The sequence below is a fragment of the Trachypithecus francoisi genome, unplaced genomic scaffold (assembly GCF_009764315.1).
Source record: "Trachypithecus francoisi isolate TF-2019V2 unplaced genomic scaffold, Tfra_2.0 Lachesis_group18, whole genome shotgun sequence".
NCBI lineage: Eukaryota > Metazoa > Chordata > Mammalia > Primates > Cercopithecidae > Trachypithecus > Trachypithecus francoisi.
This window is the reverse complement of record NW_022681463.1, coordinates 4,525,509-4,586,456: the sequence shown is the minus strand read 5'-3', so window position 1 is coordinate 4,586,456 and position 60,948 is coordinate 4,525,509. Positions and strand designations below refer to the sequence as shown.

The following is a 60,948-nucleotide window of genomic DNA, read 5'->3' as shown; positions in this document are numbered from 1 at the left end:
AAGCACTCTGTTTGCTTCCTGTATTAGTTCATTGTTGCATTGCTATAAAGAACAACATGAGACTGGGTAATTTGTGAAAAGAGGTTTAATTGGCCTATTGTTCTGCAGGCTGTGCAGGAAGCATGGCTGGGGAGGCCTCAGAAAACTTACAATCATGGTGAAAAGTCAAAGGGGAAGCAGGCATGTCCTACACGGCCGGAGAAGGAGAAAGAGAGTGAAGGGGGAGGTGCTACATACTTTTAAACAACCAGATCTCGTGAGAATTCACTATCACAAGAACAGCAAGGGGGGAAATCCACCCCCGTGATCCAGTCACCTCTTACCAGGCCCCTCCTCCAACAATGGAGATTACAATTTGACCTGCGATTTGGGCAGGGACACAGATCCTAACCATATCACTTTGATTAATGTTTATAGATTAACTTGGAGAACACCTATACATTTGGAAGATGAATCTTCTCATTCAGGATATGAGGTATTTCCATTTATTCATGCTATCTATGATAGCCTTCAGTTATATTTTACAGTTTTCTTCACATTTCTTTCTGGCGTATTCTGTTTTAGTTGCTACCACACATGGATCATTTTTTCCATGACTTTGTTCTATTGGTTCCTATTTACATGTAATAACAAGCTAATTTTTGTAGGTTGATCTCAGATCTGGCCCCCTTGCTGATACTTCTCATTTGTTCTAGAAGTTTGTCAGTTGACTCTTGTAGAGTTTCCAGGTAGAGGACTGTCAGTACAACACTGCCAGTGCCATACCCATGACCGATAGTGGCCATTCCTGCTTCCTTTCCTTTCCTCCTTTAATTCCCTCTTACTGAATGAGCTGGGACTTCAATGAAAAGTTAAGTACAGTTGGCAATAGCAGGCATCAGAGTCTTGTTCTGATTCACATGGAAATGCTTTGAATATGTCACCATTATTCTGATGTGCCAGGTATTTCCAATAAATATTGCTTTGTCAGGTACAGGCAAGTTTCTTTTATTATTTTTGGTATTTTTAGAGTATTGCCAGAAGTTAATGCTGAATTCTATCAAATACATTTTTGGGGTTGAGGCTGGGGATAGCTATGTGTGCGGATCTTCTCTATTTATTTATTTTAGAGACAGGGTCTCATTGTGTCACCTAGGCTGGAGTGCAGTGTTACAATCAAAACTCACGGCAGCCTTGAACTCCTGGACTTAAGCAATCCTCCTGCCTCAGCCTCCTGAGTAGTTGGGATTACAGATGTGGGACATCATACTGGCCTTTTTTTTTTTTTGAATTCAGTAAATTTTGATCCCATTCCAGCAGGTATAGCTTAAAAAAATAGTAATAGATGAATTTTGAAAAATCTTGACGTTATTGGGATGGACTCTTCATGGCTGTGATAGATTTTTTTTTAGTCACTACTGTATTTGAATTGATAATTTTTCGAGACGGAGTCTTGCTCTGTCACCCAGGCTGGAGTGCAGTGACACAGTCTTGACTCATTGCAACCTCCACCTCCCGGGTTCAAGTGATTCATCTCCTCAGTCTCTCGAGTAACTGGGATTGTAGTTGGCCACCACAATACCCGGCTAATTTTTGTATTTTTAGTAGAGACGAGGTTTCGCCATGTTGGCCAGGCTGATCTCGAACTCCTGACCTCAAGTGATCTGCCCCCTCTCGGCCTCCCAAAGTGCTGGTATGGCAGGCATGAGCCACCACACCCGGCCTGATTTGATATTTTATTAGTAAGTTTGTGTCTCTGAGATGGGGCTTTCTTTTGAGACGGAGTCTCGCTCTGTCGCCCAGGCTGGAGTGCAATGGCCGGATCTCAGCTCACTGCAAGCTCCGCCTCCTGGGTTTATGCCATTCTCCTGCCTCAGCCTCCCAAGTGGCTGGGACTACAGGCGCCTGCCACCTCGCCCGGCTAGTTTTTTGTATTTTTTAGTAGAGACGGGGTTTCACCGTGTTAGCCAGGATGGTCTCGATCTCTTGACCTCGTGATCCGCCCGTCTCGGCCTCCCCAAGTGCTGGGATTACAGGCTTGAGCCACCGCGCCCGGCCTGAGATGGGGCTTTTAAAAAAACTATTCTTGTAGTGTGTGTGTGTGTGTGTGTGTGTGTGTGTGTGTGTGTGTCAGTGTCAGGAGTATATTAACCTTATGGAATGAATGTAGGAGGTTTACCTTTTTTTTTTTTTTTAATGCCCTGGAAGCATTTATTTATCCTTCAAGGGCAAATTCCTCTTCAAGGAATTATTTGTCCCTTGAAGATTTGTTGGAAATAACAGGCAAACAATAACTTTAGCAGTAAGTCTTTGACTACCTTTTCAATTTCTTCTCTTCAGGGTCTCTATCTATCTCTTTTTTCTTTTTTTTTTTGAGACAAGAGTCTTGCTCTGTCGCCCAGGCTGGAGTACAGTGGCTCGATCTCGGCTCACTGCAACCTCCACCTCCCAGGTTCAAATGATTCTCCTGCCTCAGCCTCCCCTGTAGCTGGGATTACAGGTGTGTGCCACTGCACCTGGCTAATGTTTGTATTTTTAGTAGAGACACAGTTTCGCCAGGTTGACCAGGCTGGTCTTGAACTCCTGGCCTCAGATGATCCGCCTGCCTCAGCCTCCCAAAGTGCTGGGATTAAAGGCATGAGCCACTGTGCCTGGCCTCTATCTCTTCTTGACTCAGTGTTATCACTTTCTATTTTCTTTATTCCATATTATATTTTTCATGAAAATGTTCTATTTCATCTAGGTCTTAAAATGCATTGACATACTATTGAACATATCACTTACTTTTTCATCACCTTCATGACTCTGGTTGTATCACCTTTCTCATTTCTAATATTATCGATTGTATCTTCTCTCTTATTTCTTAAATTGGCTTGTCACATACTAGTCCATTTAATTGATCTTTACAGTAAACCAGTATTTGGTTTTATTGATTAAATCTATTCTTTTTCTTTTCCTTTTTTCTTTCTTTCTTTCTTTTTTTTTTGGAGACAGAGTCTTGCTCTGTCGCCGAGGCTGGAGTGTGATGGTGAGCTCTTGGCTCACTGCAGCCTCTGCCTCCCAGGCTCAAGCAATTCCCCTGCCTCAGCGTCCCAAGTAGCTGGGATTATAGGCACATGCCACCACCTCTGGCTAATTTTTGTATTTTTAGTAGAGATGGGATTTCACCATTTTGGCCAGGTTGGTCTCGAACTCCTGACCTGAGGTGATCCACCTGCCTTGGCCTCCAAAGTGCTGGGATTACAGGCGTGAGCCACTGTGCCCGGCTTGTTATTATTTTTCTTTTACTGATTTATTATATCATCAGTCTGATTTTTATCTTTCTTTCATTTTTTTCATAGCTTCTTGAGTTAAAAGCCTCTTGTATTTTCAGTCTTTCTGATTTTCCAATACATGAATTTAACACCAAAAAATTTCATCCAAATACTCCTTTGTTTGCATCCTGCATATTTATAATGTCATTTGTTTCCAATAGCCTACATTTTTAATTTTATATTTTCTGTGATTCAGAAGTTACTTAGAAGCACGTTTTAAATTTTTCGTAGGTATAATACTATCCTCTAGCTATCCTATTAATTTTATCGCTGATTTTATGATGCTGTGGCCATTCTCTGGTCCTCATGATTTCTGCTTTTTTTTTTTTTCTGAGATGGAGTCTCACTCTGTCGCCAGGCTGGAGTGCAGTGGCACGATCTCAGCTCAATGCAACCTCTGCCTCCTGGGTTCAAGTGATTCTCCTACCTCAGCCTCCAGAGTAGCTGGGACTACAGGCACGTGCCACCATATCCAGCTAATTTTTGTATTTTTAGTAGAGACGGGGTTTCACCATGTTGGCCAGGATGGTCTCGATCTCTTGACCTCGTGATCTGGCTCCCTTGGCCTCCCAAAGTGCTGGGATTACAGGCATAAGCCACCATACCTGGCTTGATTTCTGCTTTTTAGAAATCTTTTTGTTCCTCTGATATTCTTGCATGTGGTCAATCTCCTATTATTTAGACATTGTGTAGCCACATTTATTTAATCTGTCAATTTCTAAGAAAAGTGTATTCATGTAATTTACTATGGTTGTGGATTTGTTTCTTTTATTTCTACAAGTTTTCACTTTTGTGTGTGTCCTATATATATACACGTACATATATATTACTCTATGTGTACATATGTGCTATATGCATATACATATATATGTATATATACATATGCACATATACCCACATTTTATACATGTATGTATGTGTATGCGTCTGTGTATATATGGTATATGGTGTGTATATATGTGTATATATGTATATGCTATATGTATATGGTGGATGTAGTTTGGCTCTGTGTACCCACCCAAATCTTATCTCTAATTGTAATCCCCATGTGTTTGGGAAGGGGCCTGGTAGGAGGTGATTGAATAATGGGGCAGACTTCCCCTTGCTCTTCTCATGATAGTGAGTTCTCACAAGATCAGGTCGTTTGAAAATGTGAGGCATTTCCCCCATTGCTGTCTCTCCTGCTCCCTCATGTAAGACATACTTGGTTCCCCTTCACCTTCTGCCATGATTGTAAGTTTCCTGAGACCTCCTCAGTCATGCTGACCTGTGAGTCAACTAAACCTCTTTCTTCATATATTACCCAGCCTCAGGTAATTCTTTATAACCCTGTGAAAATGGACTAATACGGATTATGGTACCCAGAGTGGGGTACTGCTATAAAGATGCTTGAAAATGTGGAGGTTACTTTGGAACTGGGTAATGGGCAGTTTGAATAGTTTGGAGGGCTCAGAAGAAGACAGAAAGATGTGGGTAAGTTTGGAACTTCCTAGAGACTCGTTGAATGGTTTTGACCAAAACGCTGATAGTGATATGGATAATGAAGTCCAGGCTGAGGTAGTCTCAGATGGAGATGAGAAACTTATTGGGAACTGGAGTACAGCTCACTCTTGCTATGCTTTAGTAGAGACTGGTGGTATTGTGCCTCTGCCTTAGAGATCTGTGGAACTTTGAACTTGAGAGAGATGATTTAGGGTATCTGGCAGAAGAAATTCCTAAGCAGCAAAGCATTCAAGAAATAACCTGGCTGCTTCTAACAGTAGTCATATGTGTTCACAGAGAGATGGTCCGAAATTGGAACTTTTGTTTAAAAGGGAAGCAAAGCATAAAATGTTTGGAAAATTTGCAGCCTGTGCAATGTGGTAGAAAAGAAAAATCCATTTTCTGGGGAGAAATTCAAGCCAGCTGCAGAAATTTACGTAAGTAAAGAGAAGCCAAATGTTAATAGCCAAGACAATGGGGAAAATGTCTCCAAGGGATTTCAGAGAGCTTCATAGCAGCACCTCCCATCACAGGTCCAGAGCCCTAGAAGGAAAAAATGATTTCATGGGCTGAGACCAGGGTCCTACTGATCTGTGCAGCCTTGGGGCATAGCACCTTGTGTCCCAGCCTCTCCAGCTCCATCTGTGGCTAAAAGGGGCCAAGGTACAGCTTGGGCTGTGGCTTCAGAGGTTGCAAGTCCCAAGCCTTGGTGGTTTCTATGTGATGTTGGGCCTGCGGGTGAGAAGAAGGGAAGAATTGAGGCTTGGGAATCTCTGTTTAGATTTCAGAGGATGTATGGAAATGTCTGGATGTCCAGGCAGAAGTCTGCTGCAAGGACAGAGCCCTCATGGAGAACTTTGAGGGGAAATGTGGGGCTGGAATCCCCACAAAAAGTCCCCACTGGGGCACTCACTGTCTAGTGGAGCTGTAAGAAGAAGGACACTGTCCTCCAGACCCCAGAATGGTAGATCCACCAACAGTTTGCACCATGTGCCTGGAAAAGCCATAGGCATTCCACACCAGCCTGTGAAGGCAGTCAAGGGGGCTGTATCCTTCAGAGCCACAGGGGAGGAGCTGCCCAAGGTCTTTGGAGCCCACCTGTTGCATCAGCATGCCCTGAATGTGAGACATGGAGTCAAAGGAGATTATTTTGGAGCTTTGAGATTTAATGACTGTCCTGCTGGATTTCAGACTTGTATGGGGCCTGTAGCCCCTTTGTTTTGGCCAATTTCTCCCTTTTGGAATACGAGCATTGATGCAATGCCTGTACCCGCATTCTATCTTGGAAGTACTAACTTGCTTTTGATTTCACAGGCTCATAGACAGAAGGGACTTGCCTTGTCTCAGAGGAGACTTTGGACTTGGACTATTAAGTTAACAATGGAGGCCTGGCACAGTGGCTCAAACCTGTAATCCCAGCACTTTGGGAGGCCGAGACGGGCGGATCACGAGGTCAAGAGATCAAGACCATCCTGGCTAACACGGTGAAACCCCGTCTCTACTAAAAAAAATACAAAAAACTAGCTGGGCAAGGTGGCGGGCGCCTGTAGTCCCAGCTGCTCGGGAGGCTGAGGCAGGAGAATGGCGTAAACCCGGAATGCGGAGCTTGCAGTGAGCTGAGATCCGGCCACTGCGCTCCAGCCTGGGCAGCAACAGAGCGAGACTCCGTCTCAAAAAAAAAAAACAAAAAACAATGGAATGAATTAAGACTTTTTAGGGAACTGTTGGGGAGACATAATTGGTTTTGAAATGTGACAAGGACATGAGATTTGGGAGGGGCAAGGGGCAGAATGATATGGTTTGGCTCTGTGTCACCACCCAAATCTCATCTTGAATTTTAATCTCCATGTATCAGGAGAGGGGTCTGGTGGGAGGAGATTGGATCATGGGGGTAGATTTCCTCCTTGCTGTTCTCATGATAGTGACTGAGTTCTCACAAGATTTGGTTGTTTGAAAGTGTGTGGCACTTCACCCTTTGTTCTCTTTCTCTCTCTTGCTCTGCCATGGTAAGATGTGCCTGCCTCCTCTTTGTCTTCTGCCATGATTGTAAGTTTCCTGAGGCCTCCTAGCCATGCTTTCTATTAAGCCTGTGGAACTGTGAGTCAATTAAACCTCTTTTCTTCATAAACTACCCAATCTCAGGTAGTTCTCTATAGCAGTGTGAAAATGGACTAATACAATGGTGTATATATGTATATGGTGTACACACACACATATATTTATAAAATGTAATATGTGTGTGTGTGTGCAAGCAAGATGCTTAACTGCTCATTATTGTTTTATCTTTTTGGGAGATTGCAACTTTTTCTCCATAGGCAAATATCCATAAAAATTATTTAGACTTCATTCTAAATGGTCACTCTGTTCTGGGTTCTGTTGAAGTGAAATAAAATGTGTAGTGACAAATCTTATTTAATGTTTTACTTGGGATACAAGCATTGCAATTTAGGACATACACACAGATGGGTGGTCCTCTGCATATCTGAAGAATAAAAAGGAGATTGGAGGTTTTATAAAAAGGAGAAATGTTGTGTATTCCTTTTTGAGAAAGTTCATTGGCACTAGCAAAGTTTGGGGCAGCTGGCAAGCTCTGATTGGTGAGTGAAAATGGTCGTCATTAGCCTTACAGTTGTAGCAGGTTGTTTCAGTAGCTGTTAGATGAAACTGGTCTCAGGCTATAGCAGGCAGCTTTGGCAGGCAAGCTTGCAGAAAATTGCATTCTTGGAGCAATGTGATGTGCCCTGGTTGTCTTTTCCTCTGGCTTCTTGATTTGTTTTAGTTGGTTATGACAAGAATGACCCAATTCATATGATCAACTTTCACACTTCCCCCTTTTGATCAGAATCTTTCTCTGAATGCAGCACTGATCAAGCATTTTGAAGTTAGGCTTAATTTTCCTTCAGTGCCAGGATGGACCTGTCACAATTGTCTCTGTCCCATGTCAGGGGGAATATAGGGAGGTCTATGTGAGGGTCCCAGACCACATTTGAATAGCAAAGAGGCCAGAAGGAAAACTCTCAGGACAGGTTTGTTTGGAATCCAGCATCAAGTTCCATATGGTCAGTTTCATAGGCATCAGCAATCATCTTGAAGCACTGGGCTAATGTTATTCTATTAAGAGAGTTGGCTTTACAAGGATTAGACAGGCTATAAGAGCAAAGCTTAAAGACTATGCTACAAAAAATAATCAGCAACTGTATAATAAATCCAGTTTGTATAATGGTTCAAAGTCATGAATCTAATTTTGAAGGTAACCAACTGTAAAGATGAAAAAGTGCAGGCATATTTGGTGAGACTTGCTGTAGCTACTGAGTAGCATTTTATGACTGGGTTGAATCAATGCAGAGAATGCCAAATTACAAAAGAGACCACCAGTATAATTAGAACAAAAAGTTGTGTTAGGGATATTTTCAAAGTTTCCCACTATATGGATATATATATATATGTGTGTGTGTGTGTGTGTGTGTGTGTGTAAATATATATATTTTGGAGATAGAGTCTTAGTCTTGCTTAGTCACCCAGACTAGGGTGCAGTGGTGCAAGCTCGGCTCATTGCAACCTCTACCTCCTAGGTTCAAGCAATTCTTGTGCCTCAGCCTTCCAAGTAGCTGGGATTACAGGTGTGTGCCACCACACCCAGCTAACTGATGTGTTTTGGTAGAGATGGGGTTTCGCGATATTGGGCAGGCTGGTCTCTAACTCCTGGCCTCAAGTGATCTGTCTGCTTTGGCCTCCTAAAGTCCTGGGATTACAGGCATGAGCTGCCACACTAAGCATAATAATTTTTTAGGTCAGACTTTGTCAAGTTACCAGCAGAAGCTACTGATTGTGAAATTTTAATTATACCATTATCCTGTCAAATGAAAAAGATAGTATTAAGGTGGGTAAAAGTCTCATTATGATACAGAGTCTTGTTCTGAAGTTTTAGGAAGAGCTGTTTGCAGTGTGGAAAATGTCAACTTCTCACTCTGATTTGCAGTTTGAATGTCTCTTGGTATAGCATTGACAGTTTGGTGAACTTTCTTCATGGCTCATACATCAAGCATGAGACTTGTTCCTTAAAATTCACCTTGTTTTAGCTAATAGGGCTTTAGGAACAGAGCAGTTCCCATTTTACTATTTTTATAGAAGAAAGTTGGAATAGATGAACATAACAGAATTTCGAAAATGTTCAGAGGTACAATTTAATCACAGTTGTATTATAGCTCTCCTTTAGAGACATGACTTTCCCCCCCCCAACATTGATCTTATGGGAATCTCAGATTTAAAAACCTCTTGAAATTAGGAAGCCAAACAGAGGCAAACTTTAGATTTTACTTATAGTCTTAAGGTTCCTGGGCCTGCCAGGAAGTGAGTGATTGTTTTTATTTACTCACTGTAAGGCTGAGAACCATCGAAGTCAGATGGTATATGCATATTTTGTTTTTATTTATTTTTTTTAGAGACAGAGGCTCACTCTGTCACCTAGGATGGAGTACAGTGACACAGTCATAGCTCACTGAAGCCTTGAATTCCTGTGCTCAAGTGATCCTGCCACCTCAGAATCTGAAGTAGATAAGATTATAGGTGTGCGCCACCACGCCTAGCTAATTATTATTATTATTATTATTTAGAGACAGCATCTAGCTGTGTTGCTCAGGCTGGTCTTGAACTCCAGGCCTCAAGTTACCCTCCTACTTCAGTTTCCCAAAATGCTGGGATTACAGGTATAAGCCACCACAACTGACCTATATTTTCAAATATGACATTTCAGTTGAAGCCTTGGCAATATAACAAATATTTTTTATTGTATTCTGCTATAATGAGAGAGCAGATTTTTCTTGGAGTTAGGTAAATAATCATATTGCCATGAAAATACCCAGAAATAGTTTTTGAATTCTGGGAATCAAGTAAGAAGGAAACAAAAACAAAGGCTTTTATCTGTGTTTACAAAAGTACACATGTATTAGTCCATTCTTATGTTGCTAATAAAGACATACCTGAGACTGGGTAATTTATAAAGGAAAGGGTTTTATTGACTCATAGTTCCACATTGCTGGGGAGGCCTCAGGAAACTTACAATCATGGCAGACGGGGAAGCAAACATGCCCTTCTAGCAGGATGGAGAAATGCAGAGCCAAGGTTGGGGGAAAGCCCCTTATAAAAACCATCAGAGCTCATGAGAACTTACTCACTTTCACAAAAACAGCATGAGGGTAACAGCCCTCATGATTCAATTACCTCTCAGCAGATCCCTCCCACTACACATGGGAATTATGGGAACTACAAGATGAGATTTGGGTGGGGACATAGCCAAACCATATCATTCTGCTCCTTGCCCCGCCCAAATCTCATGTCCTCACATTTCAAAACACAATCGTGCCTTCCCAACAGTCCCCCTAAGTCTTAGCTCATTCCAGCATTACCCCAAAAGTCCAAGTCCAAAGTCTCATCTAAGACAAGGTATGTCCCTTCTACCTATGAGCTTGTAAAATCAAAAGCAATTTAGTTACTTCCTAGACACAATGAGGGTATAGGCATTAGGAAGATACATCTATTCCAAAGGGAGAAATTGGCCAAAACAAAGAGGCTACAGGCCCCATGCAAGTCCGAAATCTAATTGGGCAGTCATTAAACCTTAAAGTCCAAAATGATCTCCTTTGATTCCATGTCTCATATCCAGACCCCACTGATGCAAGAGGTAGGCTCCAATGGCCTTGGATGGCTCTGCCTTGGTGGCTTCACAGGGTACAGCTCCCCTCCTAGCTGCTTTCATGAGCTGATGTTGAGTGTCTGTGGCTTTTCCAGGTGCATGGTGCAAACTGTTGGTGGATCTACTATTCCAGGGTCTGGAGGACAGTGGCCCTCTTCTCACAGCTCCATTAGGCAGTGCCCCAGTGGGGACTCTGTGTGAGGGCTCCAGCCTCACATTTCCCATCTGCACTGCTCTAGCAGAGGTTCTCTATGAGAGCTCCACTGCTGCAGCAAACTTCTGCCTGGACATTAAGGTGTCTCCATACATCCTCTGACATCTAGGTGGAGGTTCCCAAACCTCAGTTCTTGACTTTTGTGTATCCACAGGCCCAACACCATATGTGAGCCACCCAGGCTTGGAGCTTACATCCTCTGAAGCAATGGCCCAAGCTGTACATTGTCCCCTTTTAGCCACGGCAGGAGCTGAAGCAGCTGGGACTCAGGGCACCAAGTCTCTAGGCTGCACAGAGCAGAAGGGCCCTGGGCCCGGCCCATGAAACCATTTTTCCCTCCTAGGCCTTGAGGCCTGTGATGAGAGGGACTGCTGTGAATGTCTCTGACATGCCATGGAAGCATCTTCCGCATTGTCTTGGTCTTGGTGATTAACATTCAGCTCCTCATTACTTATGCAAATTTCTGCAGCTGGGTTGAATTTCGCCCCAGAAAATTGGTTTTTGTTTTCCAGCACATCATCAGACTGCAAATTTTCCAAACTTTTATGCTCAGCTTCCTTTTGGGTGCTTTGCTGCTTAGGAATTTCTTCTGCCAGATACGCTAAATCATCTCTCTCAAGTTCAAAGTTCCACAGATCTCTATGGCAGGGGCAAAATGCTGCCAGTCTCTTTGCTCAAACATAGCATGAGTCACCTTTATTTCAGTTCCCAAAAAGTTCCTCATCTCCATTAGAGACCACCTTAGTCTGGACTTTATTGCCATATCACTATCAGCATTTTGGTCAAAGCCATCCATCAAGTCTCTAGAAAGTTCCAAACTTTGCCATATCTTCTTTTCTTCTTCTGAGCCATCCAAACTGTTCCAGCCTCTGCCTGTTACCCAGTTTCGAAGTCACTTCCATATTTTCGGGTATCTTTATAGCAGTGCCCCACTACCCAGCACCAATCTACTGTATTAGTCCATTCTCATGCTGCTAATAAAGACATGCCTGAGACGGGGTAATTTATAAAAGAAAGAGGTTTAATTGACTCACAGTTCAGCATGGCTGGGGAGGCCTCAGAAAACACAATCACGGCGAAGGGGAAACAAACACACCCTTCTTTATGTGGTGGCAAGAAGAAGCGCAGAGCGAAGTGGGGGAAAAGCCCCTTGTGAAACCATCAGATCTTGTGAGAACTCACCATCATGAGACCAGCATGGGGGTAACTGCCCCCATGATTCAATTACCTTCCACTGGGTCCCTCCCATGACATGTGGGGATTACGGAAACTAAAATTCAAGATGAAATTCGAGTGGGGACACAGCCAAATAGTATCAATACTTCACCAAATTGCTATAAATTATAGGTGGTGTAAGAGAGAAAATTTTTCTTAAATCCGTAAATGAAAACATTTAAGTAGAGAATAATGTTTCAGATAACACTCATAAAAGCATTATCTTCATCAGTTATTCAATCTCATGTAGTCAACTTTTGTTCTGCTTGATCTCCATCAGTAGTTTCGTGAGTTCTCCATCTCTTTGTTAAAGTTCTGGAAATCTTCATCTGAGGTGTGTCAGAAACCTATATTTAACGTACTTGCTGGAGTCTTTTCCATGAATCTGATTATAAATATTTTTTGAGAAGAATTGTATTATTTTATTTTTTTTGAGACAGAGTCTTACTCTGTCTCCCAGGCTAGAGTGCAGTGGCACGATATCAGTTCACTGCAACCTTTGCCTCCTGGGTTCAAGCGATTCTCCAGCCTCAGCCTCTCGAGTAGCTGGGATTGCAGGTGTGTGCCACCACACCTGGCTAACTTTTCTATTTTTAGTAGAGATGGGTTTTTGCCATGTTGGCCAGGTTGGTCTCGAACTCCTGACCTCAGGTGATCCACCCACCTTGGCCTCCCAAAGTGCTGGGATTACAGGTGTGAGCCACCTCGCCTGGCTGAGAAGAATTTTAAAGAATAACTGTGGATGACAAGAACTTAGAGTAGTCATGGTTAAAAATCTGATAAACATTTATAATCAACAAGGAAATTTAGTTATTTCTATTACATATAGTATTTTAAGATAACCAGAATTATGACTGATAGCATATTAGATTTCTATGACTATATAATTTTAGAAACATATAAACAGCATACCCGTAAATGTAACTAAAAGATCTAGTATCATTTATCATTTGACAATGTTTTTCACACAATATCCCAAATAAGCCTAATCATTTAATATCTCTACAACATAAGAAGTATATCTTTAGAAGCTTTCCACAGGTCTGACTGGAAAATCTCAGTTCATTCAAGGTGAAAAAAACCTTAATTTAGCATTTGATATTAGGGACATTTGTCAAAGATGTCAAAAGGTGCAAAACAGGTCATGTGTAGTGGCTCACGCCTGTAATCCCAGCATTTTGGGAGGCCAAGGCGGGCAGATCACTTGAGCCTAGAAGTTTGAGACCAGCTTGGGCAACATAATGAAACCCTGTCTCTACAAATAACTAAAAAATTAGCCTGGTGTGGTCGTGCATACCTGTGGTCCCAGCTACATAGGGAGGCCGAAGTGGGAGGATCACTTGATCCCAGGAATTTGAGGCTACATTGAGCCATGATTGTGCCACTGCACTCTGGCCTGGGTGACAAAGTGGGACCCTGTCTCAAAAAGGGAAAAAAAAAAAAAAAAGGCTCAAAACACTTGATCAAAACAGAATCAGAGGTCACTATAAAATAATAGTCATTCATTTAACCAGAGTGACAATTGAAAGACTTCAAAAGCAATATGGAAAGTTACATGAATGTAAAAATATTAACCCTTCCAAGCTTACTTTTCCTAAGTAATCAAAAACCTACTAAAGGCAACACAAGAAATTATCTTGGTAAAGCATAAAGTCTTTGTTTCTTAGGTCAGCTGCCAAAAAGACAAAGAACCTTGTACAGTGTAATGATTTCTCCTCATGGAAAGCTCATTTAGATAACCTGCAAGTCAAACTTGACTAAAAAAAAAAAAAAAAAAAAAGGTACTTGATTTTAATTAGACAGAGGAAAAATGTGTCCAAGATTATGAGTGTACACTACATCATGCAGGAATGTAAACAAGAAAACTAGCAGCTTAAGCAGAGGAATATAAGGCTTTTAGTAACAGCATGGGAAGTTTCTTGGTTGAATGGAACAATTCAGACGTATCAAGAAAAGCCAGGAGTACAGAATCAAGTTATGCTAAACAAAACATTGCTTTTCTGGGACTTCAGGATAAACATTTCAGTGTCAGGCCATAGCAACAGAGTTAGAACAGAGGGGGAAAAGTTACAGGAGTTGCCAAGAAAGTTGAAGGAAAGAGTTATAATCCTAGGACTTTTCAAGAGGAGAGTAAGTTGGAGGCAATGATGTGTGACTGCAAATTATGTGCAGCAAATACAGCAAAAGTTAGACTTCTGAGATACAAATTTGAAAAATTTCAAAAACAAAACTCTAGCTCATGAAAAAATTATGTTAAATGAAGAGGACAGCCTTTTAAATCTAAAACTAGGGAAATTAATCTCAAAAAGCAGATAGCTGTTAAAGAAACAGATTTTTAAAATTAAAAATAAAAATCTCTTGAAATTTAATTCAGAGCAGATCAATACTTTAAGAAAACTTTCATTTTAAATATAGAGGTATAGACTCTGGTCCTGTGTCACTGTACCACTGACACCAATGTTTAATTTTTAGAAAAATACCTAATTTATTTCCAATCCCAGACAACCTGATAATACATGTAACTTACTTCATTAGGCCCATCTTTTATAAATCCTCTGACTTGTTTAGACCATTTATCATTTTCTTAAAACTTCCAGTCTTGTTCCCATAATTTTATTTTTAAACAACAAATTATTTTGTCATAGGACAAAGATTTACCACATAAAATTCTCATGCAAAATTATTTTTTCCTAAATTCATATTTTAATTAACAGATCTAAATATATTTACTCTTTTTATAAAATTTAAGAAGCCAAAAATGACATTATGTTTCTTTAGCAATTTGTTTCAGTTTTAAAAAATCTTGTTTAGCTATAATCCAGATATTTCATGAGTATTATTTAATTTTATATAACATGATTTTAACATTTACATGAAAAGTTTATAAATACTTATTTTTATTTATAATTATCTAATTTCTTTATTATTTAACAGTTACACCTAGATTACCTGTTAATATCAGGTGTTTACCTAGATAAAAACCTTAAGATAAAAAATAAGGGTATCCTATTGACAACTGCAGCCATTTTAATCATATCAACAATATTAAATTAATCTTACTTATTAAATAATTATATAAACAAAGACCATTTGTTTTAGGCTGAGTTTATAGCTTTTTGTCCTTAAAACACCTAGTAGAGGCAAATGTAAAACTGTCTGATTAATAAACCCAAGCAAAAAATGTATGTTGACAATTTTGAAGACATTTCTAATTTTATTTTACTGACAATTTTAAAACCAATTAATCTATCAAATATTTACTTAAGTCACATGAATGAAAAAACAAAACCATTTGGGTTAATTACTATATGTTTTATATGAGTGCTCATTTCCTTAAACTAATCAGAATAAAATTTCTTGAGACATTTCTGACAACAGATTTTTATTAATTAATTAATTAATTAATTATAAAGATAAGGTCTCCCTCTCTTGCCCAGGCTTGAGTACAGTGGCATGATCACAGCTCACTGCAACCTGGAACTCCTGTGCTCAAGTAATCCTCCTGACTCATCCTCCCAAGTTGCTGGGACTACAGGCAAACACCACCATGCCCAGGTATTTAAAAATAATTTTTGTAGAGATCTTGCCCAGGCTGCTCTTGAACTCCTGGGCTCAAGCCATCTTCTCACTTTGGCCTCCCAAAGTGTTGGGATTACAGGCATGAGCTACTGCATCTGACCCATATTTTATTACATAGACACAACATGCAATATAATACATATATATACATAAACATATCTAAACACACATGAAGATTTTGTAGTTTTTATTTTAGAATTTTAATCATGAGATAGTAAAACATATAAGCTCATCAGTTTATAAAAGACAATTGGATCCAAATTATTTTTCTAACAAAATGAGATAAGGCTAAATGTTAAGATTTTTATTTTTATTTATTTATTTTTTATAGAAGGGAGGACTTGCTATGTTGCCCAGGCTGGTCTGAAACTCCTGGTCTCAATTGATTCTCAGTTTAAGATTTTTCAAAATAGGCAATCTTATAAAGGCTGTGACCAAATTTAGGTAAAGCAGTTTGAGTCAGTTACCAATATAGTGAATCGGAGAAAGAATAGTTAACTGAGAAAATGTGACTGAGTTGTGTAAGGAGGCCCACAAGATAAGATTAATTCTAACAAGGTTTGTACAGTGTTTTCTTGGAGTAAATTCCCTGTCCTTGAAGATAAGAATGTTGACAATCATGTTAGTGTAGGGAAGGTGTCTTTTCGATGGGAATTTCATCTTTTGCTTTTAAGAAACAGCATGAAGGTCAAAATGATTTTCTTTTATATCTGCAGATTTTTAAGTGTTTTTACTTAAATAGTCAATATGCCAGAATAGCTGAGGAATTCTGAAAAAAAAAAAAAGAAAAGCTTTTAGCTTAGAGAAGGTAAATTCTCTAAGAGGAGGAATTATAAGAAGGGAAAAAGCCAGCTCTGGAAAGAGCCTCAGCTAGCTTTGATAGTATTTTGTAGCAAGGGAATCTTTGAGTCCTGAATAATTTTTTTTAGCCTCAAGATATCAATGAAATATGCATATCCTATTTGTAGTGTATGATCATATAGCCATAGTCTTTTAGTTTAATTTTAAGAACAACAGACTGTTTGAATGATCCCTATAATGTTTGAACATGTTACCAGCTGGAACCTCAGAAAATATCTTGGCATGCCTTTGCACTTTGAGAGCTCATTTTATGGGTGCTCTAGTTTAATGCCAAATACACAAAGCCAATTAAATGCAAGCACTGAATATGCAGAGGCCAAATAAATGCAAGTGCAGATGGAAAATAAAGTATGTACTTCCCAGGAAGGACGATAGGCCTTCTCCAAATGAAGGAGAAAATCCCCTCATCCAAACTTTGGAGCTTAGGTCAAGGAGGAAAATAACTTTCCCCAACAGGAGATCTTTCAAACAGGAGTGGGACAAACCTTCTCAACCAAATCACGAAGAAAACAGAACTCAAACAAAATCGAGGGGGAGAAGAGGCCACTTGCAGATGCAGCAGGGTTCAAAAGGCTCCACTGTGGGTACCTCACGCCGCTGTTCCAAGAACCAGTAATTCTTCCTAAGGTGAGTCAGCTTTGGATTTTACTAATGACGCCATGTATGATAAAGTCAGATATAAACATGTAGAGAAAAATCTCTAAATTTAACATTTTATTTGGGATATGGGAATTGCAATTTGGGGCATACACACAGACCAGATGGTCTTTGGTATGTCCGAAGAATAAAGTTGAGGTTGGAGATTTTATGAAAAGGAGAAATGCTATGTATTACCTTTGATTATTGTCACTAGTTAAGCTTTGGGGAGCTGGCAAGTTCTGATTGGTGAGTGACAGAAGTGGGTAAAACTAGTCTTAGAGGGGCAGCATGTTGTTTCAGAAGCTATTAGGTAAAACTGGTTTCAGGTTACAGCAGAAGTTCAGCAGCCAGGCGTGAGAAGAGTTCAGTTCTTGGAACAATGTCATGTGTGCTTAAAGCTGCCCGGCCTGGGCTTCTTGACTCTGGGTTAGTTGGGCATGACAGGAATGACCCAATTCATAGGATCGACTTCCCCAGTTGCATCTGTTAATTCAGAATAGATGATTGCTGGGTGGTTCAATTTCTTGCATGTCTGAAATTGTTTATTCTCCTCCATTAAAAAAATTATTCCTTCTGGAATTCCTATTCCTATTTTCCTGTTTAATTCCTATTTTCTTTCTTTCAGGGCTTGCTATGTTACCCGGTTATTTACTGTTTCATATATATTTTATGTTTTTTTTTTTTTTTACTTCTTCCAGGTTGGTCTCGTAATTCTTTAGGCCTCTCCCAAGGCTTTGAGTGGATGTTGTTTTATATTTTATCCAACCTGGGAGTTGGAGACCTGATCTGCATTATCTAATCTACTGTTATCAGAAGCCAGTAATAATAATATAATAATAATAATAATAATAATTCTTTTTTGTTTAACTTATCTTTTATATTTTCTCTTACTTCTGCTCTATATATTCTGGAAGATTTCTCCAATTATATTTTCCATATCCCCTATTTGTTCCTTACCATTACCTACTGTAATATTGTAACTTAAAAATTTTTTTTTTTAATAATAAATAGAGACAGGCTCTCACTCTTTTGTCCAGGCTAGAGTGCAATGGTGTGATCATAGCTCGTTGCAGCCTTGAACTCCTGGGCTTAAGCAATCCTTCCACCTCAGCCTCCCAAGTAGCTGGCGTACGCCACCATGCTTGGCCAATTTTTTATTTTTAAATCTTTTGTAGAGACAGGGTTTCACTATGTTGCCCAGGCTGGTCTCAAACTCTTGGCCTCAGATGATCTTTCCACCTTGGCCTCCCAAAATGCTGATATTACAGGCATGAGCCGCTGCACCTGGCCAGCTTTTACTTTTATTTTATTTTATTTTTTAATGGAGTCTTGCTCTGTCACTCAGGCTGGAGTGCAGTGGCCAGTCTTGGCTCACTGCAACCTTTGCTCCCTGGGTTCAAGCGATTTTCCTGCCTCAGCCTCCCAAGTAGCTGGGACTACAGGCATGTGCCACCACGCCCACTAATGTTTCTATTTTTAGTAGACAGGGTTTCGCCATGTTGACCAGGCTGGTCTCAAACCCCTGACCTCAAGTGATCTGCCAGCCTCGGCCTCCCAAAGTGCTGGGATTATAGGCGTGAGCCACCATGCCCGGCAGCTTTTACATTTTTAATGTAAAACGTAAAATGGCTGCATCTGGCTAGCTTTTACATTTTTAATGATATAAATGTAATGAGAGATGTATTCGAGGAGTTTTGGGGAGAAATCTGGTGTCTTTCTAATCTTGCCTTGGCTATGTTCCTCTGTAGGTGTTTGAAGTTAACAGGCTTTATTTGTTCTCTGTTAAGATCCTGCACCCACACTATGAGTCTCCGCATACAGGTGCCTCACTTTTTTCTACGAATTAATTGAAACATACCAGAGGTAGAGGAAGTAATGTGTTAAAACAGCATACCTCTTCCACCTAACTCAGAAATACAAGTTTACAGATTTAATGTGGTCAAATTTATTTATAGTTTGTTCTCTTTTGTCTTACATGAGAAATGTTTTTTTCCACATTCAAAAAAAAAATCTTGATATTTAGATATTTTATTGTCTTTTCTTTCCTTCCTTCCTTCCTTCATTTCTTCCTTTCCTCTCTTTCTCTCTTTTCTTTCTTTCAGGGCTTGCTATGTTACCTGGTTATTGACTGTTTTATATATATTTTGAATCTCTTATCATAGTCCATGAAAAGCCCTGTCGAGATTTTACCTGCAATTGCATTCAGTGTATACATAAATTGGACAAACATTCTTAACATATAATATTTGTTAATTTACTTTGGTCTTCTATTAATTTTCTAGTTCCCCCCTCCCCCACCCCTGCAATAGACTAGTACATTATTTTGTTAGCTTTGTTCCTAGAGTCTTATGTTTTGCCTTTTCAAAATTAATACATGGAGTGGTGACTCATGCCTGTAATCCCAGCACTTTGGGAGGCCGAGATGGGTGGATCGCTTGAGCTCAGGAGTTCAAGACCAGCTTGTGCAACATGGCAAAAACCCATCTCCACAAAAAAATACAAAAATTAGCCAGGTATGGTGGCACACGCCTGTGGTCCCAGCTACTTGCAAGGCTGAGGTGAAAGGATGGAGCCATTGTCGTAGAGACATTACATTGCCAGAATTGTGTTGCTGAAGCAGGCTGGAAATGGAGGATGTATTCTGACCTTTCTGTTTCTCCATTCTCTGACCATCTACTAGTGACTCCCCTTGGCTGATTTCAACATGGATTTCAATATGGAAGCGGAGCTTAATGAAATCAGTGTGATGCCATCTGTAGAGTTAGCACCCCCAGGACACAGAGCATGGAAGGAAGGGCAGACAACAGATCTGAGCTTGAAGAACACAGAATAACCAGCAAGTGTGCAACTTTCTCATAAATCCACTGGATTAAATTGGTTATTTAAGCTGTTCAGTTATTTTATGTCATTACTATTTTTGGGGGGGGGGGCTTATCATTTACTATGAGATATAAAAATTCCTTGCTATGTTTGTGGATTTGTTTATTTCTATTTTGTTTTTAAATTATGCTTTTTACTTTGTTGTTGTTGTTGTTGTTTGAGATGGAGTCTCGCTCTGTCGCCCAGGCTGGAGTGCAGTGGTGTGATCTTGGCTCACTGCAACCTTCGCCTCCTGGGTTCAAGCAATTCTCCTGAGTAGCTGGAATGACAGGAGTGTGCCACCATGCCTGGCTAATTCTTTTGTGTTTTTAGTAGAGATGGAGTTTCACCGTGTTCGCCAGAATGGTCTCGATCTCCTGATCTCGTGATCCACCTGCTTCGGCCTCCCAAAGTGCTGGGATTACAGGCGTGAGCCACCGCGCCCGGCCTCAGTGGAAACTTTCATCATTAGGTGGCAACCCTATCCACCTCCGTACTTTTATTGCCTTGAAATCAATTTTCTCTGATATTAATAAAAGTAGCTGACTTTCTTTCAATTTCTGTTTTTCTATTATATGATTTACCATCCTACCCTTACTAATATTTCTCTATCTTCTTGTTTTAGTTTTTGAGACTTATTTATTTTTTGAGATAGGATCTTGCTTTGTCTCCCAGGCTGGAGTGCAGTGGCACAATCATGGCTCACTGTAGCCTTGACCTCTGGAACTCAGGTGAACCTCCTACCTCAGCTTCCTGAGTAGCTGAGACTGTAGGCATACACCACCATGCCTGGTTAATGTTTTAAATAATGGGTTTTTTTTGTAGAGACAGGCTCTCACTATGTGCCCAGGCTGGTCTTGACCTCCTGGGCTCCAGTGATCCTCCCATTTTGGCCTCCCAAAGTGCTGGGATTACAGGTATGAGCCACCACGCCCAGCCTTTTCTTGTTTTATGTATGTCTCTGCTTAACAGCATATAGCTACATGTTCGTTATTTTTTTAAAATCCAGTCTAGCATTGTCTTTTAACTTCAGAGTTTAGTCCATTTGCTTATGTGGTATTTATCCTGCTCTTTCTGTTCTTTTTTTTTTTTTTTTTTCTTTCTTACTATATCATTTAAATGTCCAGTCAGGAAAACAGAAAATACCATACATATTTCACATAAAGGGAAATTATTATAAAAGTATTAGAAGTACTGGAGCAGAAAAGGAGTATGAGGTTACCCCAAAATTAGTAACTGAAAATGATTATGGTTATTCCTAGAGCTAAAGAGGCCAAAGCGAAAATGAAGTTGAAACCATGCTGCCTGCTACACTTGACAGTTGCCACTCTTTTTTTTTTTTTTTTAGACAGAGTCTTGTTCTGTTGCCAAGGCTGGAGTACAGTGGCGCGATATCCTCACTCCAACCTCCTCCTCCTGTGTTCAAGCGATTCTCCCACCTCAGCCTCCAGAGTAACTGGGACTACAAGTATGCATCACCATACCTGGCTAATTTTTGCATTTTTAGGAGAGATGGGGTTCCACCGTGTTGGCCAGGCTGGTCTCAAACTCCTGACCTCTGGTGATCCACCCACCTTGGCCTCCCAAAGTGCTGGAATTACAGGTGTGAGCCACCCAGCTGACAGTTGCCACTCTTGTTGCCACCAAACACTAGGGGAAAATGAATTTTCCCTCCTACTCTTCAGTCCCCAAAAGTGCTTTCCTCTGGCAAAATTTAGCAGAAAGCCAGATAGCAAGGAGCCTGGCTTCCCACTTCTATACTCAGAGAGGAGTATAGAAGAAAAAATATTGCTAAACAAATATTATCCATCACTCCTGCTTTCTTTCAAAAAATTAAAAATATTTTATTATTCAATTTTTATTGTTTAGAAGTTCTACATACTCTTTGTTTTTCTGGAAGTTACTGTAGCCATTGACCTTGCAAGACCTGAAATTAATATCTTTACCCTCCCCAATAATATAAAGAGCAATTTATATGCATTGTTATCCAGTATTTTGATATTTTTTTCTCATAAATCAGACATTGTTTTTTAGAGTCAATTTTTTTGGCTTTCATTAAAACTTATTATAATAATATCTTTGTTTAGCATGCCTTCTTGCATCTCAGAAGTGCTTTTTTTGCCTTAAGTACTGACTTCAGGATTTTCTTTAATGAAAATCTATCAGTTTACCCTTTAAGATTCAGTCTAAAATACATATATATATATATATATATCCCTCATTTTTATAAGGCAGTTACTTGTGGCAAAGATTTCCAGAGTGACATATTTTATTTCTTTCAACACTTTGAGAGACTCTTCCACTGGCTTTTGACTTCCATTGCCACTGTACAGAAGTCAATAGTTCATTCAATTGCCCTTCCTTTATGCTGATCTATTTTTTTCTTTCTGCCAGCTTTTGAGAACTATTTACCTTTTGAATTCTGTAATTTTACTTTGATTGGTCTATTTTCTTTTTAAATTTTTCTAAGGATCCACTGAGCTTCATTGATCTGAAGATTGGAAGCTGTCAACAGCATTAGAAAATACTCATCCACCTGCCTTGGCCTCCCAAAGTGCTGAGACTACAGGCGTGAGCCACTGGGCCCGACCAATTTAAAATTTTCGATTATGTTTTTTATTTCTAAAGCTTACTTGGTTATTTTTAAGATTTCCTGCTTCTTTGATCATATTGTTGAGCTTCTAGTATTTAAAAATCCTATTAAAAATGTTATTCTATAATCCTTGCTAGTTCTAATTTCTGAAGTCTTTCAGGATTTTACTTTACTGTCTATCTGGTTCTCAGCTGTAGTACTTTGTTCCCTTGTATGCTTTGCAATTTTTAAAATGTATTTACTTATTTCTTTGTATTGTGAGAAGCTAATATCTTTGGAATTTCACCTGTAGGGATTATTATTGTCTCAGTTGAAAGTGAATTTCTTCACTGGGGATTTGCTTTTATTCTACCAACTGATTGAGGTCACTAACCATCTGGAAACCAAGTTAAAATCTCAGCTTGGGGTTTTTCAATAAGTAGTATAAATGCAGACTGTAAACACACATAAAAGTTGGCTGTGTCTTAAAATTTCCCACATCACACAGTATGTTGTGACGAGGTTGAGAAAGACAAAGCTTCCTTATTGTTCTTTTCTGCATGGCAAATTTATTCTCATTTTCCTTATATTGGAGTAAAGTTCTAGTCTTGTGAGCATGGGCTACCATAGACTTTCCAACTGATGCAGGATCTGGACCAGAACCTTGCAAGTGATGTTCCTCAGCCTTTGTGAGCCATGAGAAAGGGTGGGAAGCTCTGCCTGGGGTTCGACCTCTTCTCCATTCCCCTTGGCACCTTGGGCCCCGCATAGCCATCCAGGAAGGAGCCCAGGAGCTCTGGCTTTGGCCTAAGATGAAAGATACTTTTGGTACTAACAAGAATTTCTGTTTTCATTAAAGTTTCAGCCCTATGGATTTTTTTTTTAACCTCCTGCCGTTTTAGCAATGCATGAAAAAATATATTTTAGCATATTAAGCACTTCAGTCTGAGAGTTGTTCAGGATATGTAGCCTGCTATATTGCTGTATATAGAAGTCTTTTATCAACTCCCTCCTGCCCAATAAACGTTGAGTTCCTAGAGACAAGGGACTGTGCTTAATTCATCTTTATACCCTAGGACCTGACACACATTAGTGGATGCACAGGTATTATTTGAATAAATGCCAAAACCAATCATTTCAAGTTCAAGAAATTGGTTTGAATTATTTTATTTTATTTTATTTTTCCGAGACAGAGTTTCGCTTTTGCTGCCCGGGCTGGAATACAATGGCACATTCTTGGCTCACTGCAACATCTGCCTCCCAGGTTCAGGCGATTCTCCTGCCTCAGCCTCCCAAGTAGCTAGGATTACAGGCATGTGCCACCACTCCTGGCTAATTTTTGCATTTTTAGTAGAGACTGGGTTTCACCATGTTGGTCAGGCTGGTCTCGAACTCCTGACCTCAGGTGATCCACCCACCCTGGCCTCCCAAAGTGCCGAGATTACAGGTGTGAGCCACCACACCCAGCCATTGGTTTGAAATTCTAAACACAAAGCAATTTCCTTTCTGAAAACTCTCAAGGCTTTAACTCAGCACCATAATGTAGATTACAGAATTCCTTGGGAAGTTGGTTATCCTTATGAGCTATCTGTTTTAGTTAAATTAACTGGGAATATGCCCAATTTGTACTTTAATTTGAATCACATGAATTCACTCCAATAGGACAGTAGAAAAGTTTATGTTGTAGCTAAATTGCCTAATTACATGAATCAGATTGCAAAGGTTAGAAAAGTATTCGTGGCATAATTTTTTTTTTTACTTCTTCTACTTTCTAATGATATTTTACATTTCATCCTTGGTGTTGATATTTGCCATGATCATTGGATTATCCCATTGGTCCATTCCTTAACAATTCAGTGTTCATTTCTTCAATCAACTTTTATGGAGTGTGCATCACATGTACTGTGCTAAACACTGGGCCTACAAAGGTCATGCATATTCCCTGCCTTCAGTGTTCTTCCAGTCAGAGGCTCATGTTAATAATCACAATACCATTAAAAAAACAACAGTAGAAGTACATATTGGGCACAACAGTGGCACAAAGGAGAGAGTGGGCTACTGTATTTAGGAGCAGCTGGGAAGGTTTCCCTGGAGAAGAGAGTCCTTTGTTGAAGCTGGAGAAATGTGAAACCGAGGAGGCAGGAAGCAGTGTCTGGCCCGGTCTCCCCATTAGGGGTCCCAGGTTGCCTTCCTGTGATGGACAAGGCTGCTTAATGCTCATGCATGCCCAGATGTTCTTTTTTTAAATTTATTTGAGATGGGGGTCTCACTTTGTCACCGAGCCTGGAGTGCAGTGGTGTGATCTCGGCTCACCGCACCCTCTGCCTCCCAGGCTCAAGCAGTCTTCCTATCTCAGCCTCTCAAGTAGCTGGGACCACAGGTGTATGCTACCACACTCACCAAATTTTTGTATTTTTAGTAGAGATGGGGTTTCACCATGTTGCCCACACTGGTCTTGAACTCCTGAGCTCAAGTGATCGGCTCACCTCAGCCTCCCAAAGTGCTGGAATTACAGGCATGACTGTGCCCGGCCAGTGCTCCGATGTTCTTGACCACTCAAGAAGTCCTAATTTTTCTTGAAAATTTCTCAGGACTATGTTCATTGGCTCTTCTAAGGTGACAATTGCTTAACAGATGGCCTGCCTCCTGTCTTCGCTCTTCCTAGACAGTGTGCATTTTCACATACCTCCAGCTTTGGTGTCCTTTCTTCTCCTACTTCTTCTTCCTCCCTCCCTTTCTCTCTTAATATCATATGGAATTTTGATTTATTCTTTGCTATAGCTCTCTTCTTATGAGAGCTAAGTTGAAATGTAATATTTTAAATAAATGTAAATTCAAATTGCCCTGTCTCAATTTAGAAACGTAAGTGATAAAATTTAATACAAACCAAGAGAAAACACAATACGAATGTCCAGTCTACAGTGTCCCCAACTAGAAACATGTTTCTAGTCCCTCAAGAGCATTGCTTCCTGTTTTCACTTATCCACCCTCTCTTCAACTTGCATTTCTTATATTCTGAATTAAAACGCAGGTTGCATATATTTTTCCATTAATTCCTATAGTATTTTGGTAGACTCTCCAAAGTTATACATTTGTGTGCAGGAAGAAAATATTAGAACTAATATTTATAAAGTAGTTTTTTAATCTTATCCTTTTAGAATGGCTATTGTGCATGTTTTCTGATATATGTTAGTATATTTCATGGGCATAATTTATAAGCGAATATGCTAAGCTAGGGTGCGTGCCCAGACATTACTTGCTGTGGGGTGGACTGGTTTGTTGAATCCTGTTCTCAAGCCAAATGCTTCTGGTTTTAGAGACTATTCCACTAGGCAACTGCCCCCTTTTCGTAATCCTCTCAGCAGCTCTGCCTAACGTAAGATTTAAAGGGGTGAAAAATCTGAATCATAAACATAGCCTTATCTTGCTAATGTTTTGTTCAGTGATAAGAGTTTTACTGTCTTTCTGAATGTGTTTTCTAATGCCAAGAATTTCTGAGCTGCTTAGTAAGGATGGAGGTTCCTGGGAGGTGGTGGGGGAGATACTTTGAGAAAAGCATGAATTGGCTGTTCCTCCCTCAAATCACGTCATCTGAGCATTTATTGACGTGGACTCCTTGTGGCCTTGGAACTGAAGGGTCTTTCCTGACTAACAGACCTTAGGGGTGAAGCCTTTTTCTGCCCTGATAATTAGTTTGAGTTAATCAAGTGCCTCTTTGAAAACCTCACAAATGCCTACACCATCATTTCATGGGCTTAGAAGTTTTAAAATCCCACCTCTACTTTAAAAAAAGTTTGAACAATTTTAAAGCCTAGTTTGCTTTTCTTTGCCAGTTCAGTGGGAAATGAACTACATTTTACAAGTTTAATGTCAAGTTTAATTTTTTATATTACATGTACCTTATTCAGAATTCAGAATGAGTTTTGTGGCTCCTTATACATTCCAGCATGGGTGATGGAGGCTCACTTCATCCAAAGGGTCACAGGTCTCTTGTGTTTCTTGTGAAGTTCTCTTCATCACATTTTAAAATGGGCTGAACACTGAAACGTCTGCTGAAGCCCATTACACTGCTGTTCCGAGGAAAAGACGTCTTGGAATCTTGGCCCTTTGATAATTTATGATTTGGAATCTGCGTCAAATTAAGGAAAGTTAGCTAGGTTCAGGTGCCTTTCTAACACAAGTCATTCCTAAATAAGGTTTTTGATCTTTTAAATGTAACTTGAATATTTCCACATTTTTTATTTTACAGGTAAGAAAGTGTGGCCACCCCAGGACGTGGCAAACTGTATGGGCCCTGTGACTGCCTGATTCCTCTGCCTCATGCCCCTTCATCTTCTTGCCTGATCCACAACTCCTTGCTAACACCCACAGGTGCCAGTGCGCCTCCAGGAAGGAGCTCCTTGGCTTTCATCGCCTGTGAATCTCTCCCCTCTCATTTCACCATTGCTAGGTCCTTCCGTGAAGCCAGAGCAGTTTTCCAGCCAACCCATGAGTGTCTCTTTATGGCTCAGCCATGAGGCCCGACCTTTGGGTAGGAGGGGCTGGTCCTGATAGTGGGACGCAGGAGCCTGGAGATGCTGGCTACCAGTCGCTGTGACTAGTCAGGCTGTGAGTCTCCATCAGATCCACTCAGAATGGTTTTCTGAAGCAGTCACCCTTCTGTGAAGAATTACAGCGTGAAGTCTGAAACCAACTGATGGGATTGGGTCTCTGCCACTTCCCAGAGGGGCTTCTTGCCAAAGACTTCGTGTTTTAACCTGACAATGGGTTAAATAATGACTAAGAATATCCACCATGCTTAATCTAATGAGGTTATTATGAAAACTAAATGACAAAGGTGTGAACAAACATACTTTGTACGTTATAAAGTTTATAATCTCAAGTTGCTATTTATTGTACTTCAAGTTAGATGCCTTTTCCCAGCTAATTTTTTGTTAAATTCGAATACTTGGCCCAAAATTCAGCATCATGCAATATATTCATGTAACAAATGTGCACATGTACCCCTAAAATCTAAAAAAAATAGAATATCATAATATGATAATTAACTAATTTGACCTGACATTCATAGAAAACTATACTCAACAATGACAAATTCATACATACATATATATTTTTTAAGATAGGGTCTTTGACACCCAGGCTGGAGTGCAGTGGCACGATCACAGCTCACTGCAGCTTCAACCTCCTGGGCTCAAATGGTCCTCCCACCTCAGCCTCCCAAGTAGATAGGACCACAGCCACATGCTGTAATATCAGGCTAATATTTTCATTTTTTTGTAGAGACAGGGGTCTTGCTATGTTGCCCAGGCTGGTCTTGAACTACTGGTTCCAAGCAGTCCCCCCACCTTGGCCTCCCAAAATAGTGAGATTACAGGCATGAGTCATCATGCCTGGCTTTGGATTCCTTTCAAGTATGTGTGAAATGTTTATGAAAATTAGTTGTGTGCTGGATCACAATCAAGCACAAATAATTCTAAAACATTGAGATTAAAAAAAAAAATTCTAATGCTCAGTTGCTTGGGTGGCACCTAACCTCAGGCAGTTTCATGAAGCTGACAAGCCTCAGAGCTCTCATTTCCTCACTATCTCCTAGTTTTCCCAGGGAATTCCCTCAGCAGGGAATTCCAAGTTCCTGGGTCACTGTGTTGTTGTTCACCCAAATCTGCCCTCTCCAAGTAGCAAGGTCCACCCCACAGACCCTCTTCCTCCTCCCAACTAGCACCTCCCCACCCTGAGAAACTTGTCAGTCTCAGTATCTTTCCCTTCTAGTCTTATTTTCAGATTTTTCGCCGAAAGCATAGCTTGAATGCAATTGAGTTCTAGATCAGGAAAGACAGATGAGCGTGAGGGAAAGCGTGACCTTTCATTGGCCTTTCAGTGGCTCTACCTCAGCTTCCTTAGACCTTGGACTCTGAGAAGCCCCTCTGGATCACCAGGACCCATTGTTAGCCAAATCTTTTGCTAGAATCCTATTTTAACAAGCTTAGAGAAACTTCTAGGTTCCACCTTCTGCTCTGATGGAGAGGGGTGGGCTGTAAATGGATGTAATCAATGGAGAAGACGATTTGCCGTTGTGTTTCAGACCCTTAGGATGCACTTCCTGTTTGTCCCTACAATATCACTTCCAAAAGTTTTTCATAGGAAAATAATCAGAGATGTTTACATTGTCGTTTTATTTATAATTTATACTACTATTGATAATTTTTTAAAATAAAAATTAGCAACTAATAATAGGAAAATTATGTAAAAATTTATGCTTAGCAGGATAATGGGAATACTATATATATGCAAATATACATAATTTACAGGTTTTTTTTTTTTTTTTTTTTTTTTTTGAGAACGGAGTCTTGCTCTGTCGCCCAGGCTGGAGTGCAGTGGCCGGATCTCAGCTCACTGCAAGCTCCGCCTCCCGGGTTTACGCCATTCTCCTGCCTCAGCCTCCCGAGTAGCTGGGACTACAGGCGCCCACCACCTCGCCCGGCTAGTTTTTTTGGTTTTTTTTTTTTGTATTTTTAGTAGAGACAGGGTTTCACCGTGTTAGCCAGGATGGTCTCGATCTCCTGACCTCGTGATCCACCTGTCTCGGCCTCCCAAAGTGCTGGGATTACAGGCTTGAGCCACCGCGCCTGGCCATGTTTACAGGTTTTTTTAATGGCAAAAGTATATGTAAACATTTCAGTTCCAAGATGGAATTTTTGGTTTGTATATCTCTTTCTTTTCTCTGGAAAACCAATTTAAATGACCAAAGAAAAATTAAAATAAAATTGTAGCCTTCATATGTGAAAGTGACTGGACAATGAGAGAGTGCTGGCTGTGTGGGATGAACCATCAGGCAGACATTCAGGGAACCAGGCAAGTGAGCAGAGGCCACAGCCGCGCGAAGCATTAATCCAGCAGAGAATCTGTACAAGCTCAAATTAGTATTTTCAGGGACATAGGAAAATATTTGTTTTAATGCTGTTTGTTTGTTTATTTATTTATTTATTTTTGAAACAGAGTCTGACCCTGTCGTACAGGCTGGAGTGCAGTGGCGCAATCTTGGCTCACTGCAACCTCTGACTCCCAGGCTCAAGTGATCTTCCCACCTCAGCCTCCCGAGTAGCTGGGATTATAGGTGCAAGCCACCACGCCTGGCTAATTTTTATACTTTTGGAAGACACGAGGTTTTGCCATGTCGCACAGGCTGGTCTTAAACTTCTGGGCTCAAGTGATCCTCCCGCCTTGGCCTCCCAAAGTGCTGGAACCACAGGTGTGTGCCACCGTGCCCAGCCTTTTCATGCTAAATTTAACAAAAGCAAGTAGTTACAAAAAAAAAAAAAATTCACCATCACAGTCTCAAATGAAATATGAGCCAGCAATCCCACTTCTAGGAATTTATCATGTAGATGTACACATACATTATTTGCAATAACAAAATATTTAATGCAATATAAATGTCCATACATTGAAATAATATGCAGACACATGAAAAGAATACAGGAAATCTTTGTCTACTGACATGGAAAGATCTCAAAGATATATTGCAAAATGAAGTAAAGCAAGTGCAGAATATTGTGTGTTATTCCAAATCTATAAAAACCAATCTGTGGTGTGTGTATGTTTGTGTTTGTGTGTCATGGAAGCGTATGTGTGCAGAGAAAAAACTGGAAGTCTAGAGATGTTAGCACATAAATATTGTATACTCCCAGTTGTAACCCAATACTATGCTGTTTATTTACTGCTCAAATCACTCCCGTGTTGACCACGCAGTGCTCCTGGCGGCTGGCGCCAGTGCTCCTCTCACATTCTCCCACTCTGGTGTCCTGGGCGCGGGGAGCCTCCCTTTGTGGGCCTGCTTCCTTTTATTTGAGAGTGATGTTTAGAAACCAAGATCTGGGTGCCGGGTGTGCCTGTTGCTGTTGGTAGTCACTGTTTCCGGGCCCTCTTAGCAAGCAGAGCCAGGAAACATCGGTGTGTACGAGTCAGCATACACATACAAGACCCGTTCTACCAGCCAGTTTGGGTAACTTGTTTCTGGGCTACAAGACGTTTTTTGCCTCTGAAATAATGAAACGTATTTTGTCTCTGAAATAATGCAGAGATGGGTAGCCACACGTTTATCCAAAAGTCATTTTATTTCAAGCCGCTCTTCAGATTTTTGTTGGTGTAAAGTGTCAGATTGTTCTCAGAGAAAATGTCACATTAAGTACCATGCCACCATGCTGGCAAATCTAACTATCATTCGTTTTCATTTGCATTTGTGTGTTCATGTTTCAATTGTGGCTGCTTTTCTGAGTTTTTAAAAGGTGTATTAGCGGTTCTTTCAGCTTAAAAAATTTAAATACAATATTGACAAATTTTCTATAAAAAGTAAAAGTCTTCCTTGTCATTTCTACAGGTAAATTGCCTATAAAATAAATGTATGTTACTTTTATAATCAGAGGGAAACAATCAATATTATATTTTTAAGTTATTACCTTAACCTTTTGTAAGTCCATCAGTACAACGCAATTTGCAGAAAACCTCAGGGACAGTGAGATGAAATGATTTGAACAAAACCGGTTTTGTAAGCAAGATTTTTCTTGTAAGTAGAAGTAGGAGTGATCTTTCTGACCCTTGTTGCTCCTCCACGCTCACAGTTCCTTCTCATTTCTTAAAACGCCCTTGCAGGCTTCTCTGCAGGGGAAACTGCTCCTTAAGATAGGGTTTGAGAGTAGCAGGGATGGCCTCACGTACGTGAGACACCTTGGATCAAATTAGTACTTTTTCAATATTTCAAAATGGGTTAAGAATCAATTTAAAGTTACTCTTACGGGAAAAGATTACTAGAACTGTTAATGAAAAATTTGACTTTGACGGGATTGGAACTCAATGGCTTTGAATTTTGACGCAAAACCTTTTCCCTTAAGACCACAGAGTCTTAGGTTATCAGCAGTCCAAGCTCAGAGATAGGAATGTCGCCGTGGGAGACCCTCTGTGTTCCCTGGGTGCCATCAAACATGCTGAACATGACAGAAGAGAAATGGACACACAGCCCTGAAAACCAGAGGCGACTGTTCATGCAGAACGATACCCCAAGACCTGAAGGTCAGCTCAGCAGGAGGGGTTGTGAGTACCGGCCTTCACCTAGTAGCCCGGTCCCCTCTGATGCTTCCGCATTGATCACCTCTCCTCAGGAAACACGGAGCTCCTCAGGCCTCATAGAGCCCTGCTCATGCACTAGGACAGCAAGGGAGAGAGTCCCTCTGGGGCGGTCCAAGCTTGCTCCTGCCTTTGGCTGACAGTGGCCTTGTTGGAATGCACACGTGCCCACTAAGCCCTGGCACTCAGGGAACTTGATTGATCTCACTGAGAGGTGACAATGTGCTAGCAGCCCTCACTCTCGGCGCCTCCTCGGCCTCCGGCCTCGGCGTCCACTCTGGCCGAGGGCTTGAGGAGCCCTTCAGCCGGGCACGGCACTGTGGGAGCCCCTGTCTGGGCTGGCTGAGGCCGGAGCCTCCTCCCTCTGCTTACAGGGAGGTGTGGAGGGAGAGGCGCGGGCGGGAAGCGGGGCTGCGCTCGTGCGCCCGTGTGAGTTCTGGCGGGCGCGGGCGCGGCTCGGCGGGCCCCGCACAGGGAGCGGCCGGCAGGCACCGCCGGCCCAGGGCAGTGAGGGGCTTAGCACCCGGGCCAGCAGCTGCGGAGGTTGCGCCAGGTTCCCCAGCAGTGCCGGCCCGCGGCGCCGCACTCAAATTCTCGCCGGGTTTAGCTGCCTCCCGGCGGGGGTAGGACTTGGGACCTGCAGCCCGCCATGGCTAAGCTCCTCCTCCTGTAGTGGGCTCCCACGCGGCCTGACCCTCCCCGACGGGCGCCGCCCCCTGCTCCGTAGCGCCGGGTCTCATCGACAGCCCAAGGGCTGAGGAGTGCAGTCACAGCTCGGGACTGCCGGGCAGCTCCGCCTGCAGCCCTCGTGTAGGATCCACTGAGTGAAGCCAGCTGGGCTCCTGAACTGGATGGGGACTTGGAGAACTTTTATAGCTAGCTGGAGGATCGTATGTGCACCAATCAGCACTCTGTGTCTAGCTCAGGGTTTGTAAATACACCAATCAGTACTCTGTGTCTAGCTCAAGGTTTGTGAATACACTCAATTGGTATTCTATATCTACTAGCTAACTACCACTCTGTGACTCAAAAATTGTAAACTCACCAATCAGTACTCTGTCAAAACGGACCAATCAGCTCTCTGTAAAATGGACCAATCAGCAGGATATGGGTGGGGCCAGGTAAGGGAAAATAAAAGCAGACTGCGCGAGCCAGTAGTAAACAGGTCTGGTTCGCTTGCTGGCTGTGGAGCTTTGTTCTTTGCAATAAGTCTTATTGCTACTCACTCTTTGGGTCCAGACTCCCTTTATAAGCTGTAACCCTCACCGCAAAGGTCTGCAAGCTTCACTCCTGGGGCCAGCAAGACCACGAACCCACTGGGAAGAAAGAACAACTCTAGACGCGCTGTCTTTAAGAGCTGTAACACTCTCCATGAAGGTCTGCAGCTTCACTCTTGACAGTGAGACTACGAACCCACCAGAAGGAAGAAGCTCCAGACACATCTGAAAGTCTGAAGGAACAAACGCCGGACACACCATCTTTAAGAACTGTGACACTCACCCCGAGAGCCCGTGGCTTCATTCTTGAAGTCAATGAGACCAAGAACCCGCCAATTCCGGCCACATCACCACCAGCTAATTGGTCTCCCATAGCCTGGAGGGACGACAAAATGGTAAGTTTCGGTCTCTTTTTGTCATTGCTCCAATATCGATATTCTCCCACCCGTGCTAAATCGCATCTCCCCAGGGTACTTGTGGAGCTGGGAGGGCTGTCTCACCCATGCCCCAGACCCCCCTCCCCCCTATCCAGCCCCCTGCGCCTTGCTTCCTGACACTCCTGGGCCACGGTTTCTTGTAATGACCTGCTGCTGTCACCGCCGAGGCCTCAGAACGGGCAAAAGGAGGAGGAAGGTCCCTGCCCTTTTCTTCCTAGACTTATGATTCCACCCGGCCCACCACGGTGGAAGGCAGGCCCGATGGTAGACCCTTCGGAGGGCAGAGTCTGTGTGTGGACTTAGTCTATGAGCGGGACAGAGAATTGTGGAGGAGAAAGTGGTGGTTATCAGGCATCAAAGCGCCGCTGCCTTCTACACCCAATCCGGAGGATGTGGGGTCGGGGACCCTGCAGACTTCAAGAGAAGTGAATTATGTTGGACTTCAGGCTCCGTGAGTGTTAGGCTTGATGATCTGGGGTAGTTGAGAAGCCAGTGTGGAACGCTAAGGAGCAAGTCTGCCTGGAATACGCTGAGGGGGATGGGGAGTGCATCCAGCGACAGGAGATGAGAGGCGCAACTTCTGTGAATCTGAAGCCAGGGGGGTTTTACCTCTTCTTTTTTTTTTTTTTTTTGAGACAGTTTCACCCTCGTTGCCCTACCTGGAGTGCAGCGGCATCATCTCGGCTCGCTGCAACCTCTACTTCTCGGCTGCAAGCGATTCTGCTGCCTCAGCCTCCCGCGTAGCTGGGATTGCAGGCACCTGCCACCAAACCCGGCTGATTCTTGTATTTTTTTTTTTAGTAGAGACGGGGTTTCACCAAGTTGGCCAGGTTGATCTCAAACTCAATGACCTCAGGTGATGTGCCTGCCTGGGCCTCCTAAAGTGCTGGAATTACAGGCGTGAGCCACTGCACCTGGCCTGTTTCCTCTTTGCTTGGTGGGATTACCTGGGAGATAGGACACCGAGGCTCGTACAGGGCAACATTATCTTAGGGTGCAGGGTGTTGAGGGAAGGTGGGGTCAGAGGCTGAAGGACTGGAAGCGAGACCTGGGGATTAAGTAGGGCATTCTGGAGGGCCTTGTTTCAGTGTCTTGGCTGGAAGCTGACCACTTCATGTCATCTGAGGTTTCTGCCGGTCTTTGGATGTCAGTTTACTTCGTATTGTCATCTGTGTCTGGAGGCTCTTGCAAGAACCTCAGTTTAAGGTTTTCTGCTGGGGCTGGATTTCCACTTGGAGGAAGACTTGCATTTTTAATATTGTGAAACATGAACCCAAGGTTGCACTTCTTGTAGCTTTGCTGTGTCGTTAGTGACTCAGTAGGCTGAGTAATGTCTCCTACCGACGGCAGGGAAAACTCCCCCCATTCTGAAAATGTGCAGACTAGGATTGAAATAGATTCCCAGGATACCTTGGGAGTTCGAATCCCCTTTAACTGGATGTTTCCGTACTCGTTGCCAAAGGCCTTGCAGATATGATTAAAGGTCTTGAGATGGGGAGGCTGTCATGAGTTATCTGGGTGGGCCCTAGTCATCAGGGTCCTCAAGGGAAGGACAAGAGGAGATCAGAGGAGGAAGCAGCAGGCAGGAGGAAGTGATGGTTGGAGAGAGGCAAGGAGAAGCTCCTCCCAGAACCGTCAGGAGGAACCAACACCTTTACATTCACCCAATGAAACGGCCTCAGTCTTCTGCCCTCCAGAAGTGCCCGAAAATAAACTTGAGTTGTTTTAAGCCAGAGCGTGTGGGACTGTGTGCGAGCAGCCACAGGAAGCCAGTACAGGAGGACAGCACTGGGTCCCGTCCATTCGGGTTCAAGGTTCGTCTTTGATTGGTGTCTTTTCTGGAAGGCCAGGTCTCTAACCTTGAGATGTATGAAGGCTGTAGTGGGACATCTGGGGAGAGGCAACCTGGACCATGGGGGGACAAGCATGAGTGCACTGTATGAGAACTTGGTGGTACTGAGAGTGCGACTGGTTCAGATTCAGGTTTCCTAAGGTCCAGGAGGAGTCAGACTTGCACTGGTGGGTGGCAATTATTTCATAAGAGGATCATCAGTGTTGACTGAGGGGAGGATTGGGGGATCTTCAGGACTAGAGGCAGACCGAGGGCTAAGGCAGGCTAAGGTCCTGGGAGTTTGGCTGTTTGGAGCTGAAGAGCTTCCTTGGCTCATTCTATACTTCCAGAGGGTTGAGTGGGTGAGGACAGTGCTGCTCTTGGGAGTGGTAGCACTCAAATGGCCGTATTGGAGAAGCGAGTCTTGCTGGAGAGGAACGGAGAGATTCCCCCAGTGGAGATAATTACTTCCAGCAACAGCTTGGCTTCAGTGATGGCAGTAGCTTGTTTGCAGGGAAAAGCTCCTCTCATCTGAAAACGTGCAGGCTGAGATTGGAATGTGTTCATGCCCAGGAAACTGGGAGGTGAACAAATCCATTTGCCAGTGGAAAGGGACCGGAGAACTGGCTATTGTCCCCCTCACCTTTGCCCCATCTCTGCTTGTGACCAGGACTGTTTCTGGCAGTCGGGGCAAGTTGAGGTTCCCTGGACCACCAGTACTTGTGGATTTCCTTTGCTGGGATGTAGAACGTTGTGGAGGCCATTGGACTGCTGATACAGTTTGGATGTTGTCCCCACCCAGATCTCTTGTTGAATTTTCATCATGGATGGTGGAGGCTGGGTCTGGTGGGAGGTGTTTGGATCCTGGGAGTGGATCCCTCATGGCTTGATGCTGACTCTGTGATCATGACTTCTTGGGAGATCTGCTCGTTTAAGTGTGTGGCACTTCCTGCACCGCCCCAACCCACCATCTTGCTCCTGTTCTGGCCATGTGACGAGCCTGCTCCTCCTTAGCCTTTTGCCATGATTGTACGATTCCTGAGACCTCCTCAGAAGCCAGGCAGAGGCCGGCATCATGCTTCCTGTAGTAAAGCCTGTGGGACCATGAGCCAATTCAACCTCTTTTCTTTTTTGTTTTTACTTATTTTTTTGAGACAGAGTCTCACTCTGTTGCCCAGGCTGGAGTGCAGTGGCATGATCTTGGCTCACTGCAGCCTCTTCCTCCTGGGTTCAAGTGATTCTTGTGCCTCAGCATCCCGAGTAGCTGGAGCTACAGGCATGTGCCACCACACCTGGCTAATTTTTGTTTTTGTTTTTGTTTTTTTTTGAGATGAAGTCTTGCTCTGTCGCCTAGGCTGGGGTGCAGTGGCCAGATCTCAGCTCACTGCAAGCTCTGTCTCCCGGATTCACACCATTCTCCTGCCTCAGCCTCCCAAGTAGCTGGGACTACAGGCGCCCGCCACCTCGCCCGGCTAGTTTTTTGTATTTTTAGTAGAGACAGGGTTTCACCATGTTGGCCAGGCTGGTCTCAAACTCCTGACCTCGAATGATCCTCCTGCCTCGGCCTCCCAAATTGGTGGATTAGAGGCTTAAGCCACCATACCTGAACTAAACTTCTTTTCTGTATAAATTACCCAGTCCCAGGTATTTATTTATAGTAATGCAAGACTGACCTGATACAACCGTATTTCAGGGGAGGGACCTGGGAGAGACCCAGCAGTCATCTGGGTATCTCCAAGCCCCAGCTGAGTGGATAAAATACCCAGTCTGGTTTCCAGGAGCTCTTTCAGCCTCAGTGCCAGCAGCCACTATGCCTTGAGTCTCCTAAGCCAGGCTTCCGTCCCTAGAGGAGACTGGGCAGTGGAGGCAGGTGGTGATTGAGGAAGAGTCATCTTAGGAATTGGCTATCTTAGCATATTTGTCAGCCAAGGACTTTCCTTGTGCTTCAGGGTGTTAGTGTGAACTTTCATTTGAGAATAGCTAATTTCTTGAGTAACAGTAAAGCATCTTGTAAATTAGCCTCTTGGGTTCCATTTTTAAAATTGTTTTTTATTGTGGCAAAATACATATAACAAAATTATTTTTAATTTTTATAAATTATTGCTTCCATGATGATTTAGAGGATTATCTTCAAACCAGTACAAATATTTCATAAATAATATCTGGCCATTTTCTAACCCATTGAGTAATTTGTTGCACAATAAGCTACATCACATCTTTCAGCAAGAAATCCATTAAACGTGAATAGTAAAGACATTACATATGAATTAGGACACAATTAAAATTTGCTTTAAATATTTATTTGAGGGAGAGGACACCACACTTCTACTCAGTGAAAAGAAACATTTTTACAGTCCAGAGATCTTTTATTTTTTTAACACCTGTTATGCCATGAATTCATAGGGAGGAGGTTTCAGAAGCACTGGCCCTTCCCATTGGTTCTCACAAAGTGCGCTTCTCTGGGTGGAGCAGGCTGGCACTTCAGTTGAACCCAGGTACCTTTCTCTTTGGCTTGTTTCTTTTTCTGATCACTTTCCTCACGCATTTCAGGAAGCTATCTCTATCTTGGCTCTTAGAGTGCTTCATGTGCTCAATACACATTAATTCTCTTGGCAAGAATCTTGCCCTTAACTTGTTGGTTTACAACAATGCCAACAGCATGCTGGGGAACATTGTAGACTCTTCCAGCTTTGCCATGGTAACACTTGTGGGGCTTCCTTTTTGAACAGTTCTCATTCCCTTGATGTCTACAATATCGCCTCTCTTACAGATTCGTATATACTTGGCCAAAGGAACAACTCCATGTTTTCTAAAAGGCCTTGAGAACATATATCGGGTGCCTTTCCTCTTTCCCTTTGCGTTTGTCATTTTGGCGAATTACTGGAAGATGGCGGTCCTGGCTATAAAGGCCAAAATTGATGATTTTAACCATTTTTAAGTGTATACTTCAGTGGCATTAAATGTATTTACATTGCTGTGCCACCAGCACCAACATTCATGTCTAGAACCTCTCCATCATTCCAAAGTGAAACTCTGTGCCCATGAAACACTCACTTCCTGTCTCCCTCCCCTGACCCCAGCCCCTGGCAGCCCCGTTCTACTTCCTTTCTCTACGAATTGACAACAGAAGGGATGTCATATAAGTGGGATCAGACAGTATTTGTTCTTTTGTGACTGACTTATTTCACATAGCATAACGTCCTCAAGCTTCACGCAGGTTGTAGCAGGCACTAGATTTTTCTTCCTTTTCAAGGCTGAGTAATGTTCCATTGACATACACACTGCGTTTTGTTGATCCATTCATCTGTTGATGAACATTGGTTGCCTCCATCTCTTGGCTCTTGTGAACAACGCTGCCATGGATGTGGGGGTGCAGTTACCTGCTTGAGTCCTGTTCTCGGTTCCTTTTGGGCTCTGTGCTGAGGACTCCTTGGCACTGTCCTGAACTTTCTTCGTTTCCATAGCATACCAAATCAAGTTGGAGCCCAGGTGTCTGCTTCCCTTCTGAGTAACTGTTGGCCCTCTCACCTTATGCCTAGGTGTGAGCTTGTGTCTGTGTGGCCCCTCAGGCTAATGTAGCCTCAGGAACTGGCCCTCTGTGGGTGTGGGGAGCTGTGGGGTGTGTCCTGTCTAACACTCCCTCTTTGTGTTCCTGAGGTTGGAGTCTTCTGCTAAGAGGGCGACTTGTGGTGTTTGAGAGGAGTTTGGCAAGGCTGGGGTGAGGATGAGTGTAAGATGGATGGTGAGGCATGGGGAGGCCATCCCTCAGGGGACAGGGAGGGGCTGCACTGAGGTTGGGAAGGTGGTGAACAGCAATAGGAGGGGGGTATACTGGGATTTCATAGCAAGTGAGTCTGGAAGCAGAAGTGTTGGGTGTTCCCAGGTCTGAACCACATGGGGAACGCTGAGGCCAAGTAAATGGCTCAGAACTTCGTCAGCAGTGGCTTGGACTGACTTTGGGGCAGTGGTTACTGCACACAGCCAAGAGGCTGATGCCAGAGCCACAGAGTCCAAGGCTGAAGTGCCTGATTAATCGGCCCTTGGCTGCCATTGCATTCTTCAGTGAGGACCACTGAGGCAGGTCCTGCCCTTTCATGTGTAGAAAGGGAGATTGGCCATGGGTAATGGGAAGTCTAACTGGGGGAAGAAAGTCTGGAGAGTGACATGTTTTGGATCTGTGTCCCCATCAAATCTCATGTGCAATTGTAATCCTTGATGTTGGAGTGGGGCCTGGTGGGAGGTGATTGGATCATGGGGGTGGGTTTCTCGTGAATGGTTTAGCATCATCCTCTTGGCTTTGTTCTTGGGATAGCGAATGAGTTCTTGTGAGATCTGGTCATTTAAAAGTGTATAGTTCCTCTCTGCTCTCTTTCTTTTGCTCCTACTCTGGTTGTGACATATGCCTGCTCCTCCTTCATCTTCCACCATGATTGTGTTTCCTGAGGTCTCCCCAGAAGCCGAGGAGATGCCAGCATCATCTTCCTGTATAGCCTGTGAAACCATGAGCCAACTAAACCTCTTTTCTTCATAAATCATTCAGTCTTAGGTATTTCTTTGTATCATTGCAAGAACGGACTAGTACGGAGAGGATTTGAGGTCTGAAATGTAGACATGGAAGGAAAGTCCCAGGTATAGGATTCAGTGACAGTCTCCTTAGTCATGGCATCCAAGGAAGATAAGATGGGGGAAAGTCAGGGATCCAATTCTGGCAGTAGCCAATTTTAGAAACCCCCTGTGTCATTGTTTGGTCTCAGGAAGAGGGGAGTGGGTGGTAGTGTTAATTTCTTTAGGGAATAAACTCTCCCCTGAAGGGAAGATACCGTGTCCCAGGTAATGCAGTGGAGGCTGCATGATTGCATTTTGTCTTTAGAGACCTTGTGGTCCTTGTGGGTGAGAGCTTGGAGTAAATGCTGGGTGTCAACTGCAAGCTGCCAAAATCAGGAAAGCAGAGACGATAGTCATCTACTGATACAGTTTGGATGTTTATCTCCTCCAAATATCATGTTAAAATGTGATCCCCAATGTTGGAGGCAGGACCTGTGGGGAGGTGTTTGGTTCATGAAGGTGGATGCCTCATGAATGGCTAGTTGCATTCTCCCGGTAGTGAGTGAGTGCTCACTTTTAGTTCACATGACATCTGGCTGTTGAAAAGAACCTGGTCCTTTCTTCCCCCCTTCTCTTGCTCCCTTCCTCTTGTCATGTGATGCTTGTTCCCTTTACCTTCCACCTTGTGTGGAAGCTTCCCAAGGCCTCCCCAGAAGCTGATGCTGGTGCCATACTTCTTGTGCAGGCTGCAGGACTGTGAGCCAAATAAACCTCTTTTCTTCATCAATTACCCAGGCTCAGGTATTCCTCTACAGCAATGCAAAATAGACAAAGACATCTACACACTGGATGAGGACAGGGCTTTAGAGAAAGGTTAGATCCCTCAGGTTTGCATCTAGGTTTCAAGAGAAATAAGTAGGACTCAGTAAGCCCCTGAGACACGAAAGTCCTCCTGCATTGTTGATTTTTGCATGTGAAGACAGTAAGTCTTGTAAGCTGAGGTGAAGAAGTATACCGAAAAGTCAGAAGAGTATCACTGACTGAAGTGAGTGGCCAGGTGAGCTAGAGGCCAGGATGGTGTTGAAGTTAGGAACTGGAGGAGTTCTGGGTTTGACTATTTTGCTTGTTGTTTTTGTCTGGGAATAGGTAGTTTCCCTCACCAAGATGGTGTTATTACAGGGATTGGGCGTGGGGACAAAGAGCCCCTGGTCAAGGAAGCCTTGAATTATGCAAACATGTTGGGAGGGCATGGAAAGATCTATTTCGGCCTCTCAAATTTGGCATATATCAGGTGAGTAAGTAGCCCAAAGGAAGTCAGGTGTTGTAGTGAATATAATCTGTCGTGAATATAATCTGTACTTGAGAGTTTAAAGGGGGTTCAGGGGCTTTGAACAGGAGCAAGAAAATGTAGGTGGTCAATGAGAGTTACACAAGGACAAAGGCCCACAGACATGGAGTCAGGGACTTCAGGGGCGGGCCCTTAGCAGCACCAAGAATACTGGAATTCAGGTTGGGGAGTAGCTCTCCTCCCAGAAGGTTTGCTCAGGATTGTGAAGCTGAGCAGGAAGCTGTGCTGGACACTCAGAGGTCCTGGTCAGAAAGGAAGAGGTTTAGGTAAAGTCAAGTAATGTAGGAGATGACCAAGTGTGGTTTTTGTGCTCTAAGCATGGTCGGAAAGTAAGAGGCAATCATGGTGGAACATTGCCCCTGAGTCCACAAGGAAGGTGGTGTGTGGCCATCGATGGGCTGATGAATTCCTTTCATGCATCTGGTTAGTGTGGACACACAGGGGAAGTTCCCATGGAAAAAATAAAGTGGGGAGATGGACACTTACTCCTTTTTGTATCTTAAGGCTAGGCAATCCAGAGTCTTTCTTTATAATATCTACAGTTCTTTACAGTATCTTCAAGAATCCCGATCTGTGGGGGTTTGGAGGGAACAGATTGCCCTGGCTTGTTTTCTTTGAAGTGTTTAAGTTGTGAAACCATTAGTTTGTTCTTTGAAGTGTTTAAGTTGTGAAGCCATTAGTTTGCACTGTGTTTACTTGACTTTTTCTGCAATGGAATCCTCATGTTGTTGGCCTAGTGCATGCATTTCAGAGAGAGGAACATTTTGCTAATTTACATAGTGTTGTTGGCCTAGTGCATGCATTTCAGAGAGAGGAACATTTTGCTAATTTACATAGTGTTTTTGGCTAACATCCTAATTACTGGTGTAAGCCATTTATGAACCTAGTGACCAAAGCAGGAGCCATCTGGATGTCCAGAATGAGAGCAGAGCAGTCGTTCCAGATATTGTCTAGTTTGTGTCTTTAGGAAGAGACAGATTCATCTCTGTTGCCTGCAGTCTTTTGTCGCTTTGACTAATCAGTTTTTGAGGGATGACAATGGGAACTGATTGTAAGTTGCTCCACTATGGTTTCAGCCTCAGGGATGTTCTGATTTCTTGAAGGTTCTTGTGAAAAGGCCCATCTGGCTTTTTCAAACCAAAAAGCGGCATCTCCAGGGCCCACTGACAGATAAGCACATTGCTAAAAGCCAGGGAGCATATGCCCCTGGGGACTGTTCTGCGTTGATGTCTAAATTTTGCCCTATGTGTATGGGGTCCAGAAACAGCAGCATGCAAATGTGAGTGACAGCAAGGCATGGAGTCCTGCTCACGTGAGCGCTCAGATTACTGGCTTTCCATCACAAATGGAGAAGGACATAGCCCAAGCTTGGATGAAGAGCTGGGGTAGGGCTGGCTGATGGAGGACAGGAGGGTTGGGGAGGGCAAGGTCCGGGGGTTTTCAGGGGACAAAGGAAGAGATGGAAGCAGGAATCTAAGAACTTTCCAAGAAAAGCTCAGATGGCTCACCCTTTACTTGTATATTCAAAGAAGAATTAGTATGAATTCTTCACTCACTTCCAGAAAATAGAAGAGAGGTATGCCTCGCCACTCGTTTTCTGAGGCCAGCATTTCCCTGATACCAAACCAACACAAATATTTTACAAGAAGAGAAAATTCCAAACCAGTGTCTCTTATGAATAGGGACATAAAAACCCTCAATAAAATGCTAGCCGATGGTGAGCGTCCGTTGCACCTCCCGGACACTGGTTGTTTTCGCTCAATCCTTGTATATTTTGATTTTGTTCTTTAGGTTAAGCTTCTTTCCCCTCAGCTTATTTCCATAATACCATCTGGGATAAAATGTTAAAATACTTGATAAGTGACTTTATTTTTTTTTTCACTTTACATGCCAGCATTTCTTCATCTATTACATGTAATTCTTTTTTAAATGCATACACAAAGGGGCTCATTTTCTATTTATATAAATTTCATGATATCTGTTTTATCTTGACTTTCTCCTTTTAATTTTAATTACATTTGATGTCTTTCTCTAAGATACATTTTTTCTCTGTTTAAAATTGCCAGTTCAGCTTTCTACCTCTTTTTATTTTGTTTTTTAATTTTTAATATATTTATATATTTATGTTTTATTGGCAAGGACATGGAGCCACAGGAACTCTTATTTGTTGCTGGTGGAAATGCAAAATGGTACTGCCACTTTGGAAGACACTTTGACACTTTTTTACAAAACTAAACATTTCTTACCACAGGGTCCAGTAGTCATGCTCATTGGTATTTACTCGAATGAATTAACAGCTTATGTCCAAACAAAAATCTGCACACTACGTTTATAGAACTTTATCTGTAATTGCCAAACCTTCGAAGCTACCAGGATGTCCTTCAATAGGTGAGTGAATAAACTGCAGTACCTCTAGGCAATGGGATGCTGTTCAGCACCAAAGGAAAATGGGTTGACAAGCCCTGAGAAGACACGGAGGGAGTTAAACGCATGCTAAGAAAAGGAAGCCTATCTGAAGAGGCTGCAGACTGTATGATGCCAATTGTACGACATTCCGCAAAAGACAAATATGGAAAGAATAAAGTGATCTGTGGTTACCAGGTGTTACGGGGAGAGAGGGGTGAGCAGACTGAGCACAGATGCCTTTTAGGGCAGTGAAACTGTTCTGCATGATATGCAATGGTGGGTACATGTCATTGTGCATTTGTCCAAACCTATAGAGGTACAACATCGAGAGTGAAACCGAATGTAAGCCATGGACTTTAGGTGCTAAGGATGTGTGGATTTATAGATCGTAACAAATATGCCATGGAGATGCGAGATCTTGACCATGCCAGGGAGGTGGGGTGTGTGCGGAGATGGCGGGCATATGGAAACTCTGTACTTTCCACTCAGTTCACCCTTGAACCTAAAGCCAATCTAAAAATAAAGCTTATTAATTAAAATAATAAATATCATCTTAAATAAAAAGGTTTTTCTTTTAACAAATGTTAGCCAATTACTTTTAAAATGATTTCTGGAGGCATAATTTACACACATTAAAATGGACTTATTTTTATTTTATTTATTTATTTTTTTGAGGTGGAGTCTCGCTCTTGTCGCCCAGACTGGAGTGCAGTGGCGCAATCTCGGCTCACTGCAAGCTCCGCCTCCCGGGTTCACGCCATTCTCCTGCCTCAGCCTCCCAAGTAGCTGGGACTACAGGCGCCCGCCACCTCGCCCGGCTAGTTTTTTGTATTTTTAGTAGAGACGGGGTTTCACCATGTTAGCCAGGATGGTCTCGATCTCCTGACCTCGTGATCCGCCCGTCTCGGCCTCCCAAAGTGCTGGGATTACAGGCTTGAGCCACCGCGCCCGGCCAAAATGGACTTATTTTAGGTGAATAGTTTAATGAATTTTGGCAGCTGGATACAGTCATGTCCCCATCATCACAGTGAAGATAAAGAACGGTTCTATGCCTCTGAGTCGTTCCTGTTAACTCCTCCGTGGTAGAGTCCCTCTCCCCAACACCTGGCCGTGGGCAATCACTCATCCACTTTGTCACTACAATTCTGCCTACCTAGGAGTTCTCATCAATGGAATCATACAGTACATAGCCCTTCGTTTTTGCTGTTTTCACTGAGTATGATTCTCCAGCGATCCATCGATGTTGCTGCATGCATCCTAGTCCATTTCTTTTTTTTTTTTTTATAGTGGAATAGTATTCCATTGTCTGAATCCACCACCTGGTGTTGGATATTTGGGTTGTTTTCAGTATTTATTTGAGATAAGTATTACAAAACTGCTATGAACAGTCATGTTAAAACTTACTGTATGAACATAGTTGTTCATTTCCCCTTGGTAAATACTATACTTGCGAGGGACTAATAACTTTTCATCTTTGAATTTTTTTTTGGCTTAAAACAAAACATTTATTACTATTATTATTTCAGTAGTTTTTAGGGAACAGGTGGTGTTTGGTTGCATGGAAAAGTTCTTTAGCGGTGATTTCGGTGCACCCGTCACCCGAGCAGGGTAGACCATACCCAATGTGTAGTCTTTTCCCTCGTCTTGCTCCTGCCCTTCCACCCTATTACCCAAAGTCCATGACATCATGGTTTGCATCCTCATAGCTTAGGCCCCCAAACTTCTTTTTATAAAAATGAAATGGGGTCTAGCTCTCTCACCCAGGCTGGAGTGCAGTGGTGGGACCATAGCTCACTGCAGCCTTGAACTCTTGTTCAGGCCTCCCAAACCACTGGGATTAAGGCCTTGAGCCACTATACCTGGCCTTCCAAATCACTTTTTTTTTTTCCTGATTTAACGTTTTGCTGCTTTAACGTTTTCCTTGCTCTGTAGTTGGCTTCTATCTTTTACACCTGTCTTTGCAAACGTCCTAAGAGTCTATCTCCCTAGGGAAAAGAGAATCTCATTTTGGGAGATTGCTTTTCACAATTAAAGAGGTGCCACTCCTACACAAGGGTTAAGAGAGCAGGTTAGGGGAACTCTTCAGGAGGTAAGGATTGGATTAGGGGAGCTGATCAGGGGTAAGGGGGTGGTTAGGGGAGCTGCTCAGGGGTAAGGGGGTGGTTAGGGGAGCTGCTTAGGGGTATGGGCTGGTTAGGTGAGCTGCTCAGGGGTAAGGGGGTGGTTAGGGGAGCTGCTCAGGGGTATGGGCTGGTTAGGTGAGCTGCTCAGGGGTAACGGGGTGGTTAGGGGAGCTGCTCAGGGGTAAGGGGTAGTTAGGGGAGCTGCTTAGGGGTAAGGGCTGGTTAGGGGAGCTGCTCAGGGGTAAGGGGGTGGTTGGGGGAGCTGCTCAGGGGTAAGGGGGTGGTTAGGGGAGCTGCTCAGGGGTAAAGGGGTGGTTAGGGGAGCTGCTCAGGGGTAAGGGGGTGGTTAGGGGAGCTGCTCAGGGTTAGGGGGTGGTTAGGGGAGCTGCTTAGGGGTAAGGGGGTGGTTAGGGGAACTGCTCAGGGGTAAGGGGTAGGCTGTGGAAGCTTCTCATCCCTTCCCGGGATGGTTTGAGGAACTGCTCAGGTGTTTAGAAGTTTGGCTTATGTCTCTGACAAGAAAAACACAGAGCCTAGAAAATTGGAGAGAATCTATCAGCCTGCATGACTGAATTCAGGTGGCTGTTAGTGCTTTTAGTCGGCAGTAGTGTAGAGTAGAATGTACTGAAAATTGAGGTTCTTGTCATTGGCACAGATGTGTGTGTGAGTTTGACAGGGACGGGCTCAGCAGGTGAGGCAGCAGTCTTGCTCGCATTCATGTTTGGGGTGTGTGGAGGCTAGAGGTGGGAGAGGAGCTGTCAGTCCCCTGCTCAGCCCCAGCTCTCATGACTTGCAGGACTGTGGACGTGACATGAGGTGTCTGCTGCCCTCTCTGGTTCTTTTTGTTTAATCAGAGACAGTGTTTTCATGTAGATTTTTGTCCCCAAACAATTCATTAATTGAGTTGTCACTAAGTGGTTTCTGGTTGCTTTTTTATTTTTTATTTTTATTTTTTGGTGACAGTATCTTTCTCTGTCACCCAGGCTGGAGTGCAGTGGCACAATCTCGGCTCATTGCAGCCTCAAACTCCCGGTCCCAAGCGATCCGCCTGCCTCAGCCTACTGAGTAGCTGGGACTACAGGTGCGCAATACCACACCTGGCTAATTTTTATGTTTTTGGTAGAGATGGGTTTTGCCGTGTTGCCCAAGCTGGTCTTGAACTTTGGTAGAGATGGCTTTTGCCGTGTTGCCCAAGCTGGCCTTAAGTGATCCACCCACCTTGGCCTCCCAAAGTGCTGGGATTATAGGCATGAGCCACCGTGCCCAGCCATTGGACTGCTTTTATGTGTGTGTGTGCCTGCTTTTCATTTATAACCTTGCTGGTACAAGGGAGTTTCCGGCTGCCCCTGACATCTAAGGGAGTGTTAATGTGACAAGGAGAAGGATGTGCTGATCTGTGGCAAAAGGAACTTCTGGTTAAGTGGCCAGCCAAGGCACCCATCACCCATCAGTTAATAGAGGACTGGGAAATTGAAATTGCAAATCTGATACTGAATATCGTTCTTTAGTCATGGGGAATGTTTTCCATTTTAAAAAGATGTTTTTCTTTAATAACATTTTAAAGTATGTTTTTGAGGTTTTAATACAGACGGCTAAAGCTCAATGAGCCATTCAACTTGTAGAAAATAATAGGAAGAATTTCAAAAGGAAATAAGTCATTTCACCTCTTTGTTTGAGGACAACATTGCTTGCTCCAGAGGTTCCCAAGGCTACTTAAGTCAGGGCACCCTTTTAGTGCATGGCAGCTTTTTTCGTGGCACCCCTTGGATAAAAGTAATACCTAACAGTTTTGTTTACTAAGTAGTAATGGTCAGACAACTTAATAAATATCCATGTCCTCACAACTCGGTATAATTTACGAAAATAACATGTAAATCAAAATAAAAGAAAATATTTCATTTCATCCTTAATTAGCAAGGGCCACTTGCTCATGAGTGAGCACAGCTGCTGGTCACGCACAATTCCCCGTCTCTGGGATCATTGGACACAGTCACCCTCATTTTCTGGTCCACCTTGACTTTTGTTTGAGTCTCGCTTTTTTTGTAGCAGCTAAAGAAAACCCAGCTCCACAAAGATATGGCATCATCTACTAGTTTCTGGGAATGTGATTGTGTGTTCTGAAAGCAGAAAGTGTCTTGTGGGACTCCTGGGAATCTGGTCCCACCACTGTTCCTTAGTACACAGTTGGGAACCACTGGAGCAAGTACAGTTTCAAGTTTGCAGCTGCCCTCTCAGGGAATGTGCAGGTGTCACATCAGCCACAGAAGGCTCCTCACCCACTGTCGTGTGACTAAAAGATTTGTGAATCTGTAAGCAGCACTTAATGAAAGGTATCTCAGTAGCGACAGAAATCAAGGAAAATCCTTCACTTCTGCACCCCTGCAAGGGCACGTGATGCAAATTAATTTGCGAGATCCTCCTCTTTGGCTGAAAAAGTTCAAGTAACAGTGGAAAGAGAATTATGCCCCTCTTGGCTATGCTTTGCTCTGTCTGGCCCCAAACTGAAAATTGAGCTCAGTTTCCTCGTTCTGAAGTGAGCGAGGGATAGTGCCTTTGCCCAGCTTGCTCAGGTGCGGTATCTGTCGGATTTGATTATTAAACCTCCAACAGGGGCTGCTGGACCAGACAGGAGGATTGGGACTCAAGGTCGGGGATGGAGCACAGGGAGCCTTTCTTGTGCTGATGACGGGTCAGACTTCAGCATGGCCGTTTCTGAGCCTGATTGATCCTTTTGGGAAATGACCACATATTAAAGCAAATCGGATTCAATATATAGCCTGATTTGTTGTTTCTGTGACTGGAAGGGACCTCCCAAATGGGCCCCTGTAGGATTACAATATTGGTAGCTGCAATTATTTGAGCATCTGAGGATGAGATTCCGTACAGACAAAAACAGACCGGAAATCCTTCCCTGGGTTTTGTAAAAGTCGATTCAGACAGATGGGGCTATTACATTTTTTGCTTTGGGACATAATTATGATTTAGATGGCTTAAACCTTCAGATTGCTATAGCTTTCTTTATAGTCCACATCCTTAATTCTGCTTTTTTTCTTACTGATCAATTCTTAGACCTTTTCCATTTGGAAAACTCTTTCTCTAATCCCCACACGCTTGACTAGTCTCACCATAAATGTTTCTGTCCCTTTCCTTGAAGTTACGAAGGTTCACCAGGGTGAGAGAAACAGAAATGGCAGCTCAATGTAAGCCTGTAGGAAATCCCTTCTATAGATTCATACTTTTAGGGTGGATCCCAATGTGAGATGAGGAATATATTTCCATGAAATTTCATTGAATAGATAATCCACAACATTGGTGGAGGTGGAGAGAGAAAAGAAAATATCTCCTTAAGTTAGACCCAAAGAGAACAACCAGTTATACACAGGTGGATGTTCACTAACCTGTTTTTAAAAGAAATTTTTAGGTTTTGAATGAATTTAGATTTGCAAAGAGAATGCAAAGATAGTACAGAGCGCTCCCGCATGGAGAGCCCACACCCCATTTCCCCTATTGGCAGCATCTTATGTTATCATCGTGCATCGAGAAACCGGCAGTGGCACCTTGCTATGGACTATGCACTCTGCACGTTACATGGGTTTTGTCAGCTGCTCACAAATATCCTTTATGTGTGTCACAGTCCCATTCAGAAACCTCACGTATAGTTGCCATGTCTCCCCAGCCTCCTCTGGTCTGTGACAGTTTTCTAGATGTTCTTTGCTTTTAAGTGACCTTGACAGTTTGGAGAACAGGTCAGTATTTTGCAGGATGTCCCTCAGTCTGGGTTTGTCTGTTTTCTCACCACTGAAGTGGGGTTCTGGGCTCTTGGAAATAACACAATAGAGGTGAAGTGCCCTTCTCTGGTACACATGTTCATGAATCTTGGCTGTGCATTTACCTAGCAGGGAAATTGCTGTGAAAGTGTGTGTGTGTATCTTTAACTTCTGTAGATAGAGTCAAATAGTTTCCAAGGTGGTAGTCCAATTTACAGGCCGCCGGCAGTGTCTGAAAGCTTCTGTTTTCCTACAGCCTCACCATAGGTATGTCATGGCTCATTCAAGCTGCTATCACAAAGGATCTTGGACTGGGTCATTTATAACCATGGAAACATTGCTCACAGTTCTGGAGGGTTGGGAGGCCTCAGATCAAGGCACCAGCAGGCCATTTGGTGAGGGCTGCTCTCTGCTCCACAGATGGTGCCTCACTGCTGTGTCCTCACATGGCATGAGCGAGAAAGGGCCAAACAGGCCCCCCCAAGCCCCCTCCTACTCTCCCCCCACCTTTTTTTTTTGTTTGAGACAGGGTCTCGCTCTGGTGCCCAAGCTGGAGTGCAGTAGCATGATCTTTGCTCACTGCAACCTCTACCTCTTGGGTTCCAGTGATCCTCCCGCCTCAGCCTCCTGAGTAGCTGGGATTATAGGCATGTGGCACCACACCCGGATGATTTTTGTATTTTTAGTAGACAGGGTTTCGCCATGTTGTCCAGGCTGGCCTCGAACTCCTGAGCTCAGGCAATCCACCCACATTGGCTGCCCAAAGTGCTGGGATTGCAGGCGTGAGCCACTGTGCCTGGCCCTCAGCCCTTACATAAGGACACTAGTCTCACTCACGAGGGCTCCACCCTCATGACCTTAGCCACCTTCCAAAGGCCCTACCTCCAGATGCCATCAAATTGGTGGTTAGGATTTTAACGTATGAACTTGGTGGGAAATACATTCGGACCACAGCAATGTACTGCTGTCATTCTTTTTAATGTTACCCATTCTGTGTGTTGTAATATCTCAAAGTAGTCATTTTCGTCTTAATGAGGGTGAGAACGTTCTTATATGCTATTGGCAACTTTGATACTGTCTTTGGCAAAGCACCTGTTAAGGTCCTTGGTTTTCTATGGGGTTGTCTGTTTTTTTCTTATCTGTAGGTGTTCTTTGTATCATTGAGATACAATCTCTTTGTCAATTAAATATCTTCTCCCACTCTATGGCTTGGATTTTTGCTCATATAATCGACATTAATGACATCATTAAAATGTCATCCACGGCCGGGCGCGGTGGCTCACGCCTGTAATCCCAGCACTTTGGGAGGCCAAGGCGGGCGGATCACGAGGTCAGGAGATCGAGACTACAGGGAAACCCCGTCTCTACTAAAAATACAAAAAATTAGCTGGGCGCGGTGGCGGGCGCCTGTAGTCCCAGCTACTCGGGAGGCTGAGGCAGGAGAATGGCGTGAACCCGGGAGGCGGAGCTTGCAGTGAACCGAGATTGTGCCACTGCACTCCAGCCTGGGTGACAGAGCTAGACTCCGTCTCAATAAATAAATAAATAAATAACTAAATAAATAAAAATGTCATCCAAAACATGCTCTTTTTCATTTATGGTTGAGTTTTTTGTGTCTGCTTAAAGTGTCTTTCCCTACTCTGAAGTCATGAAGGTATTTTATTATGTTTTCTTACCAAAGCATTGTTGTTTCACTTTTCACATTTTGGTAAGCTGGTATTGATTTTTGTGTATGGTGGTAAGTGGAGGTTAAATCTTTCTCCCTTCCTCTTCCCTCTCTCCCTCCCTCCCTCCTCCCTCCCTCCCTTCCTTCCTTCCTCCTTCCTTCCTCTTTCCTTTCTTTCTCTCCTTTCTTCTCTCTTTCTCCTTTCTTTCACCTCATATAAATACTTAATTTTCCCATCTCATGTATTAGAAATCCTGCCTTTCCCTGCACTCTGTGGGGCCACTTTTGTCACAACCCAGGAGGCCATCCATGCAGTGTGTTTCTTGAGTCTGTTCTGTTTCAGTGTTGTATTTGTCTGCACTATGGTCTGAATGTTTCTGTCCTCCCAAATTTCATATGTTGAAATCTAATTCCCAATGTGATAGAATTAGGAGCTGGGGACTTTGGGAGGGAAGAGCTCATGGGGGTAGATCCTCACGAATGGGATTAGTGCCCTTGTAAATGAGGCCCCAGAGAGCTCCCACATCCCTTTTGCCATGTGAGGTTGCAGCAAAGAGATGGCTTCTCTGAACCAGGAACCAGGCTTCAACACCAAGTCTGCTAGCACCTTGATCTTCCACTTCCCAGTCCCCAGAACGGTGAGAAATACATTTCTGTTGTTAGAAGCCACCCAGTTTGGGGTGGTGTGTTACAACAGCTAGGACACACTGAGACGGTCTGCCACCTCCACCACGGCATCTGTGACCTTCAGCTCTGAGCAGTGTGACTGCCCAGCAGAGCAAGCTCCTGCCTGGATCTTGCAAGGCTCTTCCAGTCCTTTGCATTTTTGAATAACTTACTTAAAAAAGTTTGGTAAATTTTTACTTTGAAATAATTTCAATCTGACAGAAAATTTGCGAGAATAGTACAAAGAATTTTGTACTATGGAACACATGCTTCCCAGCGCCACACAGTTAAGGAGATGTCTGACAGTCCTCTTTTCTGTACAGGTAATACTTTTTTCCTTTTGTAAATTAGTATTTATTCTGAGAGGGAGATGCTTTGATACTATGTAAATACCCTGTTACACATCGTTCTTTAATCCATTAGTTTTAGCATTTGTTGATTCTAATCTGAGTTGATTGTTAACATGGTGGTTTTCAAATGATGATTTTTCTAACCCCATTGTTCCTACATTTATTTGTTGCTGTTATGGGTCGAATTGTGTGTTCATAACCCCAGCACCCAAGTTCATAACTCTTAGCACCTCAACATGTGACCTTATTTGGAGTTTGGTCTTTACAGAGGTGATCAAGATAACATAAGGTTATTAGGGTGGGCCCCAATCCAATAAGACATGTGTCCTTTATAATAAGGGAAGATTTAGGTGGAGAGCCACACACACGGAGGATGATAGGAAGACCCAGGAGAAGGCAGCCATCTATAAGGCAAGGAGGAGGCTTGAACAGACAATCCCTTAGCCTCAGAAGGAGTCAACCCTATGGACACCTTGATCTGGGACTTCCAGCCTCCAGAGCTGTGAGACAATACATTTTTGTTGTTGAGGCCACTGGGTTTGTGATCTTTTGTTACAGCTGTCCTAGGAAACAATTTTCTATGATAAGGAAGAGCTCTTCGGCCTCTCTTACTGGTTTAGTTACTTTGATCAGTGTGAACTTAGGGGACTTTGCTGCTTGCATTGTCCTAGATGAGGCAGGAGAGTCCCACACACTGGTGCCGTGTCCTCTGGAGCTGCCTTGTTGTTGTTTTTGTCCAGGGTGTGTCAGGTCCACTTTATTCTCTCTCCAAACCTGGCCTAAAGTCAGCCCCTTTCCCACAGAGTCCAGGTTCCTGAGAGTGAAGAATGATGTTCGAAAACCAAGAACTGTGAGTCACATAAGCTTTCTGAAACAGCTTGTCACATTTCACAAACAGATCTGTTTGAATTGTGGGATTTCAGTGATCTGTAGAACGCTTTAGGGAGTGTTGATAGCTTTACAAAAATGAGGCTTCCTCTTGTTGAACTCTCCGTTTTATTAGGTTTTCTTCTATTTGTCACACTTGTAGTTTATGGTTTTCTGTCTAGAGATACTATGTGTCAGTCAGATTTATTTCTAACTTTATGATGTTCTTTCAATACTATTTTAGCTTGTTTTAGTTATTCTAAAACTGATTTTCTTACTGTTTGTTATTGATATGCTAAAATATAGTTGATTTTTGCCTGTTGGTCTTACGTCTAATAAACCAATTTATTGGTTCTGATGATATATTCATAGATTATTTTGGATGGTCTACACACACAATTATATTTCCCGAGAAAAAGTCAGTTTTATTTCTTCCTTTCCGCTACTTATACATGTAGCATCTTTTTCACACCTTTCTGCACCAGCAGGACATTCAGAATAAGGCTGAAAAGAGAGAGAAAAGGCATTCTTATCTTCTCGCAGTCTCCAAGGGAAAGCTCTCAGCATTTCACAGTTGAGTACGTCTGCAGTAGGCTTTCTTTCTGTAAATACTTAGTCATATTATAAAAGTTTCTTTCCATTTTAAGTTTACTGAGAGATTTTCTAAAAATCATTAATAAACGTTGACTTTTAATAAAGGCATCTATTTATATATACATCTATTAAGCTAATGATATGATATTTCTCCTTTATTCTGTTACTGTACGAAATTATATTGTCTTTTTATTTTTGGAGACAGAGTCTCACTCTGTCACCCGGGCTATAGTGCAGTGGTGCAGTCATAGCTCTCTGGCTCACTGCAACCTTGAACTCATGGGCTCAAGCAATCCTCCCACCTCAGTCTCCTGAGTAGCTAGGACTACAGGCACATGCCACTGAACCTGGCTGATTTTATTTTATTATTATTATTATTACTATTTTTTTTTCAAAATGAAGTTTTGTTTTTGTTGCCCAGGCTGAAGTGCAATGGCATGATCTTGGCTCTCTGCAACCTCCGCCTCCCACACTCAAGCAATTCTCCTGCCTCAGGCTCCTGAGTAGCTGGGATTACAGGTGCCTGCCACTATGCCCGACTAATTTTTATATTTTTAGTAGAGATGGGATTTCACTGTGTTGGTCAGGCTGGTCTTGAACTCCTGACCTCAGGTGATCTTCGCACCTCGACCTTTCAAAATGCTGGGATTATAGGGCTGAGCCACTGCACCGGGCCTGAACCTGGCTAATTTCCAAAACATTTTGTAGAGATGAGGTCTTGCTATGTTGCCCGGGCTGGTCTCGAATTCCTGACATCAAGCGATGCTCCCACCTTGGCCTCCCACAGTTTTGGGATTACAGGCATGAGCCACTATGCCCAGCTGGATTGCCGAATACTAAAACAACCTTGCATTCCTGCTGCTGTAAGCAATGGTTGATCACAATGTGTTATGCTTTTTATTTATTGCTGAGTTAAATTTGTTAATACTGTTTATAGGACTGTCTAAATGTCTTCCAGATGCTGTAACAAAATACCATGGACTGGGTCTTTTTACAACAGAAACTGATTTCTCACAGTTCTGGAGGCTGGAAAGTCCCAGATCGAGGTTTAATTATTTTGGCAGAGTCGGTGTCTGGTGAGGGCTTCTTGGTTCATAGACGGAGCCTTCCTGCTGTGTGCTCACATGGTGGAAGGGGTGAGGGAGCTCTTTGTGGTCTCTTTTATAAGGACATTCATCCCATTCATGAGGAATCTGCCCCATGAGCTCAAGACCTCCCAAAAGCCCTACCTCTGAACATTATCTCTCACACTGGTGATTAGGTTTAACACATGAATTTTGGGGGAACACATTTAGTTTACAGTAAGAACTAAGTAACAAAGCTGTTGTGGCTTCGTAAAATGAGCTGAGATTGGGCCCCTCTTTTCGTAGCATTGGCTTTAGCTTCTTCCTGAAATGTTCAGTGGAAGTCATAAGTAAGTTAACCCCTTTCCCATTTAGAAAAATGAAGTCCAGCTCACTGCCAGCACTCATTTGCTTTTACATAAACATGCTCTTTGAAGCTGGAGCAAATCTGATTGATTTTCAATGTGAAAATAAAATATAAAAACTGTTCTTGGAGTTATTTCTAAACAGAACTAGCATCAGAATCATCTGAATCATCAGGATAATCTTATTTCAGAGAAATCGGATGTATCAAATGAATCTTCAGCAACGACTGTTTGAGAACGATGTTAATATCACGTGTAGGAATGCTACATTTTCTAGGATTTGACATTTTCAGCAGTTGAGAATTACTGTATTTTGTAAATGGAAAATACCACTACTAAAAGCAGAATGCTATAAATAGAATGATGTATTTTGTTTCCAAAGTTGATGTATTCGAGCTGTGCAAAGATCATAATAAAAGTGAGCAATTGGCCAGGCGGGGTGGCTCAAGCCTGTAATCCCAGCACTTTGGGAGGCTGAGACGGGCGGATCACGAGGTCAGGAGATCGAGACCATCCTGGCTAACACGGTGAAACCCCGTCTCTACTAAAAAAATACAAAAAACTAGCCGGGCGAGGTGATGGGCGCCTGTAGTCCCAGCTATTCGGGAGGCTGAGGCAGGAGAATGGCGCAAACCCGGGAGGCGGAGCTTGCAGTGAGCTGAGATCCGGCCACTGCACTCCAGCCTGGGCGACAGAGCGAGACTCCGCCTCAAAAAAAAAAAAAAAAAAGAGCAATTTTGTGGAGCGTTATCTCGGGGTAAATGCTGCTGCTGCAAGCATAGCCAGCGAGTATTCTCAGACGAACGGTAAAGGATTAAGTTGTACCAACAGTAGTTTGTAACTTTATAGGAACTTGTCTACTTCATTTAATTTTCAAGTAATGATAAAATTACACATGACACCCTCTTGTTGCCATGTTTAATTCTGCAGGCTTTGTAGAAATGCTCCCTTTTCATTCTTGATGTTGAATATTTTTTGCACCCTGTCCACCCTACTTCCCTGCCACTTGCTTCTGGGTCACTTTGCCAGAGGATTATTTATTTTACTAGACTTCTGCAAGAACCAAGTTTTAGTTTTCTTGATTCTCTTTACTGTGTGTTAATATTTTATTAATTTCTATTAAGGTCTTTATTACGTTCTTCCATTTAGCTTGTCTGTGTTTATTTTATGTTATTTCGACTTCCTGAGCCCCCGTTTCCCCTTCCTAGGCCTACTCATTGGCCTGGCCATTCTACACACCTTGTTACCTCTCCCGAACCATAAAGCAGATGTTTGCATGTTTTGCCAGCTTTTCTAGTTGTGTTGCACAGACAGCCTGGTCCAAATGACCCATTCAGTCATTACTTGGAAGCAGCAATTACTCATTTACACAAATTTAATTCCCATTACTTAGGAGTCTACTGTCCATATTCAATATAAAAAAAGGAACAAAGTGTGTTAGTCCATTTTTGTATTGCTATAAAGAACTACCTGAGACTGGGTAATTTATGAACAAAAAGGTTTAATTGATTCATAGTTCCACATGGCTGGGGAGGCCTCAGGAAATTTACAATCATAGTGGAAGGCAAAGGGGAAGTGAGGACCTTCTTCACATGGTGGCAGGAGAGAGAGAGAGAGGATGAAGGGGAAAGTGCCACACTTAAACCATCAGAGCTCATGAGAATTCACTTACTATCATGAGAACGGCCTGGAGCGGCCGGGCGCAGTGGCTCAAGCCTGTAATCCCAGCACTTTGGGAGGCCGAGACGGGCGGATCACGAGGTCAGGAGATCGAGACCATCCTGGCTAACACGGTGAAACCCCGTCTCTACTAAAAATACAAAAAAAAAAAAAACTAGCCGGGCGAGGTGGCGGGCGCCTGTAGTCCCAGCTGCTCGGGAGGCTGAGGCAGGAGAATGGCGTAAACCCGGGAGGCGGAGCTTGCAGTGAGCCGAGATTGCGCCACTGCACTCCAGTCTGGGCGACAGAGCGAGACTCCACCTCAAAAAATAAAAATAAAAAATAAAAAATAAAAAAGAGAACGGCCTGGAGGAAACTGCCCCCATGATGCAATCACCTCCCACCAGGTCCCTCCCTCAACATATGGGGATTACAATTCTATTTTTTTTTTTTTTTTTTGAGAAAGAGTCTCTTGTTGCCTAGGCTGGAGTACAGTGGCACAATCTCAGCTCACTGCAACCTCCACCTCCTGGGTTCAAGTAATTCTCCTGTCTCGGCCTCCCGAATAACTGGGATTACAGGTACATGCTGCCACGCCTGGCTAATTTTTTGTAGAGATGGGGTTTCACCATGTTCCCCAGGCTGGTCTCGAACTTCTCAGCTCAGGCAATCTACCTGCTTCGGCTTCCCAAAGTGCTAGGATTACGGGTGTGAACCACTGTGCCTGGCCAGGGATTACAATTCAAGATGAAATTTGGGTGGGGACACAGAGCCAAACCATATCATGTCACCCCTGGCCCCTTCCAAATTTCATGTCTTTCTCACATTGCAAAACCAATCATGCCTTCCCAACAGTCCCCCGGAGCCTTAACTCATTCCAGCGTTAACTCAAAACTTCAAAGTCCCATCTGAAACAAGAGAAGTCCTTTCTGCCCATGAGCCTGTAAAATAAAAAAACTAGTTACTTCCAAGATACAATGAGGGTACAGGTATTGAATAAATGCTTCCATTCCAAAAGTGGGAAATTGACCAAAACAAAGGAGCTGTGGGCCCCATCCAAGTCTGAAACCCAGTGGGGCTGTCATTAAATCTTAAAGCTCTGAAATGATCTCCTTTGACTCCATGTCTCTCATCCGGGGCATGCTGATGGAAGGGGTAGACTCCCAAGACCTTGGGCAGCTCCACCTCTGTGACTCTGCAGGGTACAACTCCCAGAGCTGCTTTCATGAGCTGGTGTTGAGTGTCTGTGACTCTTTCAGGTGCACAGTGCAAGCTGTTGGTTGATCTAGCATTCTGGGGTGTGGAGGATGGTGGCTGTCTTCTCACAGCTCCACTAGGCAGTGCCACAGTGGGGACTCTGTGTGGGGGCTCCAACTCCATATTTCCCCTCTGCTCTAACCTAGTAGAGGTTCTCCATGAGGGCTCCACTCCAGCAGCAGAATTCTTCCTGGAAATCGAGGTGTTGCCATGCATCAGGCTCCCAAACCTCAACTCTTGCCTTCTGTGCACCTGCAGGCCCAACACCATGTTTAAGCTGCTAAGGCTTGGGACTTGCACCCTGCAAAGCAATGGCCCAAGCTGTACCTTGGCCCCTTTTAGCCATGGCTGTAGCTGGAGTGGCTGGGACACAGGGCACCAAATCCTGAGGCTGAACAGATCAGCAGTAGGGCCCTGGACCTGGCCCATGAAACCATTTTTTGCCTCCGGGCCTGTGATAGGAGGGACTGCCTTGAAAATTTTTGAAATGCCCTAGACACATTTCCCCCATTGTCTTGGCTGTTAACATTTGGCTTCCCTTTACTTACGCAAATTTCTGTAGCTGGTGGCTTGAATTTCTCCCCAGAAAGTGGGTTTTCCTTTTTCACCACAGGGTCAGGCTACAAAATTTTCAAACTTTTATCCTCTCCTTCCCTTTTAAACGTAAGTTCCAATTTTTTCAGAAAAAGGTAACATCTTGAGGGCGTTGCTGCTTAAAAGTTTCTTCTGCCTGTGTGTTAGTCCATTTTCATGCTGCTGATAGAGACAGGTCTGAGACTGGGCAATTTACAAAAGAAACAGGTTTAATGGACTTAAAACAGTTCCACATGGCTGGGGAGGCCTCACAATCACGGCAGAAGGCGAGGAGGAGCAAGTTACGTCTTACATGGATGGCAGCAGGCAGAGAGAGAGCTTGTGCAGGGGAACTCATCTTTATAAACCAGCAGATCTCATGAGGCTTATTCACTATCATGAGAACAGCATGGGAAAGACTTGCCCCCATGATTCACTTACCCCCCACTGGGTCCCTCCCACAACACATGGAAATTCAAGATAAGATTTGGGTGGAGACACAGTTGAAACGTATCAGCCAGATACCCTAAATCATCTGGTTCAAGTTCATAGTTCCACAAGTCTCTGGGGCAGGGGCAAAATGCTGCCAGTCTGTTTGCTGAAGCATGGCAAGAGTGATGTATGCTCCAGTTCCCAAGAAGGTCCTCATCTCCATCTGAGACCACTTCCCTGGACTTTATTGTTCATTTCACTATGGTCAGTTTTGTCAAAACCATCTAACAAGTCTCTAGAAAGTTCCAAACTTTCCCACATCTTCCTGTCTTCTGAGCCTTCCAAACTGTTCCAACCTGCTACCCAATTCCAAAATGACTTCCACACATTCAAATATCTTTGTAGTAGCTCCCCAAGCTCCCAGTATCAATTTCCCGTATTAGCCTGTTTTCACACTGCTGTGAAGAACTACGGGAGAATGAGTAATGTAAAAAGAAGAGGTTTAATTGACTCAGAATTCCATATGGTGGAGGCGGTCTTGGGAAACTTACAATCATGGTGGAAGGCAAAGGGGAAGTAAGGACCTTCTTCACATGGTTGCAGGAGAGAGGGAGAGAGAATAGGGGAAAATACCACACTTTAAGCAATCAGATCTCATGAGAACTCACTGATGAGAAAACCGCCCCCATGATTCAATCACCTGCACCAGGTCCCTCCCTTGACACATGGGAATTACAATTCAAGATGAGATTTGGATGGGGACACAGAGTCAAACCATATCACAAAGTAAAGGTGGTTTTGAACAAATGTACTGCTACAGACCTATCCAAGTCACTGTGTTCTTGTCCAGATGGTTGGCTTGCAAGGTGAATATTTACTTCATGGTGCTGCCAGGTTCAATGCTTTTGGAGTTCTTTCTTGGAAAATTTTTTTCAGGCCAGTCTAAACACTATTCTTCTAAAAAAAAAAAAAAAAAAAAAAAAAGTTTAGTTTCTTAGAGCACTTTGGGTTTACAGCCAAATCGAGGTGTATTTGGGGGTATATGAGAGTTCCCATATTACTCCCCACACATGTGCACAGCCTCCCCTGTTATCAAAGTCCCTCCCCTGTCCCAAAGAAAATGCCTCATTCTGTACAATAAATCCCTTTTTTTTTTTTTTTTTTTTTTTTTGAGACGGAGTCTGGCTCTGTCACCAGGCTGGAGTGCAGTGGCCGGATCTCAGCTCACTGCAAGCTCTGCCTCTCGGGTTCACGCCATTCTCCTGGCTCAGCCTCCCGAGTAGCTGGGACTACAGGCGCCTGCCACCTTGCCTGGCTAGTTTTTTGTACTTTTCAGTAGAGATGGGGTTTCACCATGTTAGTCAGGATGGTCTCGATCTCCTGACCTCGTGATCCGCCTGTCTCGGCCTCCCAAAGTGCTGGGATTACAGGCTCAAGCCACGTGCCCGGCCCAATAAATCACTTTATTAGTCTTTGTTTTTAGTTATTTTGAGTCTTTGAAAAATTAAAACTTCAAAGAAAGAAGCTTTATAACTATTCGAATATCTCATGGGTCCAAAATACAGTTTCTGGTGGAAAATCCCAAATGTGCTTCAGGCAGGTTGGGTGTGTAAGTGCAGAGTGCTGTGTGACTATCTTGCCTCTCAGACAGATGATGTGTGACAACAAGCGGCATTGTCCTGCAAGCCAGGTTTCGTTGGTGCACATGTTCCATGCCTGAGAGGCTCATCATCATGGACTCACCGTTTCTCTAGCTTTTTAACTCAGAATCAAAACACTGTAACTTCTCTTCAACAACAACTATTTTCTCACCTAATATACAGCCTAATGTCAAAATATTAGAATTGCATAACATTTTAGCTTCTGGTTGAGTTTCTTGAAACCTGTATTCAGATCAGAATGAACTTCTCATGAACTTATTAAAAGTTTCTGAATAATCATGGTGGTCAGATCATGACAATTGATTAATCTGAATGCACTCTCCGGATTAAAGCCTGGGCTGTATCATAGTGAGAGAATTTTCAAGCCATCTGAAACTTTTAAGTCATAAGGAACTTGAAAACTATCTGTCAGTAGCTATCAAAATTGTAAATGCACCCTTAACTCAGTGATTCTAGGTTTCTGTCCTGCTGAAACCATTGCACCACTGTCCAAGAATGTGTATTCAAATCACTGAGGCATCATTTATAGCAGTAAGCAATTTAAAAACAATCTATCTATGACTCAAGGACTATTGAAAAATGTACAACATA

The 60,948-nt window shown here is 43.1% G+C and overlaps 1 long non-coding RNA gene across 2 annotated transcripts; it reads left to right on the top strand.

Moving 5' to 3' along the window:
* The first annotated feature begins 415 nt into the window (after positions 1 to 415).
* Positions 416 to 28,729, top strand: LOC117063502. 2 transcript variants are annotated; one of them, XR_004428961.1, is made up of 4 exons: positions 416 to 475; positions 16,793 to 16,963; positions 19,656 to 19,815; positions 26,656 to 28,729. It is a non-coding gene; the product is annotated as an uncharacterized LOC117063502 (long non-coding RNA). The 2 variants fall into 2 exon arrangements; XR_004428960.1 differs by lacking the exon at positions 416 to 475 and adding an exon at positions 15,396 to 15,451.
* The last annotated feature ends 32,219 nt before the right edge of the window (positions 28,730 to 60,948 follow it).